General features: G+C 37.6%; 4 protein-coding genes and 2 pseudogenes across 8 annotated transcripts; all 6 read left to right on the top strand.

Annotated features, from left to right (window-relative positions):
* Positions 1-4,261: 4,261 nt before the first annotated feature.
* Positions 4,262-12,248, top strand: LOC130425939 (gastrula zinc finger protein XlCGF26.1-like). Its single transcript, XM_056752397.1, has 3 exons — positions 4,262-4,350; positions 4,907-5,038; positions 6,778-12,248. Exons 2-3 carry the CDS (start codon positions 4,942-4,944, stop codon positions 8,121-8,123), a joined length of 1,443 nt encoding a protein of 480 aa, XP_056608375.1. The 5' UTR covers positions 4,262-4,350; positions 4,907-4,941; the 3' UTR covers positions 8,124-12,248.
* A 3,552-nt stretch (positions 12,249-15,800) lies between these two features.
* LOC130425963 (gastrula zinc finger protein XlCGF8.2DB-like) lies at positions 15,801-33,924 on the top strand (annotated as a pseudogene).
* On the top strand, positions 15,807-29,331 carry LOC130425945 (gastrula zinc finger protein XlCGF26.1-like; annotated as a pseudogene).
* Positions 33,925-35,448: 1,524 nt separating the features above from the next.
* Positions 35,449-57,968, top strand: LOC130425947 (gastrula zinc finger protein XlCGF8.2DB-like). Of its 2 annotated transcripts, XM_056752412.1 has the most exons (4): positions 35,449-35,547; positions 47,713-48,063; positions 52,339-52,389; positions 56,689-57,968. In XM_056752412.1, the coding sequence occupies exons 2-4, from the start codon at positions 47,967-47,969 to the stop codon at positions 57,717-57,719; spliced, it is 1,179 nt and encodes a 392-aa protein (XP_056608390.1). In that variant the 5' UTR covers positions 35,449-35,547; positions 47,713-47,966; the 3' UTR covers positions 57,720-57,968. The 2 variants fall into 2 exon arrangements, with proteins under 2 accessions (XP_056608390.1, XP_056608391.1); XM_056752413.1 differs by lacking the exons at positions 35,449-35,547; positions 47,713-48,063; positions 52,339-52,389 and adding an exon at positions 55,900-56,037.
* LOC130425955 (gastrula zinc finger protein XlCGF8.2DB-like) lies at positions 35,728-40,164 on the top strand. The gene is made up of 2 exons (XM_056752426.1): positions 35,728-35,901; positions 38,869-40,164. The coding sequence occupies exon 2, from the start codon at positions 38,874-38,876 to the stop codon at positions 39,897-39,899; it is 1,026 nt and encodes a 341-aa protein (XP_056608404.1). The 5' UTR covers positions 35,728-35,901; positions 38,869-38,873; the 3' UTR covers positions 39,900-40,164.
* Positions 41,934-47,159, top strand: LOC130425957 (gastrula zinc finger protein XlCGF8.2DB-like). Of its 4 annotated transcripts, none has more exons than XM_056752428.1 (5): positions 41,934-42,481; positions 43,058-43,180; positions 43,815-43,943; positions 44,643-45,519; positions 46,357-47,159. In XM_056752428.1, exons 3-5 carry the CDS (start codon positions 43,850-43,852, stop codon positions 46,445-46,447), a joined length of 1,062 nt encoding a protein of 353 aa, XP_056608406.1. In that variant the 5' UTR covers positions 41,934-42,481; positions 43,058-43,180; positions 43,815-43,849; the 3' UTR covers positions 46,448-47,159. The 4 variants fall into 4 exon arrangements, with proteins under 4 accessions (XP_056608406.1, XP_056608405.1, XP_056608408.1 ...); XM_056752429.1 differs by having other exon boundaries at positions 41,948-41,973; XM_056752427.1 differs by having other exon boundaries at positions 41,934-43,180.
* Positions 57,969-58,390: the final 422 nt, after the last annotated feature.

Genomic DNA, 58,390 nt, shown 5'->3' with positions numbered 1-58,390 from the left:
AGCTATATTTGTTCTCATGTTTACTGTATATTACTATGTTTAGAGACTAGGGCTGAAGTCAAGGCATCATTTGTCAAGTCCATGAACCGGACTTGGCGAGACATAGTCAAGACCGATTCTAAAGAGGTTTGAGTGCTAGTGTAAGTCCAAATGAGACGGTCAAGACAGAGCCAGAAAAAATCCTCTTTGAGACCAATACTTTATTTTCACCAAAGTCAGATAAAGCAAAAGGGCAACTCGGATTTTCCGTTTTTTTTTATAACAATCAAATTCTGGGCTGCCAATGGAACATTTTCTCACTTTGTTCACTTGTCAGTGTTAACTGCGTTGAATCAACATCACTTTTGCAACCACAATTATTGCTGAAAAATGTAGAAGTTTCAACAAACGATCCTTATTTGCTTAGTTGGGCTCTTGATTCTTGTGTTTCAATGTTAGGTTTTCATTCACTGTTATGAAAGTTTGCTGAAATACAATTGTTCAAGCGATGAAAACTAAGATCCATTGGGATCAGGTGATCATGATTGTAGTCTTTGTTGAGTTACCTAAATAATAGTGCATTGTGTTATTGATTTATGAGTATTGTGCGATAATAAATTGTGAGTTTAAAGCAGTGGTGTGGCTTATTATACTTCTTTGAATTGACAGAAAATACACACACAAAAAAAACTTTAAATTGGTTTATCAATCAGACATCAAGAATCAGTGTATGAACTCCACAATAAATACAATCACAGTACAAAACTCATTCAAGAGTCCCAGCATGCATTGCAGTTTATCTGAATTTCTCTGATGATTATCACCATTGTTGAGGTTTGTATAAGTGTTGATGTCAGGAAAACCTTCAGTTTAATTTTGCACACTATCTTAGCATTGTGAACCTGAAAGAAAGAGATCTGTTTGATTTCACTACCTATAGTCTCATATAAACAAGCACAGCAAGAAGCTTATGTAAAATACGTTGTTGGTAATTTTAGCAAGTTCTAGTGACATGTATTGCAATGTCATTTTTAAAGAATTGCAATCAGGCGATAAAACAGGAGCCAAATAGAGACGCCAAATAGAATCCCTCGTGGTCCTGAGGGGACCGATACCTCATGACACCAGCATTAAAAGCACAATAACATTTACAATTCTTATCACAATGATTTATGATATATGTGGAGTACTAAAACCTCACATCTCTAGATGCTTAAAATCTCAATATTCAGACTTAGAGAAATGAATATTTGTCAGGAAAATGTGAATATTTTTTTTCATTGTGGCTGTTATTCTTGGATGTATACTAAATTGACACCCATTTCAGCCTGTTCACACTCCACATCTTGTGTTTCCCACGCTGAGAAGTAGGGACAACTCGTCACGCTTTATTCAATTAATGGATGAGGCAAATGAATATTCACGTCCAATCACAATAACTAATTTATTGATTTTGACAGGTTTGTTTCTCTAATCCACACTTGAAAAGCAAGTTATGTGTGACACAAAATTCATTAAAGAGGAGAGTGAAGACATGAGTGTTACAGACACCAGCACAATGAGAAATGAAGATGATGCAGAATGAAGAGGTCGGAGTCCATTCTTGATTCTTCATTAATGATTATTAGTCAAAATTAAAGCATAAAAATAAAATGTATTGGTCCTCTATTATAAGTATGATTTTGGTGTTATTGTGTGAAGTTTGATATTGAACATGAAAAAATACTGTGTTAGTGGTTTTATGATATTTTAATGCAAAAAATTGTACATGTTGTGCCTTTGATTGTATGTGTTCAATGTTGACCGCTGAAGGGTTTTGTGTCATTCTTTCATATGTAATCAACATCTGACATTGATGTGTCTGTGAACACCTGTAATTAACATCTGTATAGGGAAGGGCGTAAACCAAATGGCTGATCACATTATGCTTGCGTCCACATGTCATTAACATAAATCTGCAAAGGTGTGATTCAAACAACGGCCCTTCAATCCTGTCTATTGAACGTTCTCCAGTAGGTCCTCATGTTTTCTGTCTGTTGTCTGAAGGCCATTTGTTATGTATAAAGTCTGGTCACACAGACTGTACTTTGAAATAAACTAAATCATAGTTGTACTAAAACACTAAGAATGCCTTCTACAGTATGACAGCTATATTGTTGCTGTTCTGTCATGACAGGAAAGCAAACTTTAAAAAGCTAGTGCAGTTGTAATTGTTGTATTAGAGACATTTATGCCACCCTTTAAGTAATTTGTTTTTGATTGTGACATCAGCCGTTCCTTGAATATAAGTTCATTCTAAATAGTTAAACTCCAATATAGACCCTTTCATTGAACGCTTTTGTCAAGCTAATAATCTAATAATATAACTATTTGATTTATGTTGTGTTAATATTCATTTAGTAATTTCAAATAATGTCATGTAATCTAATTTTCTCATGTAACGTTTTTATCAATTGTATCTTTCATAAAGAACAAGCTTGTCTGACTATAAAAGGACCTGCCATTTAATATTTATTAAAGAATTTATTAAAATTAAATAAGAACATTTTGCAGGCTGGTAAGTGACTTTAAAGTAGATAACAGTGAACAAATGAGGTGAATAGATTAGATGTCTGCTGTCATGTTGAATGTCTGATTGTAGCAGTTAAAAAAAGCCCATAGAACTGGCACAGTGGGCGGCCCACCAGTAAATGTACGTTTTGTAATCTCAATTACTGCAATAAAACACATATTTATGAAACCCCTGATGGCAATTTGACAAGCTGCCTTCATTAGAATAGCAAAATCACACTTGGCTTGAGTAATAATACTACTACTTGAATCAATATAAAAGACTGTTGCAATTACAAACAGCCAACAGATTGAAAGGAAATTAAAAATGACTATATATGTATAATTTTAATACAGGATAATTAAAATGATGCAAAATACTTGGAAAGACCAGGAACATTCTGCAATCAATCCTGTGAGGAATTAATGTCTTTGCTGCATGCAAACACATTAATTGCTTACAGGATTGACGGTGAAAATACAGGTGAATCACTAGGATTACTTTTAGCCTGACTGATAGACTGCTGGACCAGGCTTGATGCAGAGAATATATCACCATAACTCTTTTCGGGTTAAGTACACTTAAGTATACCAAAACTTTCTAAACTTGGCATATAACTTTTTCACTTTGATTTTCGTTACATTATGCAGATTTTTTTATATGAAAAGCACAGTAACAGAGAAGTGCCTTGTATTTATTGTGGAATATGAGGACAAAAGACACACCTAGTGAAAAATATTGTCCTCATAATAACCACCTTCATGTGAAAGCAGTGGCAATTCAATTGCATCGATTTCATCTGCGAAAAGTAAAGATTTATATTCAAAAACATAAATTTTAAGAGGGGCTAAGAAAAGATAAATAATATAAGATAATACAAATCAAACAACAAAGAAGACAAGAAAGAAAGAAAAAACTCACAATTTTCAATCCATCCATTTGAATAAAAACAAGACAAGAAACATAATTTATATTATCGAATACGTCTAACAAAATTCCATCTTTTTTATTTGCTTTTTCTTATTCCCAAATAAATATTATTATAAATAAGGGGATTTAAAAATAATAATCTACAAATAAAATTCTTTGCTAACAAAAGTGCGATTTTAATAAAAAAATCCTTTGACCTCATTTTCCATTGCTATGGAATTATTCCATTGCTGACGTTTCCAGTTGACTCCGAAATTTGGAATTTTTAATTTGGAGTCTCTTCGTGTTCATGGACTCAAATAAAAGAAAGAAATCGTGTCATCATGACTTTAATACAAAAAAATATGTATGTACATATATTTATAACCTTATATAATATTCGATTGAAAGTCTTTATTGGTGAAACGGAATAAAGGGAAATTCGTAATAGATTACAGTTCGTGAAAATGTCGCGAATTCCCTTGAGACCGTGTTGGAGAATAAACACTGGAGAGCATCCATACACCTGTCATCAGATCTCAAATCTCAAGTATATTTTGTGGTATATTTTATTACAGTGTATATAGTGTATTGAAAAGAGAGAGACGGGGGAACAAAGTTAAAAAAGGTGCAAATAAGATGTAATTAGAGTTAATATTAGGTAATAAAAAGTAAGAATGAAGAGTGTTAACAATATATTTGAGCGTAAAAATAATGTAATAATTACATTTTTTTATTTATTTAGATATTTAATTGTGTTTTTTATCTCATTGTCACGCCACACTCCAAGCCCGCCAATAGGTGGCAGAATTGGGCCTGTTGTTTATTTGCAAACCGCCATAAAAGAAGAAGAAGCTGCGCACAGAAGAGGTGAAGAAAACAGTTTGATATAAAGATCTTTAAACACAAAGGTTAGTTCACTGTATAAATATCGTGTTATAAACTTTTCTCTAGAAGAACATGACAAACATTAAATTCAATGTTAGAAGATTAAAAGGTTTACAGAGTGATTGAAGTCCGTCCCGGAGAATCTGTATAAAGACAAACGTGCTGTTTCACTTCTGGAAAAACATTCTTGCGGAGTTCAGTGAGACAAAACCGTAATTTGTTTTAAAATGAATTAGTTTTTTAGTGTTTGGAAGAGTTTTGTTCCGTAATGATCTCGTATTTTTGTTTAATAATTTCAGAGTTTTCTTCTTAAATGTTAACAGACAGATTTTCCTGAAGAGATATTTTATTTTCATACATTTAATTCTTATTATTGCTCACATCACATGATCTGTGGTCCTTATATGTCATTGTCTCATCTACGTTATAAATAATCGCTTAGTTGTTTCTTCATTCTTTAAATGTTTTATTTGACATTGCAACTATGTGATGTTTTATTACGATCATTCAGTAAATGATTTATGTTACATGTGAACTGAATGTGACTTAATTCCATGATAAATTGATTTATTTTGACAGGTTTGTTTCTCTAATCCACACTTGAAAATCAAGTTATGTGTGACACAAAATTCATTAAAGAGGAGAGTGAAGACATGAGTGTTACAGACACCACCAGCACAATGAAAAATGAAGATGATGCAGAACAAAGAGGTCGGTGTCCATTCTTGATTCTTCATTTATGATTATTAGAGAATGAGTTAAACATTAAAATAAAATTAATTGATTCTCTATTATAAGTATGATTTTGGTGTTATTGTGTGAAGTTTGTAAAGAAATTAACATGTGCCTTTGATTGAATGTGTTCAATGATGGCCGCTGAAGGAATTAGTGTCGTTCTTTCACATGTGATCAATGTTTGACATTGATTGTGTCTGTGACCACCTGTTATCAACATCTTTACAATTTTCCTGCTTACAAAGAAATGAGGGGTCTATTATTTTTATGTTAGGTTTATTTTAACTGATAGAGAAAAGTCAGGGGAAAAACTGTTATATTAAGGTTATAAATTGATTTGCATTTAAGTTACTGAAATAAGTATTTGATCCCCGAGAAAAAAACCTTTGTTGGTAAGCACAGAGGTAAAAATAGATAATTGGTCACCAGGTTTGCACATGTGAAAGGATACATTTTAGTCCTATCGAATGTAGAAGGCAGCACTACTTTTTCATTTTAAACTCTCCACAAATCCAGTGTCGACCTGTGCCTTCTTCACGAAGGAATCCTCTGAGAAATAAAACGAATAAACGCACCACGTTTTACCCACGTGAGCTGGAACCTAATATCGAATCTGAAGGAAGGTTATGCAATGACTGTATTCTTCCACAACCAAGGGTGGCACAATATTTTGCTATCTTTAATGTCATGTTTGTTCATTGCTTGCTCGCTCTGGTTCTGCGCCACTTGTGGTTCTTCAGTTCTGTCATGCATGAACCATTGGGCGGGGCTAGAGAAGTAGTCGTTGATACTTTTCTGTGGAGGTGTTGTTCAACCTATCATTGTTGTCATAGATATGGTGCTTTCCAGAACCTTGTGTTCGCTGGGACTGGTGTCAATAACAGATGTAATCTCAGTAACAAGGGCTTTTTCAGTTCTGACACTTACAAGATGTTCGCGTAAACCTTTAAAACCTACAGGACGATGGTGATGGAGAGGTGAAAATGGAAGATACAGATTCTGTTGGCAGGCATCTTTTACATACATAACAAGCTGACTTATGAGTACTTTCTTGAAGTGACAGGACTTAACTGCGGTCCATATAGGCACAAAAATGTGGAGCCAGAATTCTTGCCGGTTGTAGAGGATCAAATAATTATTTCACTGAATGAAATGCGAATCAATTTATAATCTTTACATAACAATTTTCCCCTGATTTTTCTCTATCAGTTAAAATAAACCTACCATGAAAAGAAGAGACCCTTATTTCTTTGTAAGCAGGCAAACTTGCAAAATCAGCAGGGGATAAAATAATTATTTCCCTTACTGTATAGGTAAGGGCGTAAACCAAATGGTTGATCACATTATCCTTGCGCCCAGCTGTCATTAACACATATCTGTAAAGGTGTGATTCAAATAAAGGTCCTTAAAGCCTGTCTATTGTAAGATCTCCAGAAGAAGGTCCTCATGTTATATGTCTATAGACCGAAGTCTATTTGTCACCATGTATAAAGTCTGGTCACACAGACTGTACCGTGGGTTAAGTTCCAGAAGACCACTATGCTACACGAGCATCTTCAATTTGTTCCTTTCCCCTGAACTTGGTCCAGCTTACTTTTCTTTGACGTATCAAAAGCATTTTAATATGTTGGCAAGCCATTTAACGACTGCTCAGCCAAATTCAAGAAATTCTAACTCTGCCCTTATGAAAAAATGCTTCTTTCATTTCATTTTAGACCTAATGGAACTGGAAGAAACAACGGTATCAGTATGTCCTCATTGTGGAAAGAGATTGGGAAGTAAAGAGCAGCTTGTGAAGCACATAAGAATCCACACTGAAGAAAAGCCCTTCACCTGCCCTCAGTGTGGAAAGAGTTTCACAAGAAAAGGTCATCTAGAGAACCATATGAGAAATCACACTGGAAGAAAACCATTCACATGTGTTCAGTGTGGAAAGAGTTTCACATACAAAAGTTTTCTTAAAAAACACATGAGATTTCACACTGGAGAAAAGCCATTCACATGTGTTCAGTGTGGAAAGAGTTTCACACAAAAAAGTAAGCTAGATGGCCACATAAGAATCCACACTGGAGAAAAGCCATTCACATGTGTTCAGTGTGGAAAGAGTTTTGCACTAAAAAGAACTCTAGTGGTCCACATGAGAACTCACACTGGAGAAAAGCCGTATGCATGTGTTCAGTGTGGAAAGAGTTTCACACACAAAAGTGTTCTTCAGAACCACATTAGAATTCACACTGGAGAAAAGCCATTCACATGTGCTCAGTGTGGAAAGAGTTTCACAAGAAAAGGTCAGCTAGAGGACCACATGAGAATTCACACAGGAGAAAAGCCATTCACATGTGCTCAGTGTGGAAAGAGTTTCGCACAAAGAGGAACTCTACAGGACCACATTAGAATCCACACTGGAGAAAAGCCGTTTGCATGTGTTCAGTGTGGAAAGAGTTTCTCAAAAAAAAGTAATCTCGAGGAACACATGAGAACTCGCACTGGAGAAAAGCCACATGTTTGTTTTCAGTGTGGAAGGTGTTTTAAACGCAAATGTGATTTAAAGGTCCACATGAGGATTCACACTGGACAGCGTCCATACACATGTGTTCAGTGTGGAAAGAGTTTCGCACAAAAAACTAGTCTAAAGAACCACATGACAATTCACACTGGAGAACGGCCGCACACATGTGTTCAGTGTGGAAAGACTTTCACAAGAAAAATATATCTTGTTGACCACATGACCATTCACACTGGAGAAAAGCCGTTTCCATGTGTTCATTGTGGAAAGTGTTTCACACGAAAAAGATATCTAGAGGACCACATGAGAATTCACACTGGAGAAAAGCCGTATGCATGTGTTCAGTGTGGAAAGTGGTTTAGATACAAAAGTGCTCTTAAGAACCACATGAGAACTAGCCCTGGAGAGCATCCCTACACATGTGTTCAGTGTGGAAAGAGTTTCACAAACAAATGTACTTTAGAGGAACACATGAGACTTCACACTGGAGAAAAGCCTTTCATCAAGGAGGAGTTTCTGCAGGTCAGAGAAATGGGCGTGCCAAAGGTGCTCTGACCATTCAGCATTAACCACACACGAAGGTCATTTCTTTTAAATAGGAAGAAGGTCGCAGTAATATGTGTCATGTAAATTTGGCAAAATTGTGAATTTGTGAACATAAGACGTTAAAAACGAAAAACATTTTTAGCAGTTGTGTCTGTGTTTTTGCTAAATAGCTATTATGCATTACAGAAGGTTAACTAAACAGGTTTTACTCATCTAAAGCAGCTGTCGTTATGTTTGATGAGTATTTCAGTCTTTCTGCATGTTTTTGTTTACATACACTAAATCATAGTTGACCTTAAACGATAGAAATGCCTTTTACTATATGACAGCTATGTTGTTGCAATTCTATTATGAAATACAATTATTTTGAATTTAAAAAATCTAGTGCAAATCTAGCGATATTTTAGAGACATTTGTACCACCCTTTAAATAATCATTTGCTTTTGATTGTGACACTTATCAACTGTTTCTTAAATCACTGTCATTTCTAAAGTTTAACTCTGATATAGACCGCTTCATTGGACGCGTTTGTGTTTGTTTTGGCAAGCTAATAATCTAATAATATAACTAGGGATGCACCGATGTTTACATTTGGGTCGATAACGATAACCGATAATTCTTAAACATTGAAAGACGATAACAGATATATTGGCTGATATACATTATCTAAATATTCATATAACATTTTCTGAACCAGAAAAGTATTATTTTGTGAATGTGAACCAGATCTTCAGTTGGGGGTCACAAAAGTGCGCATGTACAGTAACGTTTGTTTGTGTTGTAAAGATAAAACCATCTATATGCATCCCTTTGTCATGGTTCAACTATCATGTCATGTTTTATTCCTGTCTCGAGTGGAGCCATGGCATTGCCTGATGGTTTTATGTTGGAACGACATAGTTCTTTCTCGTGTCTTGTCATTGTTCCCTACATCTCGTTCCTTGTGAGCCTCTCCTTAGTGCTAATCCCCAGCACCTGTTCCTCGTTATGATCCTGTGTTTGTTCCCTATATAGAGTCCTCATGTTTCATTATCCTGTGCTCGTGCATTGTACGTCTACCTTGCCTGTATCTATACCTGTTCATGTAGCTGTGCTCCTTGCTTGTCACCTTGTTCCTGTTTCCTCCCTGTTTGTTTTGTTAGTTTAGTTTTAAGTCAGTGTCCTAGTCCTTGTTAAAGTTTATATATTATTCCTGTCCTGTTTTCCCCTCGTGGGTTTTTGTTTTGCCTGTTTGTTAGTATTTATATGTTAAATAAACACCCCTGTTACCCCTACCGTCTGTGTCTGCCTGCAATTGGGTTCCCATGCCATGTCTCCCCCCGAGAATCATGACACCCTTGAACCTTCATTTTACATTTACAATAAAACGCAATATGATATTAACAACCCTATAAAGCTTCCTTTCATTTTAAATGTGTATATATATATATGTATATTTAGATTAGATGATTAGATTAGATTCAACTTTGTTGTCATTATACATGTACAAGCACAGGGCAAAGAAATGTAGTTTTGCCAGAAGTGCAATAGCAGCAAGTGAAGAAAATACAGCGGTTGCATAAGTGCAAGAAAAAAACTGTATTATGGAAATAGTTTAGAGATAAGTATGTAAAATGAACACAATACACAGGTGGCTATTACTATTAACAGGAAATGTACAGATGGGTATATACAATAAGTTATAACAGTAGGGCGATGGATAGAGCAGTGCAAATAAATGTATATGTTTATGTGGTTAAGGTATTCTGATGTGTTTATATTCATATTTAATCAAATTAAATATGAAACAAAACACAATATTCTATTCCAAAGTGTAAGACGTTTGTTCAATAGGGGGGGAAAAATCTGTCAAAAGTACACAAGCAGTGCTTCAAGACTACTTTCAACTAACAAATACGTACAGCTAGGGCTGTAGTCAAGTCCACCATTGTCGAGTCCAAGACCAGGATTAGTCGAGACACTCCAAAGAGGTTTGAGTCCAAGTCAAGACCGAGTTCAAGTGTATCAATCCTATTTTGCCAATAGAAAATGTAACAAATAACCAGCAAACACTTGAATATATTCCCATTCTCAAACTTATGACTTGGTGTCCCCCAAAGTAACCTAATATAAGGTAATAAAAAGTAAGAAGGAAGGTGACTATAAGCTATATGAGCGTAATAACAATATAAGGATTAGATTTATTGATTTTATTTAGTTATTAGTTTTTTTCATTGTCACGCCACACTCCATACCACCAGTAGTTGGCGGAAATGGACCTATTGTTTGTTTGCCAACAGCCTTAAAACCCTGAAAGGAGATGAAGAATCAGCAGCTTTAGCTGCGCAGTGGGCAGTAGACAGTGTTGCTGTCCAATTGTGCTTCATTTAAATGTGTTAGACAAAATTTGAGCTGCTTATGAGTTTAAAACCTGCCCAAGCAGCTTGCCTTTTCTTTGCTTTTTCAAGTTATTTCAAAACGTTTGAAAATAATGTGTGGTGCAGTCATAAACACATTATTCCTTAACACAGCCCTTATTGGTTCAGTTAAACCAATCAGGTCTTGAATAGGGAGACCTTACCTGTCAATCAATCTACACTTGACTTGAGATCATCGGAGTGATAAAGGATTTTGTATATTGAAGCTATCGCAATGCCAAAGTGAACCAAATATATGTTGTACATTTGGGAGAGTAACTCAAATCTCACAACGTGAGATGTGGTGACACATGTGGTGACAGACGTCTCGAAGACTTTGTAAATATAACTATAACTGAATTCACAGTAGTTGAATGATTAAATCAAAATCAAACTGAATATGGGATTTTACTAACGTTACTTGTCACGAACGTGGGTGGTGAGGGACAGAGGACCCAAATGCAGACAGGGTAAGGGGTAACAAGACTTTAATAAATAATAAATACCAAAACAAACACCCACAAGGGGGTAACAGAACAAAACATAACAGGAACATGGACTGACTAGACTAAACTAACTAAGAACAAGACTTGACATTTAAACTACAATAAACTAAACTAAACAAGACACAGCAACTCACCACAATGACACAAAACAATGAACCAGCACAAGACAAGAGACATGAGGTCAATATAAAGGGAACCAAATCAAGAGGGGACAGGTGCAAAGGATAAACTAATTAACACAAACTAGGAAACAGGAGGGCAGGAACAATGACAAGACCGGAGAGAGAGTATGGCAACAATTAGGTGCCAAAATAGTCTCTCTCCAACATAAAACAAGGGCTCCTGTCTGATTCCGCCTCAAGACCAAGAAATACCTGACATGGTGAGGCGGAACCATGACATTACTTCTGTTCATCGTACTCGTCCTTGACAGCTGCTGGACTTGATAAATTTTGCATTATATGTTATCCAATATATACCTCACGAAAGACGTCATAGCTCTGTCAGATGTTGAAGTACTCTCAAAGGTAAGCGCATTACCTTTTAAGGATTCTCCTGTTCCTTTTTTGTTCTGTTGTATGTATCAATGAAATGCACATTTTTGGCTGCCGTGGTGTATCGTTGGCAGATGTCCCCACATCACTAACGCTGCTAATGCAGGCGGACTTCGGGGCCGTAGCCACCAATGTCACGGCCCGGGTAGCAGACGAAATGGTGAATGGTTCGCGTAGTAAGACAGCCACCCGTGGAGACGATGGATTGTAATCAAACTATCCTGAGTGTAGCAATTGTGACGGCTCAGTGAGTGGTTGTGTTGTTCACGAGTTACAGGCTGATTGCTGGAGGGCGTGGCTTTACACCTGACCGCTATCATGGCACTTTAAAAGACACCGGGTTAAACGGAGACGGGAGAGAGAGTGTCACTCGCTGGTGTTGCTGCTTATTGAGGCTACCGGAGAGCTGACGGGATGTGTGGGTTACGGGAGACGCACAGCCTCGTTGGAGTCATCCAGTTTTCCTATTTTGTTTTGATTTGGACCTTTAGTTGTTTATGTTTGGTTGAACTGATATCATTTGAACTTGCTATTTACATTTACATGCTGACATACATTTACACTGATCACTTGACATTTCAAATTTCTTATTCAAGTTAAATAAATCTCATGATTTATGCAGTGGTTGTGTGGCATCTCCCTTACTTTTTTGTGATCTAAGAATCTGATTCAGATGATGATGATGATGGGTGGCCTTCAGATATGGAGCTTTACCAAACTATAAAGGCAAGGAAAAAAAGGATGGTCCGAAGTGAGTAGTGGAGGAGAGAGTACACCATGACAAACCCCCAAAAAGAACAGCGCTAAACCCAGTGGGAGCATTAGGTTTGATGATGACAAAGAGGAAAAGTCCTTATTATGCTCAGTAATGATAAAGGTCAATTTCCTCTAGGTCAGGTAACTAAAGCAATTGAGAAGGAAATAGGGAAAATAAAATATGCTAAATGGGTGAATAATAGAAAAATTCTCATTTCAGAAGTAAATAAGAAACAGCAGGAGATGATTCTGAAAATGAAGAGCGTTGGTGGTGGAAAGATTAAAATGCATTTACCAGGAATGCCAGGAAAAGTTTCGAGGAGTGATTTCAAATGTGCCTCTGGAAATGTTCATGGAGGATGTGAAGAACGAGATACAAGGTGGGAATGTAACAGAAGACAAAAGACTAAATGTCAAATGAATAAAGGTGGTGTTAAACCAGATAGCCTTTCTGTACTGCTTGTTTTCGAAAAAATAATCCCAACCGAAGTTCAAATGGGTTTGGATAGAACACAAACCGTTAAGGTGCTTCGATTGTCAGAGAATGGGACATACAGCACAACAGTGTAAATGGAGACAAAGATGTACGAAATGTGGAGGAGTACATGACTATGGCCAAGGTAAAATTGATGCTAAGCTAAAATTCTGCAATTATGGAGGTGAGCATAGCGCTACATATGCTGGATGAGTGGTTCAGAAAAAAACTAAAGAAGTACAAAGATACAAGGTTATTAATAAGGTGAGGTGAGTTTAGACACAAGGAGATATCAGACACGAAGGCCAGCACCTCCACAGCAGCCATGCAATCATAAGCGTTAAGCGTTAAGCTTAATTAAGCGTTAAGCTGAGTACGTGACAAGAAAGAGAACGTGATATAATCAAGACATTGGTGGAAGCTGCCGCGGAGTTTTAAAGGTGTAAAAGCTGAAGATTAATTCAGTATGTTGAGTGCTAATAATGATCGAGGATCACAGAATGCTAACAAATCTTGTAATGGTATTCCCCCTCTGGCAATGGAATGCTAGAAGCTTGATTGCAAATGGACAAGAATTCAAAAGATTGTAGCAGAATCTGAAGTCAAACCTGATATTCAAATGAGTTGTTGCATAGAGAAGATATTGGGGAACATTTCCAATTGTTGTTGATAAGCAGACCTGTGCCTGCTCCTCTTCCTCTTTGGCGGGGAGAGTGAGAAAATGAGTAGTGGGTGTGGCTGAGTCCATGTGTCAGTAAGACCTAGAAGGTGAATGTCAGATGGGCATTATTTTGCTGTTTTCAGTCATTCCGGTTGACGTGGTCACTATGCTCTTAACAGGCACCAGTTCTAAATAACATAAAAATAAAACCAAATAATTACTTAAAGAACATTTAACACGTATATACCTGAATTAATTTTTTGTCAGAAGAAATATTCCTATCTTGGAGCTGATCCCACCGCTGTATACAGTTTAAACAGTGCATTTGGTCACACTTTGTTTAACAGAAGCCGTGTAACAGTGTAAATATAGATTTAAGTACTGAGTATTAATAATTAACTACATGTACTTACTATAGGGTAAGGGTTTGGTTTAGAGTACGGTTTAGGTGTAGTTACATGTAATTTTGCAAAATCTATAGTAAATACTGTTGTTACTACATGTAACATGTGTAACAAGGGCACCGTGAAATAAAGTGTTACCGTGCATTCATGCACATTTTTTCAATAATGCCATTTGTTGAAAAGCAACTGGAGTCATGATAAAACAACATTTTACTTTGACTGTTCCAGTCAGTAAAGATGCACCTTAAAAAAGCTTTGTTACTCCTGTCAGACGGCGTTCTGTCAGACTACGAGTAAATATTTCATTAAAATGCGATCTATACAACACTTTAATCAACTTTTGTGAAATTAGAACTTTGAAGAAGTGAGCGGTCCTGTCAGATGCAGTTGTTAATATTCCCATATAACACAGAGCAGCCTGCATAACATCTTAAATCTCTTGTAAATCTCGCATATTTGCAAGGGTCGGACTAAAACGTTTTAAATAAGCATAATAACTGTCGTGTGAATTGTCAGGGTTAGGCATGGGCTAATATAAATGATAATGAAATGATGTGCTTGCAACCTGGCAGTTATATTACCAGCAGGTCATGTTGATATCAAACTAACCAATATGTTACGTAACTGGACCGTTCTTGGTTATCCTGTGTGCCAAAAAACGTATTGTCCAGATATGTCTCGCGACGGCGAGGCGGCCTGGCAATCGAACGCAGTTGCTTCCCCCACACTGCGTTAATGAAAAGTATGATGGGAAATGACTTGCTGACGACACAGCTTTAATGCTCCTTTGACGAGAAGGTCGGGTGATATCTCTATTTCTAAAAATTTCTATTAATACGTCCATTAACTGAACTAGTTTGTATTTTTTGTGATTAATATGGGGGAACAAAAAACACCTTTGAGAAAAATATTGTCCTCATAATAAACACCTTTATGTGAAAGCAGTGGCAAGTCAATTGCCTCGATTATTTTTATTTAATGTTAAAACAGTAAACATCAATTTTAAGAGGGCCCAAGACAAGAAAAATAATAAAAGGTAATACAAGCCAAACATCAAAGAAGATAAAAAAAGAAACAAAAAACTCACAATTTTCAATCAATCCATTTGAATAAAAACAGAAGAAAATTCCAGCTTTTTTTAACTTGCTTATGACAGCATTTTTGAACATTGTCCCAATAATTCTTATTATAAACTGGGTGGTTTGACAAAAATACATTTGGGAATAAAATTCGTAGATAACAAAAGTACATTTTTAATTAAAAAAAAAAACCTTTTATATAATTTTTCACATTTTCCATTGCAATGGAACTTTTTCTGTTGCTGACGTTTCCTGTCGACTCCACAGCGCGATTTGGGAAGTGCCTGTCTTGCCTGTGCTGTTTTCACTCATCCCCTTACTGCAGAGGCCTATTGCTCTCGTCTTCAAAAACAAAATCGTGTCAGCATGACTTCTAATACACAAAAGTATGTATGTACATGTATGTATAACCTAATACTATTAGACTGAAAGTCTTGCTTGGTGACACTGAAAAAAGGGGAAATTCGTAATAGATTACAATTCATGAAATTGTCGCGAATTCCCTTGAGACCGTGTTGGAGAATAAACACTGGAGAGCATCCATACACCTGTCATCAGATCTCAAATCTCAAGTATATTTTGTGGTGAATTTTATCATAGCGTAGAGCGTATTAAAAAGATAGAAAAAGATGCTGGAAACAAAGTTATAAAAGGTGCCAATAAAATGACATGAGTTAATGTTAGGTTATAAAAAGAAAGAAGGAAAATAAGTGAATTGAGCTTAATAATAATTCAATTTATTGATTCCATTTAGTTATTTATTAGTATTTTTTTCTCATTGTGACGCCACACTCCAAGCCCGCCAGTAGGTGGCGGAAATGGGCCTGTCGTTTGTTTACCAAAGAAGAAGACGCTGCGCACCAGAAATAAAGAAGAGGTGAAGAAAACAGTTTGATATAAAGATCTTTAAACACAAAGGTTAGTTCACTGTATAAATGTCGTGTTTTAAACTTTTCTCTAGAAGAACATGACGAACATGAAGTTCAATGTTAGAAGATTAAAAGGTTTACAGAGTGATTGAAGTCCGTCCCGGAGAATCTGTATAAAGACAAACGTGCTGTTTCACTTCTGGAAAAACATTCTTGCGAAGTTCAGTGAGATAAAACCGTTTCCCTTGTTTCTCTTAACGCCTCTTTTACACAAGTTCTCGGTATTTAAATTGTTTAGAAGAGTTTTGGTCTATAATGATCTCGTATTTTTGTTTTATAATTTTGTAAGTTTTCTTTATGTTAACAGACATATGTTTTCCTGAATATCGCGAATTTATAAAATGTTTAAACATCATTCACTTAAGAATACTGTATCAGTCATTGATATTTCAGTCACAGTTCAATAGAATACAGTCAATTCTTTTTATTGCTCACACTATGGTGGTTTTTCTATAACACTATTTACTCTCTTTTTCTATTACATTATTTAGTTTCTTATAAAAAATAATACATTTAAGATATCCATGAACTTCTTTTGATATAACTTTTGATATAACAAAAGGCTGTGCACCTCATGGGTTGCTTAACCAGAATACCAGCTTTCCTGTATCTCAGTGGTAAGAGCATTGCGTTAAAAAAGCAAGGTTGTGGCTTCGATCACAGGGATTTCATGTATAAATGTAAAGTATAATGCAATGTAAGTAGCTTTGGATAAAAGCGTCTCACAAATGCATAAATGTAAATGTAATACCATTGAGCATATATGCATAACAGCACGTACAGCACACACATGTTGAGAACATTGTCACAAACACTGGTGTGTTAAGTATTGTTAATAAGGACAATTTTACCTTTTTGGGTTGCACAGTACATACCTAACCCAGAGCTCATTGGTAATAAAAGACAAATATGGTAAAGAACTTAGTATACATTGACTTACTTAAGAGAAGATGTATACAACTTATTTAAAGAACCTTAAAAGGTTTTGCCACGGTTAAATCCTAATATAGAGAGCCTGATATATAACTGTGGCAGGTGTGGGCTTAGTAGGTATAAGATAGTAGCAATTCAGAAAAGGGAAGGACAAAGAAAAGGGTGATATCATGTGAACTGTGATTGGTAGAAGATGATTTCAGGTAAAACATGATTGGTTTAAACTGAGAGAACAACTTGAAAAAAATGAATAAAAGATGGAGTCAGATATGCATTCGTTGCATTGAAACTCTTGAAACCTGGCTCCTTGATTTCTTTCAAGAAGAAATCTTAAAAGAGCAGCTCGTAGCGGCTGGTGGCTATACATTTAGGTGGGGTATATTCTGGATTATATGGTAGGTTATCTTAAATGATCTAATTGACTGAAAACATACAGAACGCTTTTGTCAGAGGTCTAGAGTCTCTCAGGCTCGAAAATCACATGTTGAAGAAATCTTAAAATGCACATAACAATGTTTTATATTGTGTTTGATAAAAAACACGTTTTAAAAAATTATTGAAAACAAAGTTCTGTGAACAATTAACAGTAACTGACTGCATTAGGGACTGTGTTAATAAAACAAACAAGCCTTTTACAGGTATTAACAAAAACATTTAATGTTTGGTTTTGTGATGATAATGTTTGGTTTTGTAATGATCATTGACTGTTGTCGTGGCAAAATCAGTCCATACTTTATACAGAAATCTCAAGTTGTTTTTCACAGTGTTAACCAAAATCACATTTCACATGATATCACCTTCTACCAATAAGGTTTCACCTTTTTATTTGTCCGTCCTCTTTCTGAGTTGCTACCATTATATTTCAATCAGGTCTGCGCTCACTACAGTTATATTTCTGGCCCACCGTATTAGGATTTAATCTTGGCGAACGCCTTTTAGAGTTTTTATAAGAAGAACATCGACGTCACCTTTTAGTAGGTAGATGTATATCATTATGTTGTTTACCAGACGCCTTTCTTAACACAGTTTTATGGTTTAAGATATAAATGAGCTCGTGGTGAAGTGTAACACTGTGCAACCCAGTGTCTGTGGTTTTTTATTTCAAAATAGGTAATAATAAACACACCAGTGTTCATGACTTTGTGCAACAAATTAGAACAATGCACAAACTACTGTTTACTTTTGTGCTATAACTTAAATAATAAACAAACTAATGTCTTCAGAAGTGTGTGTGTTGTACATGTATGATGGTGCTTGGTACTCAAACCATGAGTTTGGCCCATAGCCTGTTTAATATCAGATGAATGCATGAAACCGATAACTCACTAAAATGTATCTTTTTATAAAAAGAAAACTCAATAAAACAATAGATAAACCGCTATACTGTTTATTTCTTTTGCAATGGTTTGGCGTTCTAGAATGTAGACCTTCTGTATATTATACTTAATGTTATATTTCTATACAAGCTTTTCACAAGATGACTTGTGATTTATAATTTATAATGTGATGGCGATTTACTTACATAAACCTTTGGTCGCTGCTGTTTTAAGATTACTGCACTGTTCAACTGAAAGAGTTTAAACATGGAATGTGTAGTTAAACTCTGTATAAAGGGCAGCCAAAAACAGGGTTAAAGCACTTTTACAATTGTAAAACCATGGTTAATTGTTATTTATAAACTTTTATTTATCATTACCTTCAAGAAGATTTGTATCACTCGCAGGGTTGATCTGATTTATTAGCTGAATGCCAGCACTCGTGCAGACTGCCTTCCCATTTCCAACCTTGGATTAATATGACTTTGTCTGGAACTACATTCACGTAACGTGAAAACCAGAGGGACAGCCTAAGTTCTGCCAAAGATATTGATATTAACAAGATGCAACACTGCCATTGTGAATGGGGAGGACTGCATGATCAATATGGCCGCTCTAGCGAAGGAAGTCCCGCCTTCCAGTGAAACCAGCCAATCGTCAATCAGTATTGACTGATGATTCTCTGGAGCAAGGTTCTCATGAGGCGCTTACCAGCCTGTGTGCGTGCACAATAGATAAAGCGATCTGTAATTTTTTTTCCGCAAACTTAACACAAATGCAAGTTATGATACAACTCATGTCAGGTTTAATTATTGATAGGACATATGCTGTTTAATTGTGATTTTTGACAGCGATTTAAAAAAATATCTGCCTTCCCCCATTCAAGTAGATAGGAATATGGACTTGCTTTTAACTGCTCCGAGGTGTTGCAAACATGGCCAGTGTTGCCAGATTGGGTGGAAAATTTCCAGCCCAAAGGCTCACTAACACCCGCCCACTCCTACAAAAACCAGCCCAAGTTTGAGTTACTCTCCCTACCACGCAAAATATAGTTTGACCACTTTGGCATTGCGATCGCTTCAATATACAAAATCTGGTCCTGTATCGCTCCAAAACCCCGTCACTCACAAGTCATCACATCTCAACGGTAGATTGATTGACAGGTCTCCCTATCCCAGACCCAGACCTGATTGGTTAAACTGAACCAATAAGGGCTGTGTTATTGAATAATGTGTTCTTACGGCACTCACTATCTGTGGAAAAATATGTTGGAGGGGCGCTGCCCCACCTGCCCATACAGACAAGCAGCGGCTAGGTCCTTATATGTCATTGTCCCATCTACTTTCTAAATAATCGCTTACTTGTTTCTTCTTTATCTTTAACTATGTGCTGTTTTATTACAATCTTTCAGTAAAATGTAATTCAATTATTTATTTATTGATTTTGACAGGTTTAACAGACACCAGCACAATGAAAAATAAAGATGCTGCGGAACAAAGAGGTCGGTGTCCATTCTTGATTCTTCCTTAATGATTATTAGTGAAAAATTTAAACAAAATGATTTTCTATTATTACTGTGATTTTGTTACTTTAGATCAGTGGTTCTCAAACTGGGGTATGCCAGGTGACGGAGGGGGTACTTGAAAAAAAATGCTGAAATGTAATGTTAACTTAAATTTAATGCACCTGATATTCAACCAGGCATGTTTTTCTCACAAACTAAATATAGTGTTCACACAGCAAAATAGTAGTCGGGTACTGCCAATCCAAAAATATCCTTCCACTCAAGTGTCATGCGTAAGTGCACATCTTTACGTCCCGCATGTAATGTGACTGCACGCGACTTGGAACAAAGCAACAACTGCTTGTAAAATTTAAATGGATTAGTAACTGCAAAGATTTAGGCTCGGAGCCACGGAAAGAAAATTGACTCCCAGCAGCTCGGATGAACCACAGTCCTCTGACTTCACCCTGGGTCCCTCCATCAGCACTTCGGCTGCAGTTGTAAATCCACCACCCGCTCCTGATGACACTGACACAGATAGCAATGCATCGGAGATAACAGCGTTGTCATGATTGTGTGTGTGCAGAGACTGCGGAAACTCAATTGCGGGAATAATAGGCTTTATTGATAAATCAACACTATAATCCACCAAGGGACATTGATCTCAGCCACGGGAATCACGGGAGATTGAAGACAACTTCTGGAGAATCCGACCAGAACGGCCCACAGGAACCACGTGAGTCCACAGGAAGAGGACTCGACCCGATGTCACTCATAGAAGAATCGGAAGTAGACCCAGTCCGGGAGATTCTGACCCTTGAAGGAAGAGCTTGCAACGGGGAGAAACTTCGCCAAGAGAGAGGGCCGTTGATGAAGAGATGCCGGGGTGAAGAGAACAGGGAGATCAGGGACACCAACTGGGACTATGTACAGGCTCATGGCTTCTCGTATCACTGTTATGCTGATGACACCCTGATATACATCTCGTTTCACCCAGACGATGCCAGTGTAGCAGCTCGCATTACAGCTTGCCTTGAGGTAATCTCAGCTTGGATGAAAGGGCATCACCTCCAGCTGAACCCTGCCAAGACAGAATTACTCGTGCTTCCGGCACACCCTACGGTGTAACACGATCTCAACATCCATCTTGGCAATACCTCAATCCTTCCAAGACAGCCAGGAACCTCGGAGTCATATTTGATGAACAGCTGTCCTTCTGTCCTGATCACACTGCAAAGACAACACGGTCATGCCAATACGCCTTATTCAACATTAGAAAGGCGAGACAATATCTCACTGAGCATGCGGCACAACTCCTTGTCCAGGCCCTGGTAATCTCAAGGTTGGACTACTGCAATGCTCTCCTTGCTGGTCTTCCTGCAAAGGCTATCAAACCACTCCAGCTGGTTCAGAACGGAACAGCATGCCTCGTTTTCCAACAGCCCAAAAGGGCTCATCTGACCCCTTTTCATCTCACTCCACTGGCTACCGGTCGAAGCCCGTATCAGATTCAAGTCACTAACGCTTGCCTACAGGACCATCACTGGATCTGCACCGGCTTACTTTCACACCCTTCTGCACTCCTGCGTGCAGGACAAAACTGAGGCCATGATCCGAAAGTTTGCTCTCTGGACTAATTGCATTAACAAGAACAACACCGAAGCCTTTTCATCATTGCATGATTTTTGCTAGCAAACCACCTTAGCCTTACTAACAGCGTTATGCGTGACTTAATAAATCACATTTCAGAGCTGTCCTCGCAGCTGCGAAGGTACTTTCCCGAGACAAACCATTCAAACACCTGGATTCGCCATCCAGTCTCTGCCACCAGCACAGCGCACCTGCCTGTTGTGTTCGGCAAACTCTGATGACGCAGATTCAGGACCCCACTGCAGAGTATAGACCTGGCGAATGTCCGCTCCCTTGCCAAAAAAAACAGACGAAATGCTCTAACACACCCGGACAAACAAAGATTTTTCCAACCCCGCTGCGTTGTGTTTCATAGAAACATGGTTCAATGATACAATTTCGGATAGCTCAGTGGTAAGAGCATTGTGTTAACAGCGAAAGGTTGTGGTATCGATCCCAGGGGATTTCATATAGATAACATATCAAATGTTGAGATCGAGACATTTTGACATGTCTTTTGACATTTACATTTGGGCATTTGGCAGACGCTTTTATCCAAAGCGACTTACATTGCTTTATCCTATACATTTTATTTACATAGGTATTTGCAATCCCCTGGGATCGAACCCACAACCTTGCTCTTACCACTGAGCTACAGGAAAGTCTTGCCAAATATTGGCTAATTTTGGATTTCATGAGAGCTACACATTCCAAAAAAGTTGGGACAGGTAGCAATAAGAGGCCGGAAAAGTTAAATGTACATATAAGGAACTGCTGGAGGACCAATTTGCAACTTATTAGGTCAATTGGCAACATGATTGGGTATAAAAAGAGCCTCTCAGAGTGACAGAGATTCTCAGAAATCAAGATGGGCAGAGGATCACTAATTCCCCCAATGCTCCGGCGAAAAATAGTGGAGCAATATCAGAAAAGAGTTTCTCAGAGAAAAATTGCAGAGTTACAGTACATAATATCATCCAAAGATTCAGAGAATCTGGAACAATCTCTGTGCATAAGGGTCAAGGCCGGGAAACCAAACTGGATGCCTGTGATCTTCGGGCCCTTAGACGGCACTGCATCACATACAGGAATGCTACTGTAATGGAAATCACAACATGGGCTCAAGAATACTTCCAGACAACATTGTCTGTGAACACAATCCACCGTACCATTTGCGTTGCCGGCTAAAACTATAGGTAAAAAATTAAGCCATATCTAAGCATGATCCAGAAGCACAGGCGTTTTCTCTGGGCCAAGGCTCATTTAAAATGGACTGTGGCAAAGTGGAAAACTGTTCTGTGGTCAGACGAATCAAAATTTGAAGTTCTTTTTGGAAAACTGGGATGCCATGTCATCTGGACTAAAGAGGAGAAAGACATCCAAGTTGTTTTCAGCACTCAGTTCAGAAGCCTGCCTCTCTGATGGTATGGGGTTGCATGACTGCGTGTGGCATGGGCAGCTTACACACCTGGAAAGGCACCATCAATGCTGAAAGGTATATCCAAGTTCTAGAACAACATATGCTCCCATCCAGACGTCGTCTCTTTCAGGGAAGACCTTGCATTTTCCAACATGACAATGCCAGACCACATACTGCATCAATTACAACATCTTGGCTCATAGAAGAAGGATCCGGGTACTGAAATGGCCAGCCTGAAGTCCAGATATTTCACCCATAGAAATTATTTTTTCCATATATCATATATCATAAAGAGGAAAATGCGACAAAGAAGACCTAAGACAGTTGAGCAACTAGAAGCCTGTATGAGACGAGAATGGGACAACATTCCTATTCCTAAACTTGAGCAACTTGTCTCCTCAGTCCCCAGACGTTTGCAGACTGCAGAAAGATAACATTTTAAGAAGACAAATGTACTTAAAATGAACATGAAAAACTTTTCAAGACCACAATTGTGACTGTAAGAAAGGGGTTACTCAGATTGATATTAAATCCCTGGGGGGATGCGCCATTGTAAAATGTTTGGGAACGCCTGAACAAACACTGTGCTGGGGGTTCTTAGATATTTTAATGCAAAAAAATGTATATGTTCAGTGTTTCCCCTAGGTTTACAGCTTTGGGGGGGGGTTGGTTGGTTAGGGAAAATTGACGAGAAATCTTAAATCATTTCCTTTTCATTCTTTATGTGCTATCTATCGATCTATCCATCTATCTATCTATCTATCTATCTATCTATCTATCTATCTATCTATCTATCTATCTATCTATCTATCTCTCACATAAATTGGTTGTCTGGGAGGGTAATGCTTTGTAAAAGTTACAAAATGTTAACATAAGATATCTCTTTAAAAAAATAAAATAGACGTATTTAAATCTTTTTAAAATTGACTTTTGCAAATAACCTTTGTTAAATTTTTTGAAGTTTTTGTTAATATCAATGGACCAGAGCTAAAATAGTTTTATTTTTTAACTAACAACTAAAAAAAGATTTATAAATACTAACAAATATATTGTTCATTCATTGTTCGTAAATGTTAGTTAATACATTTATATGAGGGCTTTTTTTGTGAGACGTTTTTTTTCTATGATGCATTTATTGGATAATACTCCTGTCAATCGCAGCACTGCTGTGAACGCGCGCTGTTCTGAACGTCATCACGTGCGCAGGACATTCCCATACAACACAGAGCGGCCTGTATAGCGTATTAAATATCTCTTGTCTTATTTAATCAGCAGATTTACAATGTCCAGACTAAAAACATTTTAAACACACATATGTAAATAGTAAGCTGCATGTAATTCATTAATATACATTCACTGGATTTTCGATGCTTGTCAGGGGCAGGATGCGCAACACTTAGACTTGGAGCAGGAGAGCTACTCCGGCTGCTACTCGCAGTAGAGTGAGTGTTGCCATCTTCATGTCTCTGTGCGCGCTTAAAAAAACGCAAATATTTTCATCTGGTTTTCATTTGATTGACGCGACATATTTCCCGCCACGCGCTGGCTGTCCGCTAGTGTTTGTCTGTGTGGGTGTGAGTGTGCGCGCGTTCTCACTCATTGGGATAATTGTAAACGCGCAAACACAGACGGAAAAGACATGCCATCGTGTAAATAAGATAAATAACATATTAGATTGGCTATTTAGTTTGTTTAATAACATAACAAATAGTAATCTGGCGCTATCAAGAAAATCAAATCAAATTTACTTGACGTTCAAGGGTGGCGGGGCGAGCCGTTAGGAGGGCGATCCGTTAGGAGGGCGAGCCGCCCCCCTTATATAATGGTAGGGGAAACACTGATGTTGTGCCTTTGATTGGATGTGTTCAATGTTGACCAGCCTAATACACATTTTTGCTTCTTTCGATTCATTTTAGACCTAATGGAACCGAAAGAAACAACAGTATCAGTATGTCCTCATTGTGGAAAGAGATTGGGAAGTGAAGAGCAGCTTGTGAAGCACATAAGAATCCACACTGAAGAAAAGCCCTTCACCTGCCCTCAGTGTGGAAAGAGTTTCAAAGGAAAAGTCATCTAGAGGACCACATTAGAATTCACACTGGAGAAAAGCCATTCACATGTGTTCAGTGTGGAAAGAGTTTCACAACAAAAAGTCATCTAGCGGTCCACATGAGAATTCACACAGGAGAGCGTCCATATGCATGTGTTCAGTGTGGAAATAGTTTCACACAAACAAATTGTCTTAAGATCCACATGAGAATTCACACTGGAGAGCGTCCATATGCATGTGTTCAGTGTGGAAATAGTTTCAGACAAAAAATAACTCTAGATGCCCACATGAGAATTCACACTGGAGAAAAGCTGTATGCATGTGTTCAGTGTGGAAAGAGTTTCACATACAAACCTTGCCTAGAGGAGCACATGAGAATTCACACTGGAGAGCGTCCATACACATGTGTTCAGTGTGGAAAGAGCTTCACAAGAAAAAGCAGTCTTGTGGAACATGTAAGCATTCACACTGGAGGGCGGCCATTTACATGTGTTCAGTGTGGGAAAGGTTTAACACACAAACGTCATCTAGAGGAACACATGAGAATACACACTGGAGAGCGGCCGTACGCATGTGTTCAGTGTGGAAAGAGCTTTGCGAGAAATAGTGTTCTTAAGAACCACATGAAAATTCACACTGGAGAAAAGCCGTATGCATGTGTTCAGTGTGGAAAGAGTTTCACAAGACAAATTTTTCTTAAGACACACATGAGAATTCACACTGGAGAAAAGCCGTTTGCATGTGTTCAGTGTGGAAAGAGTTTCACAAGAAAAATAACTCTAGAGGACCACATGAGAATTCATACTGGAGAGCGTCCATACACATGTGTTCAGTGTGGAAAGAGTTTCACAAGAAAAACTCATCTAAAGGGACACATTAGAACTCACACTGGAGAGCGGCCATATGCATGTCTTCAGTGTGGAAAGAGTTTCACAAGAAATGAAACTCTACAGGAACACATGATAATTCACACTGGAGAGCGTCCATTCACATGTGTTCAGTGTGGAAAGAGTTTCAGAAGAAAAGCTACTCTTACGAACCACATGCGAATTCATACTGGACAAAAGAACACATGAGAGTTCATGCTGAAGAGCGCTCATAACAATGGTCAGACCCTTTCTCACTGATCATGCGGCACTACTCCTGGTCCAAGCCCTGGTGATCTCAAGGTCGGACTACTACAATGCTCTCCTTTCTGGTCTTCCTGCAAAGGCTATCAAACCGCTCCAGCTGGTTCAGAACCCAGCAGCACGCCTCGTCTTCCAACTCAAGATGTGAGTCTTTAAATGTTCTGCTCACACTGCAGCTCACAGCTGAAATACGGTCTGTGTTCTGTTCCTGTGTCACTTCTGAAATCCATAGTAAAGGACTTTTAAATGTAACGTTTGTGTGCCGTCCGTTTATATTAAATTTTTCGTCTTTTAAGAAACGCCACCAATTGTTCAGCAATATTTGTTTTCATGTTTACTGTATTTTTTATGTTTACAGAGTACGGTCACGTGCGTTCCCTTCTCCCCTACTCTTCTCTAGTGTTTCGTTTGTGTTTACTCTTTGCAAATAATTTCTAGTTTTAATGTAAATATTCTAGAAACATTATTCACTAATTTCACCTCACTGAAAATAAACCTGTTGTTTTCCATTGCACTGTTGCCTTGTTACAAAGGGGATGCAATGGTGTTCTCATGCTTCTCATGCTTAACACGGTCAACTAGTCAAAAAACGAGTTGGATGTGTGATGTAGTATTTCTGTGCTCGAAACACTCCCCCAGCACTCCAACTTGTTTCAGGAAGGTTTTTATAAGTCTGGATACCTGTTTCGTAAAAGGGATCCAATTCCTTTTATTGGGCAATTCTCCCAGCGTCGATTAGGAACATGTCCATACAATGGGCGTAAATCTCATTTAACAGAAGGGTGGAACAATAAACATAAATTTTTTGAAGCGGACACAAGGGCTGTGAATCGCAGGGTACCTCCTGATACGATTCGATACGCAATACAGGGCTCATGATACCAATAATATCACAATGCGCCAATTCTGCGATAAACGATATATCGCTTGGCAGTTCTATAACATTCACGACATATGTAAATGAAGGGAAACATGATCAATTAGATGACCATTTTTAGTGTGCTGCGACTCTCTGTCTTTAGGTTTGTTTATTCTTGCACTTGTCTTTGGACTCGCGAGTCTCTGGTGACTCCACACCCAGAACGGGGGTTTGCGCACGTCACGTCAAAGCGCTCACGCTATGAGCATCATCGCGCATTTCACCTCAAGTTTCGCCTCGGCTCACGTAAAGTTGAACTTTATAAAAACTATTAAAGCTTTATAAAACAATCTGACTTCTGAAATTTTAATATGCATGCGCAGAGACCTGCACAAGCACTCCGGGTGAGAGAGAAAGCGCCTAACTGGAGCAAAACACGAAACTGCAATCTGAAGGAAGGTCAAAAGAGTACTCCCAACTTGCAGAGCGCCAAGTTAACCATGCCTACTTATTTACATTCACTACGAAATCCAAAGTGGGCCCAAACTTTTCAATTAAAAGACGCTGGCGAATCTCTAATTTGTTGTTGGTCCGTCGCCATTATACACGTATTTCTTCTCCACTGTGAATTACAATTTCTGTTTATCTGACCATTCGTAATCTGGGAGGGTCACCACAAGAAATATGTGGGTACTGCCGTTCTGGTAAGCACAGTGTAGGTATGAATTTAGATCTTTTGTATTTAAAAAAAATCGTTCCGTCTCGGTGGCTGAAATGTCGCGATAAATCGGCATATCGATTTTTTTCCCCACCCCTTGACACAAATAATACAGTCAAAATTGTACTTACCAGGACACAAAGCGACAATATGCGCTAGGTTCAATGGTTTATCATGCAGACTTGCAATCATATTAACTGTCACATACTGTAATATGAGTCAGCTTCATAATATAAGTCAACTTTGTTCATGTTCGTGTAGGATAGGCCTACCCAAACATCAATACAGTGACTGATGTTTAAATTCTGTGTCGTACTCGTTGATGAGTTTCAGTCAACTGAATGTTAAGCTTAATCGTCGCTCACACACCGCACAAAATATTTGCTGAGAAAACTACCTTTTCCAACTAAATGAAAGCTGCAACTTGTCCTACAGACAAGCAGTCTCACATTTAAGCATATCGCAACGCTTTCATTGAAAGCAACTTGCAAAGTCTTAACAGTCGTTTAGAGAAATAAAAGCTTGAAGAGTGACAGACTAAATACAGGAGAGTTTTTAATAATCATTTGAGAATTTAATGCGATAGGATTAAAGGTGAAGAATGAACGGGAAATATTGAGTGCCCTTTGTGAGAGAACCAGTCGCTCATGCTCTGATCAACGCAGTGTTTCGGATGTTAACGTGTACAGCCAGAGAGAGTGGATGTATGACGTCTACATGATTGGTTTTTAAATGTTATTCGTTGCTTGCGCCAATCACAAAGACAATTTAACCGATTTGAGTCATTGACAACAGTAAAAATGATGGGACTTTAGGGACAATAAGACTCGAGCAATCACATATTGAGTCAAGGACAGTGTTTTTCCAATTCCAATCCACTGTTTCATGTGTCTTCATTAGTTCAAAATGCGTATAAATCGTGATGCAAATCATGTTTCTGTGTAATCTAGTTAATAGCTCATGTTTTCTGTGTGAGGGTTATGTTTTAGACAACAACATAATGTGAATCATGAACCTGATATAAAAACAGGACGTGTGTGTTTGCGTGCATGCGTGATAATGAAGCTTTTTCTAGGCTGAATCCGATATCTCATACTGCCAAACTATATAGTAGGCGAAAAGTAGTAGGCGAACGAATAGTTTTTTAGATTCCGAAACCTCTGTCTTCATAAAACAGTAGGCGAGAATTCCCGACTGACACACTATTTCTCGCGAGATTTGGACGTGCGCATACTGTTGCGTCCGAAGACGCCTACTTACTGTATAGTATGAGAAAACACAGTAGTATGTCCGAATCCTCAGTATTCACAAAAGAGTAGGTGAGAAATTCCCGGATGGTTTACTGGTTACGCCCAAATTCTGAAATAAATATTTGTGTCTTTTAACATGTGGTACAAAGCATTTTTCACTGCTTCCATAGTTACATATAAGTAATGTAAATAAACATATTTACTTAAGTAACTAAACAAAATGTATATATAATATGTGTCCATTAGTACTGTTGATGAATTCAGGGAAATTTGAGTTGAATAAACAGCGACTTAACACCTGTGCAACTATCTCCACATATAAATGCAGTATTGAGCATAAATCACTGAGGTCACTTGAATTTAGTTTGACTGTATCAGGGACAGATGAGCACACTCCTTAAAATCAGGAAGGTGGCGACGGTGGTCACCTGCGAGATGGCAGTAGAATGTTGAGTTCAACGCCTGTAGATACAGGATCATTTGTTACAACAATAAATTGAAATAAAGTTTTGATTGATGTGATGTTTACTTGTGTGTGTATTTATAATTGTTAAATTCATTTACTTTCTTGCATCAAACTTACATATTTTTTATTCATGTTTATTCTATAGATATCTGTAAATAAAACATATTACATTACTTCATGCATTATGTCATTGCTTCATTGAAAACGCATGCATTAATATTTTTTCTAGTCTGTATTAATGCATAAATGGCATATGGCAATACAATTTATTTTAGTTGCCTATTTTTATATGATATATCATCGCCAGGAAATAATTAATAAGTATCGGTCAGCACTTATCAATAATATTGTGCAGAAGTGTAGGTGTGGGGTAGCAATGCATTTCTAGGGTACACTTAATTTATAAGCAATAATACTTATATTCCTTGACAATAAAATCAGCAGTGCTCTCCTGAGGCGAGATCGTTCTCCATTTGTGAAGACATTACAAACATGTTGCAAATGCTGGGAAAACTCATGGAAGGTCAAGTTAGCTTTACTGATGTAAATGCACCTGTTGCTCATAACTTAAATTGTTGCGCTTGTTGTTACGTCGCATGGTTAATCTCTGGCCCATGTACACTCCAGTACAGTACGCTCCAGTTTTTCTTTTCGAAGGAAGCTTTTTGTTATTTGCTTATGACAGCGTTTTTGAATATTGTCCCAAATAATTCTTACTATAAATTGGATGATTTAAAAAATATGCATTTGGGAATAAAATTTTTGGTTAACATACGTTCACAGTTTTCATTGCTATGGAACTATTCCATTGCTGACATTTCCTGTCAACACAACAGTCGACTCCACAGCTGCAGTCGCCTATTGCTCTCGTCTTCTTTTCAGTCTGGCAAGGTGCATCTCAAACAAGCTGTCAAAAAAAATAGGCAGATATTTGCTTGGTGAGTGGGAGACAAAGAACACATTTTATCACATATTCTTATTTATTCCACTACAGGAAGGCCACAAGTGCTCTTGATCCTGTGGCGTGTTTTGAACAGTATTAGCAGCTGAATCGTGTTCTTCCATTTTCTTCCTCTGATTATTTCTCTCAGGTCCAGGTCAAAGTGCTGAGCATTGTGGTAGTTGATGAGACATGACGTCACTTCAAAAGGACCAATGAACATGTCTGGAATGTTAAAACGAATCTCATTGGCTGAATGAATAACATTTAAATTAAACTGGTTATCAGTGGAATTCAGTTGGTTCATTACTAGTAAGGGAAGGTAGAGGAAAGTGAGACAAATAGAGGACTTTTTAATATAAATAAAATGGTGAGGAGTAAAAAGTAATTAAAAATGTAATTAAATAAAAGTATTCATTTTTAATTGTTCTCAAGTAAAGTACAGATCCCCCAAAATAATACTTAAGTAGAGTTATCAAGTAAAGTTACTCAAGTACTTTACACCTCTGCTGGAGAGCATCCATACACCTGTCTTCAGATCTCAAATCTCAAGTATATTTTGTGGCAAATTTGGTATATTTTATTACAGTGTAGAGCAAATTAAAAAGAGATATAAAGAGGCTGGAAACAAAGTTACAAAAGGTGCAAATAAAATGTCGTTAGAGCTAAAAGATAATAAATAAAAAAATGGGCCTGTTGAAGAAGAAGAAAAGAAGAAGAAGAAGCTGCGCACCATAAATAATGAAGAGTTCAAGAGAACAGTTTGATATAAAGATCTTTAAACACAAAGGTTAGTTCACTGTATGAATATCGTGTTGTAAACTTTTCTCTAGAAGAACATGACAAACATGAAATTCAATGTTAGAAGATTAAAAGGTTTACAGAGTGATTGAAGTCCGTCCCGGAGAATCTGTATAAAGACAAACGTGCTGTTTCACTTACTGTTAAATGGATAAAACCGTGATTTGTTTTCAAATGAATTTGTTTTCTTAACGCGCTTTAAAAGTCCTCAGAATTTAAAATGTTTAGAAGATTTTTGGTCCTCAATGATCTCGTATTTCAGGGTTTTCTTCTTAAATGTAAGCAGACAGATTTTTCCTCAATATCTCATACTTATAAAATGTATTAAAACACCATTCACTTAAGAATACTGTAACAGTCATTGATATTTCAGTCACAGAAATAAGATATTTTAATTTAATACATTTTTAAATACAACTTAAATACATTCTTATTATTGCTCACATCACATGATCTGTTGTTTATATATGTCATTGTCTCATCTACGTTCATGTAATAATCGCTTTGTTGTTTCTTCATTCTTTTAATGAATGAAGAAACTGTTTTATTACGATCATTCAGTAAATGATTAATGTTAAAGGTGAACTGAATGTGACTTAATTCAATAATTAATTTATTGATTTTGACAGGTTTATTTCTCCAATTCACACTTGAAAAACTAAGTTATGTGTGACACAAAATTCATTAAAGAGGAGAGTGAAGACACGAGTGTTACAGACACCAGCACAATGAAAATGAAGATGATGCAGAACAAAGAGGTCGGTGTCTATTCTTGATTCGTCATTAATGATAATTAATAAAACATTCATGAATTGATTCTCTATTATTACTATGATTTTATTATTATTATTGTTTAGTTGGTTAGTTATGAAAGTACGCATGAACAAACACTCTTATGGTGGTTTTATGATATTTTAATGCAAAAAATGTACATGTTGTGCCTTCGATTGCATGTGTTCAATGATGACCACTGAAGGGTTTTGTGTCATTCTTTCATATGTAATCAACATCTGACATTGATGTGTCTGTGAACACCTGTAATTAACATCTGTATAGGGAAGGGCGTAAACCAAATGGCTGATCACATTATGCTTGCGTCCCACCTGTCATTAACACATATCTGTAAAGGTGTGATTCAAATAACGGCCCTTCAATCCTGTCTATTGAACGTTCTCCAGTAGGTCCTCATGTTTTCTGTCTGTTGTCTGAAGGCCATTTGTTACCATGAATGAAGTCTGGTCACACAGACTGTACCGTGGGTTAAGTTCCAGAACACCACTATGCTACAAGAGCATCTTCAATTAACACTTTTCCCCTGAACTTGTTCCAACTTACTCTTCTTTTACGTATCAGAAGCATTTTAATATGTTGGCGAGCCACTCAACGACTGCTTAGCCAAATGAAGGAAAATCTAACACCGCCCTTATGTGTGCTTTTCTGTTCGTTTCATTTTAGACCTAATGGAACTGGAAGAAACAACAGTATCAGTATGTCCTCATTGTGGAAAGAGATTGGGAAGTGAAGAGCAGCTTGTGAAGCACATAAGAATCCACACTGAAGAAAAGTCCTTCACCTGCCCTCAGTGTGGAAAGAGTTTCACAAGAAAATGTGTTTTCAAGATCCACATCACAATTCACACTGGAGAAAAGACATTCACATGTGTTCAGTGTGAAAGAGTTTCACACAAAAAAGTTATCTCAAGACACACATGAGAATTCACACTGAAGAAAACCCGTATGCATGTGTTCAGTGTGGAAAGAGTTTCAGACAAAAATGTCATCTCACGACCCACATGAGAATTCACACTGGAGAAAAGCTACACGCATGTGTTCAGTGTGGAAAGTTTTTCGCACATAAAAGAACTCTGGAGGTCCACATGAGAACTCACACTGGTGAGCGTCCATACACATGTGTTCAGTGTGGAAAGAGTTTCACACAAAAAACTAGTCTAAAGAACCACATGAGAATTCACACTGGAGAAAAGCCGTATCCATGTGTTCAGTGTGGAATGTGTTTCGCATACAAAAATGTTCTTACGACACACATGAGAATTCACACTGGAGAAAAGCCATTCACATGTGTTCAGTGTGGAAAGAGTTTCACACAAAAAACTAGTCTAAAGAACCACATGACAATTCACACTGGAGAAAAGCCATATACATGGAATCATTGTGGAAATAGTTTCACAAGAAAAATTAATCAAGAGGACCACATGAGAATTCACACTTGAGAAAAGCCGTTTGCATGTTTTCAGTGTGGAAAGAGTTTCACACACAAAAGTGTTCTTAAGACACACATGAGAACTCACAATGGAGAGCGTCCATACACATGTCTTCACTGTGGAAAGAGTTTCACATGCAAAAGAAATCTTGAGGAACACATGAGACTTCACACTGGAGAAAAGCCATTCACCAAGTAGGGGTTTCTGCAGGTTGGCTTTAAATTGCTAAATAATATATTACAGAAGGTTAACTAAACAGCTCTTACTCATCTAGAATCAGCTGTCGTTATGTTTTATGAGTTTTTCATGTTTTTGCTTACCTTCACTAAATCATTGTTGTACTAAAATGATAGAAATGCCTTTTTACTGTATGACAGCTTTGTGGTTAGTATTCTATCATCATGACACCAATGAAAGCAAATTATTTTGAACATAACAAATCCAGTGCAGTTGTAGGTGTTGTTTTATAGACATTTGTACCACCCTTTAAATAATAATTTGCTTTTGATTGTGACACTTATCAGCTGTTCCTTAAATCTCAGTTATTTCAGTTAACTCCAATATAGAAAGCATGTTTTTGACCTGACAAAACTACAGCGCTTTTATTTTAGAATCTTGATCAGACTTTGATATAAACAATGCACAACAACAAGTGTGCCAATATTTTATTCAACATTGAACTGCACTGCCATTATTGAAGTAACACAGTCAAAACCTTTGACATGTAGTGATAGAGAGAGGTTGTGTTGTGATTATTTCCAATGCTATGAAGAATCCCTCTCAAAACTGTGGGTTCCGTTGGCAAAGGATAGACGTTAAAGCGGCCCTGCAATGGTGTTTCATGCATTTTCACTTCTTCACAATTTTAAACGTGCTGTCTTCTGATGCTTAACATGGTCAACTTGTCACAAAACGAGTTTGGGGTATTAAGTAGTACTTCTGTGCTCGATACAGTCTCACAGCGATCATACAGGTTTCGTCAAGTTTTTTTTCAAACATATAATACTTTTTCTTAACAGTTTTTTCTCAGGCCCTTATTGGACAATTCTCCCGGAAAAGCACGGGGCCGCAAGGAGAGCAGGAGAAGGAGCATGCGCAGACGTCACTTTCACCTGTGTTCAGGAGAGAGAGCATACGTTCGCGAAGTTTGGGGGTTTGTTTGTTCACTGCATTTGGGTGATGAATGTTATAAAGACTGTGGATATAACGCTGGATTTGGAGATCGTTTAAAACTGATATATGGAGCCGTCCCAGCGCTAAAAGATGGCGGACATGAACCACATGCGGTGTGTCAAACTGATGTCTGTGTTTTGTTGACAATGGTTACGCACGTGCTTTGGTTCAGTCTACCCCTCCCCCCGCATGCGTCTGTGTTTTCGTAAAGCTGTGTCTATCTTTTATAAAGGTGATCAAACTAAATACTCTTCGAAGTTACGAAGTATGCAGTACTACTCTATATGTACTCAAGATTAATATGAGATTGGCTGAAACCCTGTGTGCTAGGGCCGCTTTAATATCAAAGATATCAAATATATCTCTTCATTCAGACCCCAATGATCATATAACGATCATCAACCCTCATCAATCCTGTTTTTGATAAAAGTCTTAATAAGTAATGCACAAGACACTTGTCACTTTTTCTTAGAAGATAAAGACCTTGGAAATGTATTAGAGCGGTGAATTAATTTATTTATCAAACAGCATGCAGGACACTGTTCTAAATGACTGGCAGATATTTTATTGATGGTTAATATGATAGCACTTAATGTCTCATGGGCTAAATATGTTTGTTGTTAATGTATAGGCATGTATAAAGTTGCATTCAAATATTAACCACTCAAGTCTTCTGTATATTAGTATATAACTAGGCCACAGCAAATTATATATTATTATTGTACTGTGCCGCTGATCCAACTGTCTGTTATTAATTTTTCAATTCACAAAAACACTAAATCGCAGTTGCAATTACAAATAAATTCTCTCCTTTAAGCTATGTATTAAGACTCGTAATAGATATATACAAATATTTTAACCTTTTCTTCATTTGGTTAGATAAACTATGGTTTCTAAAGTAAGATATTTTTTGCCAAAAGTCACCAATACAACAAACAAACAACAAAAAAACGTGGTTACTATAATTTTCCCCTAATTAATTTTCACTGGTACAGAAACATTTCCAATTTAGTTTATTTGTTTACTTTTTATCTTACAAACAGCCTACATAATTACATTTTTGTTTAACAGTTTGATTCGGTTACAAATATTTTATTTTGTCGTTCAACTCCCCCTACCTGACAAATACGGAACAACATGGGCGCAAAACTGCTTGGGGCCTAGAACTGCCTGCTCCAGGGGTCTCATGTACAAGGACTTGCGGTAATTTCACTGTTAATACATCCGACAGTGAGCGTGAAAGCTGCCGTACGCAACGTTTTTGTGCGTACGCAGCGTTGATACATGAGCGCCCCAGGTCTTCAGACTACCCCTGCTAAAAAAAAACCACCGTGCTATATAAAAACGAAGAAAACGTGCACTTTCCCCACGATCCCTTACTTACAGCTCCGCCAATAGCGAACACTCGTCTCATTGTGACGTCTTTTGCGGGGCGGTGCTTAACGTATCGATCGGCTTTGCCCTTTTAGCGGTAATATTGTTAAGACATTTGAAGGGAAAATCGTTTTGGACTTATTGGCGTTTAATCGCTGAATGTGTCGGGTAAGTTAAACAGTACCAGAAGAAGAAGGAAGCGGTCAAGAGTATTGTTCGAGATCAAGATCTTTAAACACAAAGGTTAGTTCACTGTATAAATATCGTGTTATAAACTTTTCTCTATAAGAACATGACGAACATTAAATTCAATGTTAGAAGATTAAAAGGTTTACAGAGTGAATGAAGTCCATCCCGGAGAATCTGTATAAAGACAAACGTGCTGTTTCACTTCTGGAAAAACATTCTTGCGGAGTTCAGTGAGATACAAATGTTTCCCTTAACGCCCTTTTATACAAGATCTCGGTATTTAACTGTTTAGAAGAGTTTTGGTCTGTAATGATCTCGTATTGTTGTTTTATAAGTTGTCTTCTTAAATGTTAACAGACATATGTTTTTCTGAATATCACGAACTTATAAAATGTTTAAAACATCATTCACTTAAGCATACTGTATCAGTCATTGATATGTCAGTCACAGTTCAACAGAATACAGTTAATTCTTATTATTGCTCACAATATGGTGTTTCCATTACACTATTCACTTTCTATGTTTTTCTATTTCATTATTGAGTTTTCTATTACAGTATTTAGTTTCTTATATAAAATAATACATTTAAGATATCCATGAACTTCTTTTGATATGTCGTCTAATGCAGAATAAAATCACGAAAACCATCGAGCCAGGTTTCAAAAGATTAAGATAAAAAAGTGAGACACAGAGTTCATCTGAAGATGCCGCACAAATATATATCTGTCTGTACAGAACTCTCAAGTTGTTTTTCACAATGTTAACCAAAATCACATTTCATATGATATCACCTTTTATTAGTCCGTCCTCTTTCTGAGTTGCTACTATTATATTTCAATCAGGTCTACGGTCACTACAGTTATATTTCTGGCCCACCATATGAGGATTTAATCTTGGCGAACGCCTTTCAGAGTAATTTACAGTCTGTACAGTTTAAAGTTGTGCTGATGATGAATAATCCCATATTCAGTTTGCTCTGAATTCAGTTATAGTTATATTTGCAATGTCTTCAAGTCGACTGTCTCTACATGTGTAATCCACGTTGTGAGATTTGTGTCACTCTCCCTACCGTGCAACATATATTTGGACAACTTTGGCATTGCCATCACTTAAATTTACAAAATCTGGTCCTGTTTCGCGCCAAAACCCTGACACTCACCAGTCATCACATCTCAACAGTAGATTGATTGACAGGTCTCCCAGACCCAGACCTGATTGGTTAAACTAAACCGATAAGGTCTGTGTTAAGGCATAGTATGTTTATTACGGCACTCAATACAAATTATTGACAAACCTTTTGAAATAACTTGACTAAATCAAAGTAAGGAAAAGGCAAGCTGCTTGGGCGGGATTTTGAATTCATAAACCGCCCAAATTTTGTCCACCCGCCCAATGAATTTTTCCTTGCTCTAACCCCTTCAAAAAAAGCCCAATTGGGCAACACTGAACATGGCCGCTGAGTGGCACCTCTTCCTAAAACAGACTTTGGTTCATTCTTCCTGCTGCAAGTGATATTGCGGTTATTATGCTAGGGGGAAGCCAAAAAAACAATACAGAAGATGCCGTCATCAGACAACACCGTTTCACGTCGCACCGCTGATATGGCAAGAGTTATCAAGATGATTTAAAAATGGTAGACTTTACTTAACCAGGCCCTTTGAATTCTCGTTTGTTTTCTACATTGTGCAATGAAATGCGACCACGTCACATTGTTCCTCCATACTGATGTATGATGGCTGTCCAGGGGAATGGTACTCACAGGATTGTTTGAATTGAGGGATGAACTTAAAGCTTTTTTTATCGACCATCCCTTTGAATTGAAAATTGAGTAACTGCTTACATGACGAAGACTGGTTTACAATACTTGCCTATCTGCATGATGTTTTTTCCCGTCTGCATGAGCTGACCATCGGATTGCAGGGAGTTGCCACAACCATATTTATTGTGCAGGACAAAACTGAGGCAATGATCCGAAAGTTTGATCTCTGGACTTATTGCATTAACAAGAACAACACCGAAGCCTTTTCATCATCGCATGATTTTTGCTAGCAAACCACCTCAGCCTTATGTAACGGAGGCAAGCTAGTGTAGAGCTGTGCAGTATGTAAACCTCCCTCCTCTGCCTCAAGGACTCTCTAGCGACAGACGCTAGAGACTGCGGTCTTTAGCCTCCTAGCTAGAGCGCCCGACTCCCGTGCCGGACCGACCCGGTTCGAGGCCCACCTGGTGTAGGTGTGGTTCGTTCCGGTTACACTTACTAACAGCGTTAAGAGTGACATAATAAATCACCTTTCAGAGCTGTCCTCACAGCTGCGCAGGTACTTTCCCGAGACAAACCATTCAAACACATGGATTCACCATCTATTCTCTGTCACCAGTACAGAGCAACTGCCTGTTTCTGAGCGAGAGAGCCTCATTGAAATCTCTACGATTGGCGCTTTTTAGAATTGACTTCTCACAATAATTACTGACGGACTTCTGGATAGCCTTTCCCTTTCATGCAGTGTATCCTGCCTAAGCCGATCACGCTTTGATAACTTTACTGCCCTTCTCACAGCGTACCTTGGCGAGAGTGGGTTTTCACCAATTGCCCACATAAAGAACAAATATCGACACAGACTGATTTGAGACTCAGGCTTCTCCGACACAACCAAACATCACAGAGTTATGCAAGTCATTTCAAGCACATCCATCTCATTATGCAATTCATTTATTTTAAATATATTTGATTAGTTATATACTAATGGTGTGTTTGATAAAAGATCATTATTTTAAAAAGGTAAAGGTATTTAAAATACACATTAAAACATTTTTAAGACCAAAATTGTGACTGTAAGAAAGAATAATGTTAAATCCCTGGGGGGAGCGCCATTGTAAAAGGTTTGGGAACCACTGCTTTAGATGAACAAACACTGTGCTGGTTTTTTTTAGATATTGTAATGCAAAAAAAAACATGTTGTGCCTTTTATTGCATGTCTTCAATGTTGAATAAAAAAATGTGCTTCTTTCGTTTCCTTTTAGACCTAATGGAACTGGAAGAAACAACAGTATCAGTATGTCCTCATTGTGGAAAGAGATTGGGAAGTAAAGAGCAGCTTGTGAAGCACATAAGAATCCACACTGAAGAAAAGCCCTTCACCTGCCCTCAGTGTGGAAAGAGTTTCATAAACAAAAGTCATCTAGAGCACCACATTAGAACTCACACTGGAGAAAAGCCATTCACATGTGTTCATTGTGGAAACAGTTTCAGACAAAAAAGTCATCTCAAGACCCACATGGGAATTCACACTAGAGAAAAGACATTCACATGTGTTCAGTGTGGAAAGAGTTTCAGACAAAAAATAACACTTGAGTCTCACATGAGAATTCACACTGGAGAAAAGCTGTATGCATGTGTTCAGTGTGGAAAGAGTTTCACAAAAAAAAATACTCTTACGAACCACATGATAATTCACACTGGAGAAAAGCCATTCACATGTGTTCAGTGTGGAAAGAGTTTCACACAAAAAAGTTATCTTAAGATCCACATGAGAATTCACACTGGAGAAAAGCCATTCACATGTGTTCAGTGTGGAAAGAGTTTCAGACAAAAAATAACTCTAGAGGAACACATGAGAATTCACACTGGGGAAAAGCTGTATGCATGTGTTCAGTGTGGAAAGAGTTTCACAAAAAAAAATACTCTTACGAACCACATGATAATTCACACAGGAGAAAAGCCATTCACATGTGTTCAGTGTGGAAAGAGTTTCACACAAAAAAGTTATCTTAAGATCCACATTAGAACTCACACTGGAGAAAAGCCGTATCCATGTGTTCAGTGTGGAAGGAGTTTCAGTCAAAAAATAACTCTAGGGAACCACATGAGAATTCACACTGGAGAAAAGCCGTATGCATGTTTTCAGTGTGGAAAGTGTTTCACATACAAAAGTATTCTAGAGCAACACATGAGAACTCACACTGGGGAGCGTCCATACACATGTGTTCAGTGTGGAAAGAGTTTCACAAAAGAAAAAGTTCTTGAGAAACACATGAGAGTTCACACTGTCTAGCTTTCCTGTAGCTCAGTGGTAAGAGCATTGTGTTAACAGCGCAAGGTGCGGGTTTGATCCCAGGGGATTGCAAATACCTATGTAAAATGTATAGGATAAAGCAATGTAAGTCGCTTTGGATAAAAGCATATGTCAAATGCCTAAATGTAAATGTAATGTTTGAGATTGTCTTTACAGATGTGAGTCTTTAAATGTTCTTTTCACACAGAAGCTCACAGCTGAAATACTGTCTGTGTTCTGTTCCTGTGTCACTTCTGAAAACCATAGTAAAGGACTTTTAAATGTAACGTTTGTGTCCTGTGGGTTTTTATTTATTTTTGTCATATCCCTTTTCACAAACGTCACCCATTGATCATCAATATTTGTTTTCATGTTTACAGTATTTTTTTATGTTTAGAGAGTAAGGTCACGTCCGATACCTTCTCTCCTCCTCTTCTCTGGTGTTTCATTTGTGTTTTGAACTTGCAAATAATTGGCTTATAGTGTAAATATTCTAGACATTATCATATAACATTATTCACTTATTTGACCTCACTGAAAATAAACCTGTTGTTTTGCATTGCACTGTTGCATTGTTTTAAATGGGATGCAATGGTGTTTCATGCATTCTGACTTATTTACAATGTTACATACAGACTTCTCATGCTACACGGTCAACTAGTCAAAAAACGAGTTGGATGGGTGACATAGTATTTCTCTGCTCGATACACTTCCCCAGCAGTCCAACTTGTTTCAGGAAGGTTTTTATAAGTCTGGATACCTGTTTCGTAAAAGGGATCCAATTTCTTTTGTTGGGCAATTCTCCCAGAAAATCACGCCAATACAAAAGAAAGAAAGCCAGACGAGCGAGACCCGCTTTCCAAAAAGATCGTCTTTGCTCTTGCGATAGTGAAGTTTAGGTGTGTCTGTTTGTTCACGGCATTTCAGTGATGTATGTTATATACGTCTGTGTTTGGTTTGCAATCGCCGCATACGTGCATAATGTAAACAACACAAACTTATAGTGAATCAATAGTTATGCAGTGACAATGCGATGATGGAGGCTATTGTGTGTCAGCGGTAGTCTACACATTTTATCAGTACCTAGCAAACATTGGTCCGACGGCAACGTTATGTCCCTTGCCCGAAAAGAGCCACATTAGGACAGCATATATCGGTAAAAATATGTGACACAGAACATTTCTTAAAAATGCATTTAGAGACATTTGTACATGTCAACAGTTCTCTGGCGCCGTGTTCAGACTTAACTTTTTTTTGGACAAGAAAAGTAGACAAAGGCACTTTTTTAGTAAAAAATAAAACGCAGGCAGCGTTTAGTTACAAATAGCAGCAGAGACCTTTCTGACTTTGACAAATACGGAGCCAGAAAAATGATACCTCATTTTAGAGAATATGACACGTTTATGTAGATTAAATTAAATTAAACAACCTCAGAAATTTAAAACACAATAATGCACCAATACTGTTAGTTAACAACATCACATATAACATTAAAACACTGAAATGGACATTTTGGGGAATTACATACTTTTATTTAACCAGCGTTTTGAATGATTATTTAAAAATGTCAAGCCGTAACAGGCGCACAATGAATGTCGGGATAGCTGTGAATGATGCATCATTGTATCCTTAAAGAAACGCTGAAATAACTTCAAATTTTGGGGCTGCATTTGTATGGGATTCCTTTTGTGCCAATAAAAACGAACGCGAAATAAAAAAATAAAAATAAACAACACGAAAGAAGAAATACACTTTGAAGACGAAAAAAATTAACTCCAATTGCAAGCTTTTAACATACTTTCAAACAAACTGCATTCATCATCAAATGTTTTCTAAATATCCTTTTCGAAAATCATTGTTTATGAATACGATGCCCGTGATTTCGTTTTCGCTTCATTATTTTTGTTTACACTGCAAAAAGTTACGTTCGAACTTATTGCACAAACCTCTCGCGTGGGCGGGAGTTAATATTGCTTTACTCTCATTGGCTAATCAGATTTTGATCGACAGGTCCGTCACCTGGAAGTGGAAGAAGTCTCAGTGGCATCGCGCAACTTAAGAAAGCGATCTGGAGGTGAACGGTGAAGTTACTTGTGATTAGTAACCTTTGTTATTAAACGTTTTTTTTGCTACAGTTTGGATTGAAATGTACGGAGCCCGGCCTGTCACACGTCGGAGAAAAAAAACAAGACCTGCTAATCCGTAGCCACAGTTTTGTAATTCGTTTCCAAGGTTTAAAAATCCGTACGCACAGATTCTTAAACGGTTCCCACAGTTTGCAAATCTGTGCTCTCGGATTGATAAACTCTACCCTCGAGTATACAATCCGTCCCCTCCGTTTTTGAAATCTGTACATACAAATTCATAATCTGTACCCACGCTTTCGCAATCCGGGCGCACGGTTTTGCAAACTGTACCCACGGATTTGTGGCTACTCCCTCATTTTGGAAACCTGGCGCCTAAAGCAAGGAAAAGAATACGCAACATTTTGTGTTTAATAATAGTTTACAAAATTGAGAATTTCCTTAATTTTCTTAAAAATGAGTTGGATGACGTGACTGTCAGCTTTTCGAGGGGAGAAGGTAGGTTATGTCGTAAAAAACATTTAAATTTATTCTCGATAAAAAGTAGAATCATGGATTTATTAAAAATTCAGTTGGTTCATTACTAGTAAGGGAAGGTAGAGGAAAGTGAGACAAATAGAGGACTTTTTGAATATAAATAAAATGGCAAGGAGTAAAAAGTTATTAAAAATGTAATTAAACTATAGAGATATTGTATATTGTTCTCAGGTAAAGAACAGATCCCCCAAAATAATACTTCAGTAGAGTTATCAAGTAAAGTTACTCAAGTACTTTACACCTCTGCTGGAGAGCATCCATACACCTGTCTTCAGATCTCAAATCTCAAGTATATTTTGTGGCAAATTTGGTATATTTTATTACAGTGTAGAGCAAATTAAAAAGAGAGAGAAAGAGGATGGAAACAAAGTTACAAAAGGTGCAAATAAAATGTAGTTAGAGCTAAAAGATAATAAAAATAAAGAAGGAAGGAGGTAATAAGATATTTGAGCGTGATAAGAATATAATAATTAAATGTATTGATTTTATTTAGTTATTCATTAGTTTTTTTTTTCTCATTGTGACGCCACACTCGAGCCCGCCAGTAGGTGGCGGAAATGGGCCTGTTGAAGAAGAAGAAAAGAAGAAGAAGAAGCTGCCTACCATAAATAATGAAGAGTTCAAGAGAACAGTTTGATATAAAGATCTTTAAACACAAAGGTTAGTTCACTGTATAAATATCGTGTTGTAAACTTTTCTCTAGAAGAACATGACAAACATGAAATTCAATGTTAGAAGATTAAAAGGTTTACAGAGTGATTGAAGTCCGTCCCGGAGAATCTGTATAAAGACAAACGTGCTGTTTCACTTACTGTTAAATGGATAAAACCGCGACTTGTTTTTTTTAAATGAATTTGTTTCTTAACGCGCTTTAAAAGTCCTCAGTATTTAAAATGTTTAGAAGATTTTTGGTCCTCAATGATCTCGTATTTCAGGGTTTTCTTCTTAAATGTAAACAGACAGATTTTTCCTCAATATCTCATAGTTATAAAATGTTTTAAAACACCATTCACTTAAGAATACTGTAACAGTCATTGATATTTCAGTCACAGAAATAAGATATTTTAATTTCATACATTTAATTCTTATTATTGCTCACATGATCTGTTGTTCTTATATGTCATTGTCTCATCTACATTCATGTAATAATCGCTTATTTGTTTCTTCATTCTTTAAATGTTTTATTTGACATTGCAACTATGTGCTGTTTTATTACGATCATTCAGTAAATGATTTATGTTACATGTGAACTGAATGTGACTTAATTCCATGATAAATTGATTTATTTTGACAGGTTTGTTTCTCTAATCCACACTTGAAAAGCAAGTTATGTGTGACACAAAATTCATTAAAGAGGAGAGTGAAGACATGAGTGTTACAGACACCAGCACAATGAAAAATGAAGATGATGCAGAACAAAGAGGTCGGTGTCCATTCTTGATTCTTCATTAATGATTATTAGTGAAAATTAAAACATAAAAATAAAATTTATTGATTCTCTATTATAAGTATGATTTTGGTGTTATTGTGTTAAGTTTGATAATGAACCTAAAAAAACTGTTCTAGTGGTTTTATGATATTTTAATGCAAAAAATGTACATGTTGTGCCTTCGATTGCATGTGTTCAATGTTAACCGCTGAAGGGTTTTGTGTCATTCTTTCACATGTAATCAACATCTGACAGTGATGTGTTTGTGAACACCTGTAATTAACATCTGTATAGGGAAGGGCGTAAACCAAATGGCTGATCACATTATGCTTGCGTCCCACCTATCATTAACACATATCTGTAAAGGTGTGATTCAAATAACAGCCCTTCAATCCTGTCTATTGAACGTTCTCCAGTAGGTCCTCATGTTTTCTGTCTGTTGTCTGAAGGCCATTTGTCACCATGTATAAAGTCTGGTCACACAGACTGTACCGTGGGTTAAGTTCCAGAAGAATGCAATGCTACAAGAGCATCTTCAATTAACACTTTTCCCCTGAACTTGTTCCAGCTTACTTTTCTTTTACGTATCAGAAGCATTCTATTATGTTGGCGAGCCAAAAAACGACTGCTCAGCCAAATTCAAGAAAATCTAAGACCGCCCTTATGTGTGCTTTTCTGTTCGTTTCATTTTAGACCTAATGGAACCGGAAGAAACAACAGTATCAGTATGTCCTCATTGTGGAAAGAGATTAAGAAGTGAAGAGCAGCTTGTGAAGCACATAAGAATCCACACTGAAGAAAAGTCCTTCACCTGCCCTCAGTGTGGAAAGAGTTTCACAAGAAAATGTGTTCTCAAGATCCACATCACAATTCACACTGGAGGAAAACCATTCATATGTGTTCAGTGTGGAAAGAGTTTCACACAAAAAAGTTATCTCAAGACACACATGAGAATTCACACTGAAGAAAACCCGTATGCATGTGTTCAGTGTGGAAAGAGTTTCAGACAAAAATGTCATCTCACGACCCACATGAGAATTCACACTGGAGAAAAGACATTCACATGTGTTCAGTGTGAAAAGAGTTTCGCACAAAAAATAACACTTGAGTCCCACATGAAAATTCACACTGGAGAAAAGCTACACACATGTGTTCAGTGTGGAAGGAGTTTCGCACATAAAAGAACTCTGGAGGTCCACATGAGAATTCACACTGGTGAGCGTCCATACACATGTGTTCAGTGTGGAAAGAGTTTCACACAAAAAACTAGTCTTAAGAATCACATGAGAACTCACACTGGAGAAAAGCCTTATACATGTGATCATTGCGGAAATAGTTTCACAAGAAAAATTCATCTAGAGGACCACATGAGAACTCACACTGGAGAAAAGCCGTTTGCATGTTTTCAGTGTGGAAAGAGTTTCACATATAAAAGTGTTCTTAAGACACACATGAGAACTCACAATGGAGAGCGTCCATACACATGTCTTCACTGTGGAAAGAGTTTCACATGCAAAATAAATCTTGAGGAACACATGAGACTTCACACTGGAGAAAAGCCATTCACCAAGTAGGGGTTTCTGCAGGTTGGCTTTAAATTGCTAAATAATATATTACAGAAGGTTAACCAAACAGCTCTTATCTAGAATCAGCTGTCGTTATGTTTTATGAGTTTTTCATGTTTTTGCTTACCTGCACTAAATCATTGTTGTACTAAAATGATAGAAATGCCTTTTTACTGTATGTCAGCTGTGTGGTTGCTATTCTATCATCATGACACCAATGAAAGCAAATTATTTTGAACATAACAAATCTAGTGCAAATCTAGTGCAGTTGTAAGTGTTGTTTTATAGACATTTGTACCACCCTTTAAATAATAATTTGCTTTTGAATGTGACACTTATCAGCTTTTCCTTAAATCTCAGCTATTTCAGTTAACTCCGATATAGAACGCATGTTTTTGACCTGACAAAACTACAGCGCTTTTATTTTAGAATCTTGATCAGACTTTGCTATAAACAATGCACAACAACAAGGGTGCCAATATTTTATTCAACATTGAACTGAACTGCCATTATTGAAGTAACACAGTCAAAACCTTTGACATGTAGTGATAGGTTGTGTTGCGATTATTTCCAATGCTATGAAGAATCCCTCTCAAAACTGTGGGTTCCGTTGGCAAAGGATAGACGTTAAAGCGGCCCTGCAATGGTGTTTCATGCATTTTCACTTCTTCACAATTTTAAACGTGCTGTCTTCTGATGCTTAACATGGTCAACTTGTCACAAAACGAGTTTGGCGTATTAAGTAGTATTTCTGTGCTCGATACAGTCTCCCAGCGATCATACAGGTTTCGTCAAGTTTTTTTTCAAACATATAATACTTTTTCTTAACAATTTTTTCTCAGGCCCTTATTGGACAATTCTCCCGGAAAAGCACGGGGCCGCAAGGAGAGCAGGAGAAGGAGCATGCGCAGACGTCACTTTCACCTGTGTTGAGGAGAGAGAGCATACGTTCGCGAAGTTCGGGGGTTTGTTTGTTCACTGCATTTGGGTGATGAATGTTATGTAGACTGTGAATATAACGCTGGATTTGGAGATCGTTTAAAACTGATATATGGAGCCGTCCCAGCGCTAAAAGATGGCGGACATGAACCACATGCGGTGTGTCAAACTGATGTCTGTGTTTTGTTGACAATGGTTACGCACGTGCTTTGGTTAAGTCTACCCCTCCCCCCGCATGCGTCTGTGTTTCCGTAAAGCTGTGTCTATCTTTTATAAAGGTGATCAAACTAAATACTCTTCGAAGGTACGAAGTATGCAGTACTACTCTATATGTACTCAAGATTAATATGAGATTGGCTGAAACCCTGTGTGTTAAGGCCGCTTTAATATCAAAGATATCAAATATATCTCTTCATTCAGACCCCAATGATCATATAATGATCATCAACCCTCATCAATCCTGTTTTTGATAATAGTCTTAATAAGAAATGCACAAGACACTTGTCACTTTTTCTTAGAAGATAAAGACCTTGGAAATGTATTAAAGTGGTGAATTTATTTATTTATCAAACAGCATGCAGGACACTGTTCTAAATGACTGGCAGATATTTTATTGATGATTAATATGATAGCACTTAATGTCTCATGGGCTAAATATGTTTGTTATTAATGTAAAGGCATGTTTAAAGTTACATTCAAATATTAACCACTCAAGTCTTCTGTATATTAGTATATAACAAGGCCACAGCAAATTATATATTATTGTTGTACTGTACATCTGCACCACCTGTGTGTATTATTAATTTTTCAATTCACAAAAATCAATTGTCTCCTATAAGCTATGTATTAACACTGTTAATAGATATGTACAAATATTTTAACCTTTTCTTCATATGATTAGTTAAACTATGGTTTCTGAAGTAAGATTGGTTTTGCCAAAAGTCACTAATACAACATGAACAACAAAAAAACATGTTTTTGCTATACTTTTACCATAGTTAATTTTCACTGGTACTGAAACACTTCCAATTTAGTTTATTTATTCACTTTTTATCTTACAAACAGTCTAAATAATTACATTTTTGTTTAACAGTTTGCTTCGGTTACATAAATTGTATTTTGTCGTTCAAAAATTTGACAAATACGGAACAACATGGGCGCAGAACTGCTCGGGGAGTAGAACTGCCTGCTCCAGGGGTCTCATGTACAAGGACTTGCGGTAATTTCACTGTTAATACATCCGACAGTGAGCGTGAAAGCTGCGTACGCAGCGTTGACACATGAGGCCCCAGGTCTGCAAACTGCCCCTTCTAAGAAAGATCCCTAACGGGCTATATAAAAACGAAGAAAACGTGTACTTTCAGCACGATCCCTTACTTACAGCTCCGCCAATAGCGAACACTCGGCTCATTGTGACGTCTTTTGCGGGGCGGTGCTTAACATATAGAGCCGCTTTGCCCTTATAGCGGTAATATTGATAAAATGTTTGAAGGGAATTACGTTTTGGATTTATATGCGTTTAATCGCTGAATGTGTCGGGTTAGTTAAACAGTACCGGAAGAAGAAAGAAGGAAGAGGCGAAGAGAACGTCAAGATCTTTAAACACAAAGGTTAGTTCACTGTATGAATATCGTGTTGTAAACTTTTCTCTAGAAGAACATGACGAACATGAAATTCAATGTTAGAAGATTAAAAGGTTTACAGAGTGAATGAAGTCCGTCCCGGAGAATCTGTATAAAGACAAACGTGCTGTTTCACTTCTGGAAAAACATTCTTGCGGAGTTCAGTGAGACAAAACCGTTTCCCTTGTTTCTCTTAACGCCCTTTTATACAAGTTCTCGGTATTTAAAGTGTTTAGAAGAGTTTTGGTCTATAATGATCTCGTATTTTTGTTTTATAATTTTATAAGTTTTCTTTATGTGAACAGACATATGTTTTCCTGAATATCGCGAATTTATAAAATGTATTTGTAACAAGGTTCAAAGTATCTATATATAAATGGAAGGACACGGGGTCGGCGTTCACTGGGAGACGTGAGATTCTTTTATTTTCAAAACAAAATGGCGCTTCACACATCCGGTGATAGATTCCTTAGGCAGTCCACAAGACTCGTTTAGTATTGTTAATAAGGACAATTTTACCTTTTTGGGTTGCACAGTATATACCTAACCCAGAGCTCATTGGTAATAAAAGACAAATATGGTATAGAACTTAGTATACATTGACTTACTTAAGAGAAGATGTATACAACTTATTTAAAGAACCTTAAAAGGTTTTGCCACGGTTAAATCCTAATATAGAGAGCCTGATATATAACTGTGGCAGGTGTGGGCTTAGTAGTTATAAGATAGTAGCAATTCAGAAAAGGGATGGACAAAGAAAAGGGTGATATCATGTGAACTGTGATTGGTAGAAGATGATTTCAGGTAAAACATGATTGGTTTAAACTGAGATAACAACTTGAGAAAAATGAATAAAAGATGGAGACAGATATGCATTCGTTGCATTGAAACTCTTGAAACCTGGCTCCTTGATTTCTTTCAAGAAGAAATCTTAAAAGAGCAGCTCGTAGCGGCTGGTGGCTATACATTTAGGTGGGGTATATTCTGGATTATATGGTAGGTTATTTTAAATGATCTAATTGACTGAAAACATACAGAACGCTTTTGTCAGAGGTCTAGAGTCTCTCAGGCTCGAAAATCACATGTTGAAGAAATATTAAAATGCACATAACAATGTTTTATTATTGTGTTTGATAAAAAAACATGTTTTAAAAAATTCTTGAAAACAAAGTTCTGTGAACAATTAACTGTAACTGACTGCATTAGGGACTGTGTTAATAAAACAAACAAGCCTTTTACAGGTATTAACAAAAACATTTAATATTCAATGTTTGCTTTTGTGATGATAATGTTTGGTTTTGTAATGATCATTTACTGTTGTCGTGGCAAAATCAGTCCATACTTTATACAGAAATCTCAAGTTGTTTTTCACAGTGTTAACCAAAACCACATTTCACATGATATCACCTTCTACCAATAAGGTTTTTTATTTGTCCGTCCTCTTTCGTCCTCTATTCCTCTTTCAATCAGGTCTGCGCTCACTACAGTTATATTTCTGGCCCCCCGTATTAGGATTTAATCTCGGCGAACGCCTTTTAGAGTTTTTATAAGAAAAACATTGAAGTCACCTTTTAGTAGGTAGATATATATCATTATGTTGTTTACCAGACACCTTTCTTAACACAGTTTTATGGTTTAACATAACATTAGCTCAGTTTTTTTTCAAAATAGGTAATATTAAACACACCAATGTTCATGACTTTGTGCAACAAATTAGAACAATGCAAAAACTACTGTTTACTTTTGTGCTATAACTTAAATAATAAACAAACTAATGTCTTCAAAAGTGTGTGTGTTGTACATGTATGATGGTGCTTGATACTCAAACCATGAGTTTGGCCCATAGCCTGTTTAATATCAGATGAATGCATGAAACTTATAACTCACTAAAATGTATCTTTTTATAAAAGAAACTCAATAAAACAATAGATAAACCGCTATACTGTTTATTCTTTTGCAATGGTTTCGCGTTTTAGAATGTAGACCTTCTGTATATTATACTTAATAGTATATTTCTATACAAGCTTTTCACAAGATGACTTGTGATTTATAATGTGATAATGTGATGGCGATTTATTTACATAAGCCTTTGGTCGCTGCTGTTTTAAGATTACTGCACTGTTCAACTGAAAGAGTTTAAACATGGAATGTGTAGTTAAACTCTGTATAAAGGGCAGCCAAAAACAGGGTTAAAGCACTTTTACAATAGTAAAACCATGGTTAATTGTTATTTATAAACTTTATTTATCATTACCTTTATTAGCTGAACTCCAGCACTCGTGCAGACTGCCTATTTCTAACCTTGGATTGATATGGCGTTGTCTGGAACTAGGGGTGTGCGATATGACGATATTAGATCGCGAACGATTAAAATGACTGCACGATCCACTTTTTCGGGAAAATCGTTAAATCGTCCTATATAGTAGTGTTCTATAGAATTCGTCAACATACTTGCGATAGATTGCGCCATGTTAACAAGCTCGTATTCGTTGCTTGTGAATTCAGTAAGATTAAGTGACGCGGTCAGTGAAGATGGAGGGAAACACGGAGGACTTGGTCCCTAAAAAAATTCTCCATCAGTAATATTGAAATGGTTTGGGTTTTCCCCAACTGACACGGCCCAAACAACAGTTATTTGCAAATGTGGCAATGATAAGATTCGAGCGTCGTAAGGCAACACAACGAACCTTTTTAACCACCTCAAAATAAAGGGACTGAAAGAGTATGCCGACAGTCAAATTATAACGGGATCCCACGCGAGTAAATCAGGTACAACCAAGCATACGGAAACTAAAAGGCTTAAACAACGACTTTAGCGAAAGAACCATTTGAGAAAGGAACTCCGTATCCGTATGACAGAATGAACAAGCGCTGGAAAGATGTCACTGACGCGGTCGCATTTTACCTGGCCAAAGACATGATTCCCATAAAGACTGTGGAAAATGAGGGCTTTAAAAAACTGCTCAAAGTCGTAGATCCACGTTACGAAATACCCAGCCAAAAATATTTATCCTCCACGCCCATTCCACAGCTTTACTCCGAGTGCCGCAACAAGATGAAAAACAAAATTCAAAATGTAAAGTTTTTTGCTAACCGCTGATTTATGGTCTTGCACTTGCATTAAATATTAACTTGATTAAAATATTCTTCAAAATATAAATGGTAAAGAGTATATTTTTATATGGGGACTTAGTTTGGCTGTATTGACGCCCCTTTAATTTGCAAAATAGTCTTAAAACCAACTTGAAGAAGAACCGCGATAAAATCGTGAATCGTGATCTATCTTGAAAAAAATCGTGATTTGAATTTTTTTCTAGATCGCCCACCCCTATCTGGAACTACATTCAAGTAACGTGAAAACCAGAGGGACAGCCTAAGTTCTGCCAAAGATATTGATATTAACAAGATGCAACACTGCCATTGTGAATGGGGAGGACTGCATGATCAATATGGCCGCTCTAGCGAAGGAAGTCCTGCCTTCCAGTGAAACCAGCCAATCGTCAATCAGTATTGACTGATGATTCTCTGGAGCAAGGGTCTCATGAGTCGCTTACCAGCCTGTGTGCGTGCACAGTAGATTAAGCGATCTGGATTTTTTTTGGCGCAAACTAAGACAAATCCAAGTTATGATACTCATGTCAAGTTTAATTATTGATAGGACATATGCTGTTTAATTGTGATTTTTGACAGCGATTTAAAAAATATCTGCCTTCCCCCATTCAAGTAGATAGGAATATGGAGTTGCTCTTAACTGCCCAGAGGTGTTGTAAACATGGCCAGTGTTGCCAGATTGGGTGGAAAATTTCCAGCCCAAAGGCTCACTAACACCCGCCCACTCCAACAAAAATCAGCCCAAGTTTGAGTTACTCTCCCTACCGCGCAAAATATAGTTTGACCACTTTGGCATTGCGATCGCTTCAATATACAAAATCTGGTCCTGTATCGCTCCAAAACCCCGTCACTCACAAGTCATCACATCTCAACGGTAGATTGATTGACAGGTCTCCCTATCCCAGACCGGATTGGTTAAACTGAACCAATAAGGGCTGTGTAATAGAATAATGTGTTTCTTACGGCACTCACTATCTGTGGATAAATATGTTGGAGGGGTGCTGCCCCACCTGCCAAGCAGCGGCTAGGTCCTTATATGTCATTGTCCCTTCTGCTTTCTAAATAAATTACTTGTTTCTTCATTATCTTTAACTATGTGCTGTTTTATTGCAATCATTAAGTAAAATGTAATTAAATTATTTATTTATACAGGTTTAACAGACACCAGCACAATGAAAAATAAAGATGCTGCGGAACAAAGAGGTCGGTGTCCATTCTTGATTCTTCCTTAATGATTATAAGTGAATAATTTAAATAAATTAATATTCTATTATTACTGTGATTTTGTGACTTTATATCAGTGGTTCCCAAACTGGGGTACGCCAGGTGACGGAGGGGGTACTTGAAAAAAAATGCTGAAATGTAATTTTAACTTAAATTGAATGCACCTGATATTCAACCAGGCATGTTTTTCTCACAAACTAAATATAGTGTTCACACAGCAAAATAGTAGTCGGCTACTGCCATTAAAGGTAAAATTCATTACATCCAATCCAAAAATATCCTTGTCTGTCTGCATGATGTTTTTTCCTCTCTGAATGAGCTAAACATCGAATTGCAGGGAGGTGACACAATCATATTTAATGTGCAGGACAAAACGGAGGCCCTGATCCGAAGGTTTGGACTAATTGCATTAACAAGAACAACACCAAAGACTTTTCATCATTGCATGATTTTTTGCTAGCAAACCACCTCAGCCTTACTAACAGCGTTAAGCGTGACATAATAAATCACATCTCAGAGCTGTCCTCGCAGTTGCACAGGTACTTTCCCGAGACAAACCATTCAAACACCTGGATTCCCAATCCGCACCTGCCTGTTGTGTTCGTCAGACTCTGATGACGCAGATTCAGGACCCCTCTGCAGAGTATACACCGGGTGAATGTCCGCTCCCTTGCCAACAAAACAGACGAAATGCTCTCACACACCCGGACAAACAAAGATTTTTCCAACCCTGCTGCGTTGTTTTTCACAGAAACATGGTTCAATGATAAAATTTCCTGTAGATCAGTGTTAAGAGCATTGTTTTAACAACGCAAGTTTGTGGGTTCAACCTTGGGGGATTGCACAACCTATGTAATAGAATGCAATGTAAGTCGCTTTGGATAAAAGCGTCTGCCAAGTGCATAAATGTGCAAACCCGATTCCAAAAAAGTTGGGACACTGTACAAATTGTGAGTAAAAAAGGAATGGAATAATTTTCAAATCTCATGAACTTATATTTTATTCACAATAGAATATAGATAACATATCACATGTTGAAAGTCAGACATTTTGAAATGTCATGCCAAATATTGGCTCATTTTGGATTTCATGAGAGCGACTTTTTAGGTCAATTGGCAACATGATTGGGTATAAAAGAGACTCTCAGAGTGGCAGTGTCTCTCAGAAGTCAAGATGGGCAGAGGATCACTAATTCCCCCAATGCTGCAGAGAAAAATAGTGGAGCAATATCAGAAAGGAGTTTCTCAGAGAAGAATTGCTGAGTTTGAAGTTATCAAAATCTACAGTACATTATCATCCAAAGATTCTGAGAATCTGGAAAAATCTCTGTGCGTAAGGGTCAAGGCCGGAAAACCAAACTGGATGCCTGTGATCTTCGGGCCATTATAGGGCACTCCATCACATACAGGAATGCTACTGTAATGGAAATCACAACATGGCTCAGGAATACTTCCAGAAAACATTGTCGGTGAACACGATCCACTGTGCCATTGGCTGTTGCCGGCTGAAACTATAGGTAAAAAATGAAGCTATATCTAAGCATGATCCAGAAGCGCAGGCGTTTTCTCTGGGCCAAGGCTCATTTAAAATGGACTATGGCAAAGTGGAAAACTGTTCTGTGGTCAGACGAATCAAAATTTGAAGTTCTTTTTGGAAAACTGGGACGCCATGTCATCCGGACTAAGAGGACAAAGACATCCAAGTTGTTTTCAACACTCAGTTCAGAAGCCTGCATCCCTGATGGTATGGGGTTGCATGAGTGCGTGTGGCATGGGCAGCTAACACATCTGGAAAGCCACCATAAAGGCTGAAAGGTATGTCCAAGTTCTAGAACAACATATATTGAAATTTTGAAACTTCCACATCATTACATTCTGTTTTTATTTACAATTTGTACAGTGTCCCAACTTTTTTGGTATCAGGTTTGTAAATGTAAATGTACAATACCGGACAGCGCGTTACATCTGGGACAAACCATGGTTTACAATGAATCTGAGACAGCTTCGTCAGGCCAAAGAAGATTCTTACAGAAATGGGGACAAAGTCTTGTATAATCAGGCCAGATATGCACTGACAAAGGAGATAAGAGCAGCTACTCTGAAAACTGAAGAACCAGTTCAGCCAACGACCCTTTATCAGTGTGGAAAGGCCTGAAAGAAATTACCAACAACAAGCCATCATCCCCTCGGTCTGTGGGTAATCAACGACTGGTTTACAATCTGAACGACTTTGATTGTCGTTTTGAAATGCAGAGTCTCACCCTCCACACCTGCCCTGACCCTATCTCTGCTACACCATTTTACACCTCTTATTGACTCTCAACCTGCACATGATCTGCGAAGAGAATGTGTCCCAGCTTTTCCGCAAACAAAAGCTCAGAAAAGCACATTGCCCAGACAACGTCTCATCATCCTACCTGAGCGTCTGTGAAGCTGTCGCCAATCTTCACTCGTATATTTAACAGTTCTTTGGAGGAGTGTGCTTCAAACGCTCCACCATCATCCCTGTACAGAAGCAACCCAAAATTTCTGGACTTAATGACTACAGATCGGTTGCTTTAACATGTGTGGTCATTGAGTAATTTGAGAGACTTGTACTGGCCCACCTGAAAGACATCACTAGACCGCTTCTTGATCCCCTCCAGTTTGTTTACTGAGCAAACAGGTCTGTGGATGACACCGTAAACATGGACTGCATTTCATCCTTCAGCACCTAGACAGACCAGGGATCCTGTTTGTAGACTTGAGATCTGCCTTCAACACCATAATCCCGTAACTCCTTCTGCCCAAGCTTACCCAGCTCTCTGTGCCATCCTCTGCCTGTCAGTGGATTTTTATCTTCCTGTCGAACAGACAGCAGCTAGTAAGGTTGGGAAAATTCACATCCAACGCATGTACCATCAGCACCGGCGCTCCTCAAGGATGTGTTCTTTCTCCACTGCTATTTTCACTCTACACAAACGAATTCACCTCTACAGACCCTTCTGTCAAACTCCTGAAGTTTGCAGATGACACCACAGTCATTGGACTTATTCAAGATGGTGATGAATCTGTTTACAGTAAGTAGGTTGCTCAGCTGGCTGCCTGGTGCAGTCAAAACAACCTAGAGCTGAATGCATTTAAGACAGTGGAGATGATAGTGGATTTCAGATGGAACCCTCCATTACATTTACATTTATTCATTTGGCAGACGCTGTTATCCAAGTAGGGTGCAGTGGGCAGCTATCACTGCTGAGCAAACAAGGGTAAGGTGCCTTGCTCAAGGGCACTTCAGTCATTTCCTGGTGGCACTGAGAATTGAGCCGGCTACCTTCTGGCTACGAGTACAACTCTCTAACCACTAGACCACAACTGACCCTTCCATCACTTCATCTCCTCACCATCCTGGACAGCACTGTGGATTCTGTGGAGTCATTCAGGATCCTGGGCTCCACCATGTCTCAGGACCTGAAGTGGGAGTCTCACATAGACTCCATTGTAAAGAAGGCCCAGCAGAGGTTATACTTCCTCATTTGATGAAGGAAGTATAACCTCTGCTGGGCCTTCTTTACAACCTACCAAAGGAGCTACTGACCCAGTTCTACTCAGCGGTCATTGAATCTGTTCTTTGAACTTCATTAACTGTTTGGTATGGCTCAGACATTTTATTTCTACATGTTTATACTTACATCATCATCAATTTGCACACGTGTACATAAAATCTGGTATATTCTGCTGTATACTACACTGTACAATGTCTCTTATGTTATTATCCCCCATCTGTAAAATAGTCTTTTATTTTATATATGAATATTTTAAAATATTTTAGACTGTAAATCTTATTATATTTATATTATCATTGTGTTGAATGTCTGTACCAGAAGCTTCCAACACCAAAGAAAATTCCTTGTGTGTGCAAACACATTTGGCATTAAAGCTCTTCTGATTCTGATTAACCAATGAGTCATTTATTTAAAATATATTTGATTAGTTATATACTAATGCTGTGTTTGATAAAAGATCATATTTTAAGAAGGAAAATGTACTTCAAATGAAAATGAAAAACTTTTCAAGACCACAATTGTGACTGCAAGAAAAGGGGTACTCAGAATGATGTTAAATCCCTGGGGGGTTGCGACATTGTAAAATGTTTGGGAACCACTGCTTTAGATGAACAAACACTGTAATGGGGGTTTTTAGATATTTTAAAGCAAAAAAATGTAAATGTTGTGCCTTTAATTGGATGTGTTCAATGTTAACCAGCCTAATAAATATATATGCTTCTTTCGATTCATTTTAGACCTAATGGAACCGAAAGAAACAACGGTGTCAGTATGTCCTCATTGTGGAAAGAGATTAAGAAGTGAAGAGCAGCTTGTGAAGCACATAAGAATCCACACTGAAGAAAAGTCCTTCACCTGCCCTCAGTGTGAAAAGAGTTTCACAGGAAAAGGTCATCTAGAGGAACACATGAGAATTCACACTGGAGAAAAGCCATTCACCTGCCCTCAGTGTGGAAAGAGTTTCTCTAGAAAAAGTCATCTAGAGGTCCACATCAGAATTCACACAGGAGAGCGTCCATATGCATGTGTTCAGTGTGGAAAGTGTTTCACACAAACAAATTGTCTTAAGGTCCACATGAGAATTCACACTGGAGAAAAGCCATTCACATGTGTTCAGTGTGGAAATAGTTTCAGACAAAAAATAACTCTAGAGGAACACATGAGAACTCACACGGGAGAAAAGCTGTATGCATGTGTTCAGTGTGGAAAGAGTTTCTCAAAAAAAGGTTATCTAGATGGCCACATGAGAATTCACAATGGAGAGCCTCCATACACATGTGTTCAGTGTGGAAAGAGTTTCACATACAAACCTCGCCTAGAGGAGCACATGAGAATTCACACTGGAGAGCGTCCATACACATGTGTTCAGTGTGGAAAGAGTTTCACATACAAACCTCGCCTAGAGGAGCACATGAGAATTCACACTGGAGAGCGTCCATACACATGTGTTCAGTGTGGAAAGAGCTTCACAAGAAAAAGCAGTCTTGAGGAACATGTACGCATTCACACTAGAGGACGGCCATACGCATGTGTTGAATGTGAATTGAGTTTCTCACAAAAAAATAGTCTTAAGGTCCACATGAGAATTCACACTGGACAGCGGGCATACACATGTCTTCAGTGTGGAAAGAGTTTCACAAGAAAAAGTATTCTAGAGCAACACATGAGAACTCACACTGGAGAAAAGCCATTCACATGTGTCCAGTGTGGAAGGAGTTTCAAACGAAAAGCTACTCTTACGAACCACATGAGAATTCATACTGGATAAAAGAACACATGAGTCAGACCCTTTCTTCTGTGTTTACACTTTGCAAATCATTTGCTTTTAATGTAAATATTCTAGAAACATTATTCACTAATTTCACCTAACTGAAAATAAACCTGTTGTTTTGCATTGCACTGTTGAATTTTTTTAAGATGCAATGGTGTTTCATGCATTCTGACTTATTTACAATGTTAAACATACAGAATTCTCATGCTTAACATGGTCAACTAGTCAAAAAACAAGTTGCATGTATGACGTGGTATTTCTGTGCTCGATACACTACCCCAGCACTCCAACTTGTTTCAGGAAGGTTTTTATAAGTCTGGTAAGTTTTTTTGGTAAGTTTTTACCAAAAAGATAAGCAGGTTTTCTTCTGTCCGAAGAAAACAGAAAAGCAGCGTAACAGAAGAATGAGAGCATTTTTGCTATTACTAATCACATATTTAAGAACCACAATACTTATCACTTGAAATGCAATCAGAAGTTGTTTAAAGTGAAAATTAAACTTGCATTTATGCAAAACTGCTCCAAAACTAGCTTGAAGCTTGAACCTTCTCGACCTATCACGTTCCTCGCAAGGGCGTCAATTTGGAGCGTGTCCATAAAATGGGTGTAAATCTCATTTAACAGTAGGCTGGAACAATGAACATAAAATTTCTCAAGAGCAATTCTTG

The sequence above is a fragment of the Triplophysa dalaica genome, chromosome 7 (genome assembly GCF_015846415.1).
Source record: "Triplophysa dalaica isolate WHDGS20190420 chromosome 7, ASM1584641v1, whole genome shotgun sequence".
In the NCBI taxonomy this organism is placed as follows: Eukaryota; Metazoa; Chordata; class Actinopteri; order Cypriniformes; family Nemacheilidae; genus Triplophysa; species Triplophysa dalaica.
This window is presented reverse-complemented; position numbering and strand designations above follow the sequence as displayed.

Bases quoted from the DNA above. Each gene is read 5' to 3' on its own strand.
- LOC130425939 (XM_056752397.1), top strand. From the start codon at position 4,942: ATGTGTGACACAAAATTCATTAAAGAGGAGAGTGAAGACATGAGTGTT. The intron at 5,039-6,777 runs GTCGGTGTCCAT...ATTTCATTTTAG, and splicing joins AGATGATGCAGAACAAAGAG to ACCTAATGGAACTGGAAGAA.
- LOC130425955 (XM_056752426.1), top strand. From the start codon at position 38,874: ATGGAACTGGAAGAAACAACAGTATCAGTATGTCCTCATTGTGGAAAG.
- LOC130425957 (XM_056752428.1), top strand. From the start codon at position 43,850: ATGTGTGACACAAAATTCATTAAAGAGGAGAGTGAAGACATGAGTGTT. The intron at 43,944-44,642 runs GTCGGTGTCCAT...GTTTCATTTTAG, and splicing joins AGATGATGCAGAACAAAGAG to ACCTAATGGAACCGGAAGAA. The intron at 45,520-46,356 runs GTAGGGGTTTCT...ATTTTTTCTCAG, and splicing joins GGAGAAAAGCCATTCACCAA to GCCCTTATTGGACAATTCTC.
- LOC130425947 (XM_056752412.1), top strand. From the start codon at position 47,967: ATGCGTTTAATCGCTGAATGTGTCGGGTTAGTTAAACAGTACCGGAAG. The intron at 48,064-52,338 runs GTTAGTTCACTG...TTATTTATACAG, and splicing joins CAAGATCTTTAAACACAAAG to GTTTAACAGACACCAGCACA. The intron at 52,390-56,688 runs GTCGGTGTCCAT...GATTCATTTTAG, and splicing joins AGATGCTGCGGAACAAAGAG to ACCTAATGGAACCGAAAGAA.